General features: G+C 38.5%; 1 protein-coding gene across 1 annotated transcript; it reads right to left on the bottom strand.

The window, feature by feature from the left end:
• Positions 1-24,163: 24,163 nt before the first annotated feature.
• TANK (TRAF family member associated NFKB activator) lies at positions 24,164-54,089 on the bottom strand. Its single transcript, XM_082483475.1, has 10 exons — positions 54,021-54,089; positions 53,255-53,390; positions 49,274-49,420; positions 45,993-46,101; positions 45,027-45,139; positions 36,207-36,386; positions 34,846-34,922; positions 32,534-32,652; positions 30,334-30,917; positions 24,164-26,017 (listed from the first exon to the last, which is right to left on the bottom strand). The coding sequence occupies exons 3-10, from the start codon at positions 49,370-49,372 to the stop codon at positions 25,850-25,852; spliced, it is 1,449 nt and encodes a 482-aa protein (XP_082339601.1). The 5' UTR covers positions 49,373-49,420; positions 53,255-53,390; positions 54,021-54,089; the 3' UTR covers positions 24,164-25,849.
• Between the last annotated feature and the right edge of the window lie 18,000 nt (positions 54,090-72,089).

Genomic DNA, 72,089 nt, shown 5'->3' with positions numbered 1-72,089 from the left:
CTGTTCTGCAAATAGTTTATGTTAATTTTAAATTAAATTAAATTTAATTGAATAAATTTCAATTAAATTTAAACTATATTATTTTATTTCAGATTTCATTCCTCCGATAAAAAGAATAAATAGGACTCCCTTGTTTATTCTTGCTGTGAAAGTTTTAGTCATCACAGTGCTGTCCAAATGATTGTATTCTGTTTCACTGGTAAAAATTAGTCTAAATCCAGAGAAGCAGAATATCACACAGACAAGCAGAATGTTTGAGGCAAAAGTAAATACAAAAGTTTGTTGTAATTAAATGAAGACATTGAAACTAGATAACAAAGAGTGGATATTCATTAAGTTTTTAAAATTATTGTATTGATGGTATCTAAGTTGCTGCGTTGTTAAAATATTATATGATACACAGTCTATAATTGTGGTTTGAAGCCTTTTTAAGATAATGGATTTGAATTAATACAGTGGAGAAACATCGTAACTTGTGTTGAGACCACAGGTTTTTTTGTCTACCTGATTAAACCAATGTAACTTGTTTAAGAGCCCAGAGAACTTTGTGCACAGATGTAAATGGCCAGTTATTGAAGTTCAAGAAAATACTGCAGTATCTGCTACCTAGTTTTGTTAATATTCAAACTTTGTTGATACTAGCCCAAACCTTAAAGATCGCTTTGGCTCTTGTTTTATCTCAACAAACTATTTATGTCAGTACATGGCAGTAGTTTTCAATCTCTTTGACTTGTGAAGTCCTTTAGATATGTCATACATGTTGACTATACTGACATATATAAACTTGTTGTTCTTAATTGCCTTTCACAGATTGCTTTAGAAGTAGAGTTTGAGGGCTAAGTCTGCAGATTACAAAATGCTTAAAAATCCTTTGGAGTCTGATTAGTTTTCATATATAGGTCATGAAATGACAATGTTTAAAATATCTGAAATATAGTATGGTGATTCATATGGCATATGTGTAGTAGGGAATTTTGGGTGAAATAAATGCAATTGTTAGTCTCAAGAATCTTTTGCTTACAGTAATTATACTCCCTAAAAACTACCTTATGGCATCAGAGCCATAGTATTTTTGTGTATTTTAGGAGCTTGGGGGTTTGGGCTAGTGTTTGTATACTTAAAACTCCCACTGCCTTGGCCTTTCTGTAGTACCCTTCTCAGCATTTGTCCAACAAGCCAATATAATTATTTGCTCCTTTCAGCTTGGTTTTATGCTCAGAAGAAGTTTCCCGTCTTCACAAAACTTGGATATAGAAATTAATTAAATGACATATTTCCAAGTTACTTGAAAATAAGTTTAAGCAAGAGCGATGATCTCACCTAGCCAACAATTAGCTTTTGTATTCAACATCCTTCACTTGCTTTTTTGAGCCACTGTAGATAGCCTCTAAAAAATCATCAATCCTTTGTTGCATATTTCTTTATGAGCACAGATGCTTACAACTTCTATTGAGTGACTGTAAATAACATCATTTTTAATTAGAAATGCGCCGATTTAAAACTGCCTGCTCATCTTAGCTCCATCTTTCAGGTAACTGGAGCTGCTAATTACTTTCAAAAAACCAGGCCAAACGGTCACTATCTGAATTCATTAACCACTCAGCAAAATCTCTCTCTCTCTCTAAAAAACAGGAAAACTTTACAAATATTTTTAAAGGTCAAATTGTGTGCTCTACTTTACCCATTGACTTTTCTCTTGGTAATAGATCTAGGATTTTGTAGTAGCAGCTATTTGTACGAATAGCTAATATCCTTTAAATGAGTGGTAGGTAAATTATCTCCATTCTTTTGTAATGGAAGACAGCAAAATGTCTTCTTAATTGTATACATAAGCAGTAACCTTAAGGATCTCCATTCCACTGAAAAACTTTTAAAACCAATTAATTGAGATTTTCTTTACAATCTTCTATGGTTTTATTTCTCAAGTAACTAAGAGAAAAATAATCCCCAGTAGTGATCATCACATGTAGACTACCAAATAATCTGTTCAGATAACCCTCAAAATTGGATATAGAGCCCAAGCCTTTTAAACCATGTCTTCTGACCCCTCTGCACAGGACACAATTTTAAAATAAATGTTTTCCAGTTTTAATTTTTGAGAAAACAATTTGAAGCTTTTGTAACATTTTATCTTGCTGACAGTATGCATGTTGTCCAATGTAGATCTGTACTTTTTTGTGTGACTGATATTGTTATACACACAAATACTTAAGTAACAAAGAATTTTGTAAATGCAAACCACCCTTACTGTCTTGAAGCACAATAGGCTGCCCGCTGTGTGAAAAGTAATCATGGTTATAATTATTTGAAAATACCTTTGATATTGCTGTTAGTTTTCAAACAAAATTAGACCTAAAGTTGGTGAGCTATTTACAATATTAACATGGTGTAGGCCTTTTAATTTTATGGTATTTCTTTCAGCTCTTCCTAATTTCCTGAACATTTGATAAATTTTCTTCACTGCTTACCAGTAAAATTCTAGCTAGTTTTGATACTTCCCTTGTAATTTAACATTGGCTTCAGATATACTTGACTGATGTGGATTATATTCATGTCATGAATGAAGTAGAGTAAGGTTTTTCTTACTCTATTTATGTGCTGTTATAATGCAGGTAAGTTTTGTTTCTTGTTGCTTCTAGCATTATGTTTTTCTATACAAATAGAAAAAAACTTAAATAATATAAAGTCTTTTATATGACATGATGAGAAAGCAGCTATCCCTTATATATTTTGAATGAAGTGGTATTTAAGGGGGAAGAATCCACTCTGTCTAAATTTGGGCATACAGATCTATTGCCTCTTGAGGTCTTTGTCATTTTGCCAGTTGAATAAGCTGTGTGCTTTTTTTGTGGAAGCAGCTGAGAGTGCTAAATATGCTGTTTCATAAAGCTTACTAAAGAACGATGGTTTTATTTTATTTTACATTGACTGATGCCATCAGGAAGGGAAGGCATGTATTATTATGTAGTATTGCACACAGATTTGTTTCATGTTTGCATGGACTATATATTTATACTTATTTAGAAAAAATGGTTAAGATATAGATCTTCAAACACAAGGAAATACTGTGAATAATTCTGTCTTTCCCTTTTAAGAGTTACAAATGTGTTCTATATGACTCAAGCCAACCTAGCATAAAGCATACTATAATGCCCAAGGAATAAAACCAGTATTCAGTCTTACTGGTCTATATTTGCTCAATATTGGTCTTTAAAGCTCAGAAATTCCAGAGTGGCATTATCAGCTCAGTTAGCAATCCTCTTATTTTAAACCAGAACTGCCACTACCTTTAAGAATAGCATATAGTAAACATCCTGACTACAAATGGTCATCAGAATTCTATGCTATTTTGTGAATGCTAATTTTTCCTTTAGTAAATTCATCTAATTCATGATATTGCAGTCAATGGGAATGCTATTACTGGTATCAACAGTAGAATGGATACGTCTTCCCTTTCATATGTTAAACTATTGCAGAGAAGGGCTATTGAACAGGTGTGCCTCATTATAGACAATCCATTCCTCTTTAGTGCAGTATGTAAAAAAATGAAGTGAACTTTATCTTTGATTTGGATGAAAAAAAAGTTAGATTGCAAAATCATTAGTATTTATTACTGTCGATATTAAATATCTATGCTAGCTGCATGCATTTGTTCTGCAAATGTTTGTGGAAAATAAGGCCATGCATATTCCTACAACAAAGCTGTTCATTGTATAATTTAGTTTTCAGCTGAGTCTGAACTTACTGCAGGTGAAAATAAGATGATCCAGATCTGTCAGCACTGATATACATGTAGGTGGTTCCATTATTATAATTTGTGAAATGCTCACAAGCTGTCTTTGTGAGGGTGCTTATATAGAGTAATGTATTAAAAAGAAGCAAGATGTTCTACCTTATGATGGCATTGCAGTTGTGCAATTTGTGTAAAGTGATCAAATGTTTCTAAAATACAAATGAAAAGTTTTTGAAGAGGAAAATTGAGCATTATTATTGTATGATTTTGTGTGTGAGGTAATACTGCATACTTTAAGAAAGAATTTCCTGCTTTTTTATATGACAGATATGTTTCAATCAAATGGAATGGATAAGTATTTATAAACCAGATGCTCTTTCCATGAGCTGTGAGTTACTATAAGAATAACACTGCTGTTCTTATATGGAACACTGGTATTAGTTGCAGAACTGTCCCTCTCTTGAATAGAGAGTTGTTGCATTAACACCAATAGAATTTGTGGACTTCTTTCACTGTTTTGAGAAGACCACTCTGCTTTTTTCAATCTTTTCTTAAATTGTACTCCCAGCTGTTGTTTAAATTTACAGTGATGAACATGTATAGTATGTGTAATAGGTGTTAGAACCAATCTGCAACTCTGATTAAAAGAAATGATTGAAAAAAATAAAATACCCTACTTCAAATATCTACTTTTGATAAGCTTATTAAACAAAATTGTATATTATGATAATATAACTGTATACAATCCAGTACTTTATAAGCTGAATTTCAGTTCTCTCCCCTCCTTCCCACCACGTTCAGAACAGTAGCAAAACAATGTGTATATTAAGAGGCTTTATTAAGACTGGCTTATATACTTAGAAAAAAATGGGAAAGATTTTGGACTCGTGGTCTTTTCATAGAGTCATTCTGCTTCATTTACTTCCAGTGAAGCTAAAAGAAAAAGCATATTTCTGAAATTACACTGATTTAAGCTTGCATTCTTGTAACTGCATGGATATGCTGTTTCTGAGCTCTGCTTGGGATGTTTGGTCTACATAGGAATCCATGTTTGAGCTTGAATGAGGAAAATGGCCAGCTCCATGATCCAGTAAATTATTTATGAAAAGGGAATGAGTTGTAGTTGCTTAAATTGTGCTAATCCTGTGAATTCTTAACCATATTCCTTACTTTAGTCCCATGATTACGGACACCTTTGGATTAATAGAGCATTCCTAATCTGTAAAAAATTGCTTGATGGACACCTAAACAAGCATGGGATTCCTCATTATGTGAAATTAAGGGCAACGTATATTTTATGTATCCCTGAAAAGAAAATTCCAGCACTGAAGTGTAGTTGACAATGTAAAAAATAAAGTATTGAAAAATAGCTTCCAATTGTGTAGCCCTTCTTCTCTACCTGAAATGTGAATACTGGAACCATCAAATTTTTGTATAAATAGCAGCTCTGCTTTCCTCCTCTTTAGTTCTGGCCAGTGTGCCATTTTTGAAATATTCAAACAAAGAAACCACAAACCGCTAGTCACACCACAATACCAGCTTGTGTTTACATTTTCAGCTCTCCAGATCATGATCCTATTGAGTGCACATAGAGCGAGTGCGTGTACACGCGCCCATCCACCATCAGGAGAAACGAAACTGTAAACACAAGCTGGTATTTTGGTGGGGGCACACTAATATGGCGGTTGGTGGGGTCGGGAGGTGGAGGGTGAATTATGGATCCAGAATTTCCTTGTATTTTTCTCTTTAAGTCAGGCTGCTTGCACAGTAGCTGCTTTTCAAACTGAAATGTTTAGTTGTTTTAAAAGAGTAGGGCCTAGTTTCATTAATTTTAAACTAGGTATTCAGACTTGAAAGAAGATGGATGAAAGCACTAAGACTTGACGTACTTGAACTAGGCAATGAATTACAGACTATATTATAGAGTTCTGCTTGCATGAGTGGAGGGCGAGCAGGAATGATCTCACGGTTTTTGTCATTTATGGAATTATTTGCTGAACTATCTAGAGAATCATCTTGCTTAAATGGAACACTAAAGACAGTTCAAAATAATATGGTGAGAGAAAAGGGACTACTTTTAAATTCGGAAAATCTAAGATTTGTATTTCACTATAAACTTAAGGCATAGAGCACTTGATGGGTAGACTGAAGAGATGAAATGTATTTAACTAGATATCTCTAAGAACTTCTTTATGTTATCTGTAGCTTAATTATGTCTTCAAGTCTCTATTCTTCTTGTATCAATGACATAGTATTATTTAACTAAAGCTAGAGTGCCTGAACAAAGCTTTTATCTGGAGAAGACTTGGTTTTGCTGCTTACAGATCAGCTATTGCCATTAATCTTTATGGAAATCTCATCTTTTCAGCTATCTGAAGCTGGTAAGTCTTCCTTACTGGCCATTTGTAGCCATTCCCTATCCTGCCTTCTCCAAGAAGCAGCAGCGTGTTGCTGAAAGACGATGAATATTGCTATTTTGAGAGAACAGAACACTAGAATGCATGATCAAGCCATGGCTTTAAGGAACAGAATAGAGGCAAGAACAAAAGTAAGTCTGTTTTCTTCAGAGGAAAATACGGTATCCCACTAGAATCTATCTAGTCTGATAGCTTCTCCTAGGGTGAGAGCAGCATGTCCTAATTTTCAGTCCTGCTATCATATTAGCATGTTGAGTTAACAACAGTATTTCTGAGCTCTCTCCTTTAAACGCAATATGTTGTTCTTAGTTCCATAGTAAACATTTTAAAGCACTGCAAAATAAATCGGACTATAGATACCAAAACAGCTGCTTTATGAATTAATTAAAAATAAATAACCTCAAAAATAATAAAACGTAGGCACATTATTTTTTTCTCAAAAACTGTAAATGCATTTTATTAGTTGCAAGTTTGATTACTTAGCACACAATGCCCATATTTATCTGATCCTTTTTTAAAAATTTTTGTATGTTAGAAGGAACACAGGACTCAAAGACCAAAAACCATGGGCTTTGTGTGAACTTTGAACTATGCAAATTACATAACATCTCAGTTCTTAGTACATCTGGTTAAATAGAGTGAAGAAAGTTGTTTACCTGCACTTAAAGGACTTGTGAAATTTCACATGTATATATTTTAAGCATTTGGAATTACTAACTGGAAGAGACTAAATATAATAGTTGCTTATCCTTATAATTATTGTGATCCTTTTGGAACAATAATATTCAGAAGACTGTAATTCAGCCACAAGATCTGGAAAGATACCACAAAGCTTTAAATAAATCAAGATCAGGCTACTTATAATTAAATAAGTCTGAAATCAAGGTATTTTCATCTGCACCGTTAGATAGTTCATAGGATGTCAGAGAAGAATTAGAGAAAGCACCAAAAAGGGATACGTTTTCCTTCTTACTGCTGTCACATTTGTGCTATTAAATCACTGATATTTTTTACAGGTAAGCTTTAAGTTATTTGTGTGAAAAATCATGTTTTGATTTGATTTAATGGAAGCTGAGCTTCTCAGTGTAATCCATTACACAATATTGGGAAATTTTCAGTAAAATCATGAGAATTAGCAAGCAGCTGAGAGCTTAGTGATCCAAATCTGTAGCAGAATGAGGTGGTAGTTGTTGGGAGATCCCACCTCACCATGGTTGATAATTTTTTGCTCTAGTAAATTTCTTGTCTGTAATTTTTTTTTAAATTTAGATCCCCTTTCTTTCACGCTTATAGGCAACAAGACGTGCCCTGTTTTTGGGATGACTTCCATCCACCTAGGCTTGCTGCTTATTTCTGTGGACCTTTCACCTCACTCTGATCTCTCCATTCATGGCCACAGAACTCATCCAAGAGCAAGAAAGAACTAACCTTTCAGACTTACCTAGTCTTAAGATGAAAAGTTTCTTCCCTGGTGGGCAGACTCATAGACATCCACCAGGCAACCCATCGGTACTGCAAAGAGATGTAGTTGTAAGAGATCTGCTCGGTGTTTCTCCCAGACCTTGAGAGAAAACTAGTTAGCAAAAAGTGATGAATGCAAACCTTGCTAATGATTCTTCCATATGCATGTTTTCTACTAGTAGCTTTTTTACTAGATTTACTCTAAAATGTTGTGTTTCTTTGAAATCTTGTCCATCCAATCTATAATCTTCTGATTTATGGCTTCATAAATTTTTCTTATAGAATTCCTACAGAATTATTGCAGTGTCATACAAATGAACGTTAGACTAACCAGTAAAAATAGTGTAGCTGCAGTAGTAACTATGGCTGTATAGCTATTAGTAATACAAGGATACATCCCTGGTTTTTGATATAAATTCCTTCTGTAATACAGAGCAGAAAAAAATAAAATTGGGAATATTGTGTTTCTGAGTGCCACAGCTGAGGGAATTGGCAGGCATCAGTCACTCTTTAATTCCAGTTTAAAATGCACAAAAGATAAAAAAATCTAATACTAAACTAATAAGAAGAAAATTCTTAGAGCCGTTATGCAATTGAATGATTGGTGTGAACAGGAACCATGTAGCCAAATCCCACCTGTATACACTTTTGCCTTCTGCCAACACACTACTATGACAATTTTGCTTTATTTATTAATACAAATAATTATTAGCATAATTTTTAACTGACAAACTGTGGATTGTCTTTCATATTTACTATGTATACATTGCATATGTATTAATGCAGTACATAGAGGAAAACTGTTTTGAAGTTATATCTCTTTACATAATTCCAGATTTTATATCCAAATTTAGTAGTAGTACTGAAAATATTCATGAAGTATGTAAATAGTATATAGTAAATAGTGTCATAATGTAAAAACTGATTTTAACAGCATAGCACCCGATAGAGGATTAGTTTCAGAATTATTTAATTCGAAAATTTCTACTGCAAGACCTATTCTTTTAAAGGGCTTTTACTGGCATTTCAAGGTAGTGTGATGTATATTTGCATATACTAAACAGTAAAACAAACCCCTTTAAAAATGCATTGCATTACATTTGCAATTAAATGTTTTTAAAATATTATTTGAAGGGTCAGATTAAATCTTGCATAGGTAAAACTCAGTTCAGCATCAAGTATAATCAACTAGTAGACTCATATGTGGTGTGCCAAGTGGCTGAAAATACATTAGACGAAGTTACTATTGCTATTACTATCACTGTAATTGATGTGCTTGTTGGTTTTTTTTTCTTGGAGGAGGAGTATGGAATGACTTGCCTTATGTTTGTTTTGAGGAAGTTCCTTCAGAATTAGATCTTATTTACAGTAAATCCGAGGCTGTGGTTCCACTGAAGCCGAAGCCAATCTAAATGTTGATTGCTGCAAACCCTACTTTTGGCCATATGTTACCACCGCATTCCCTTGAGCTGTCTTTGCTGTGCTCTTCTCCAGCATTTTCACTGGCACCTTCATTCATCTGACTTCAAACTGAATCTCTTGTAGCTCAATGGCCTGCTACTAACCCAGACAAGTATATTTTATAAGATTGGTTTTCTGTCTCTCTGGCTTCCTTATGGGGTCAGATCAATACCTATGCCAGGGAGGCGTGCAACCGGGTTCAGGAACAAAAAAGAAGCAGGATAATCTCTTTTGACAGGGGCTTGTTTTTAGACCAACCTAGTTGGGTTGTCAGGCTGCACCCTGAATAGTATTCTGCCATGAACCAGCTCACCTCTGTGGGGAGGCGGCAGAGGGACAGCGTCATCCAGACTCTACTGCTCAGACAAGGGAGTAGGCAGAAACACTTGACAGAAAGCACACACTAGCAGCTCTCATGTAGAGCATTTCAAAGTGTCATGAAACTGCAGCTTTAACTAACGAAATTGGATAGTTGGCCATGTGTTGCTTAGGAATTGTCAGAATAGGATAGCTTTTAATTTAAGATAGTGTTGTGTTTGTATTTAAACAGCAATAATGTAGTGATGGGTTAAATGTGTTGTTTAGGATGATGCATTGGAACGGTTTGAAATTAGTCTTGTAACATTATTTAGTTATTAAATTATTGTACAATAATTGTTGTATAATTATTATAATTAATGTTTTGTAAATATTTAAGAATGGGAATCTGAACCGGATTTCTTTCACATCCATGGAAGTTCTGTTTCGGTGCAGGATTAGACATACTCTCAAATTCCCTAAAACTCATGAGAGACAGCATCTTACTACAAAATTGGTCACTCAGCTATGTGTTATAGCAGTAGACCCCAGCAGATTTTAAACATTTAGAACTGTCGGCAATCAAGGCTTTCTTCTTATGTAAGAATGTCCTGTTATTGCATTAATTGTTTCAAGACTACCAATACTTCTAAAGTGATAAACAGAATCTTATTAAAATATAATAAATAAAGACTTAATTCCAAAGTAGTTACAAAAAGAAGCTCAGTAGCTTAAATTGTGTCATATTAGATGTGCGGTATTCCATAATTTTAATTATCTTGAAGCGTTGTGTCTAAATAGTATTAATGAGGTTAATATCCATAAGAAGACAGATTTAGAATCTCATTGCTAAAACTGGTCAAATAATTCATAATGAATTATTCACCTTGTTTTTTTCATGAACTCTTGGTGAACAGATTGTGATTTTCTCAGAAGGATTAATTATTCAAAGTTATTCACCAAAAAACTTAATAATTCTTGGGCTCAATTTCTTGGTGAGCAATATATTGTGAACATCTGACCAGCCCCAGTATTGCAGGTCATACAAAAGTGGGTTTTTTCCTATTGTGACCTTTCCTGATCAATTCAGGTCTCCCTGAGATGAAATGTTTATGACTTTTTTTTTTCTTATACTGTCTAGGGAACTGTCCTTCTAAGTCTGACAGTAGCAGTCCTAAAACTAATTCAGTTTGTCTCTGCCCTTCAGTTACAAAATATTGTATGCTGTATTATGCATTTACCTAGTTTTTCATTCTTACTCTTCAAGAGATTCTTCATTGTCAGTTATGTATGGATGACGTGGATTTATATATTGAATTATACATTCAAAATTTTCTTAGAATTATTGCTGAAAATGTTCTGTATAAGTCAATATTTTAAATTGCGTATCTAAACCAAGTGAATTAATTTTATTGTGTTTTAATATTATCTAATTTGTGTACTATTCAGAATAAGGCTTTTTTTCTGTAGTAGTTTATGTCCATAAGCACATTGCTTTCTCCAGTTCTCAAATGTGGAAGTTATCAATCTCCACTGTGATGTCTTCGCTTTCTGCAAGAATATCTCCAGTAGAAGGGCTACAGTTGCTGGAATAGCCATGGATTAACCAGCGTTATTGCTCTCTCACTGAGGAGCAACTCTGTCTTTCAAGGAGGCAGTGTTCTAGAGAATCTTCTTGTGGCTCTTCTTTTCCGGAATTCTTTTAATTTAAAAAATCTTTTAATTTTTAACTGTCATAAGCAATTTGGTCTACAATGTTCAAATCGCGTCCTTCAAATGCAACAATATAGCATCACCTTTTAACGTTGGAAGACTAAAATGTATAAATACCGTAAAGAAAATGAAAGGAAGAAAACAAAGCCTTTTGCCTTATTCTCATGAATCAAATGGAAATAACCAAGATAGGTAGCCTACTGGCACTGTGACTCTTCTACTACCATCACATTTAACTGACTTGTTTTCTTCTTCAACCTTTGCTGTTCACAGCTTCTCTTTAGTGATGTCAGGAGAATGTACTTGTAAAAGTACATCCAATTATCTTCTGCCCTAATGTACTGCTGTAAAAGTTGAAGGATTGCTTTCTACAACACAAAAATTGGTGCTGGATTGGTGGACAAAGTTGTGAAATTCACCATGAGTGATTTGTCTTTCTTATCTGTTGTCTCAGGACCATGGAGAAGAGTCCAATAATGAAATATCAGAATACTCAAAGCGTAAAGCAGTTCAACTAACATTAAAATTGATTTTTTTTAGAGTTCTTTTTCCTATACCACCCTATATCCTCAGTATTCCAAGTAATCCGTAGATTACATCTATATCTTAAAACCTCCAAGGCACCCTCAGTTCTTTAATGGGACATCCCCAGAATATTTCTGGCTCTTCCTATAGCCTCTAGTTTTGAGTTCTGGCCTGCCAGTTAGGTAAGAGATGTCACATGGTGAGACTGGTCCAGGAGCTCATGTAGATTTTTTGGTCAATGAACTGATGCCAAATAGAGCAAATAATGGTTGGGTTCATTGTGCCTTTTCTGTGGTATTAACAGAATTACTCTTATTCATAACAATTTTTTAAAAAATCAATATCTTAATATGTATTTCTCAGTCAAACTTGGTTGAACTTTGCCAGCAGATTTAAAAATTATTAGGAGATAGGCCATAGCCCCCTAAACCTCCCCTTTTCCTTATTTTCTCTGGAGACCAGAATTTAACAAAACACCACCACATTATCTCCCAAGGCGGGATAAATAAACCCATAAAAATGTCTGAGTAACATAGTACTCAGGAAAAAAAAAAAAAAGCTGTTCGCACAATTGTATGTATACCTATATCTGATGCTGATGCAAAGGTTCCTGGATAACAATTATATAGAAACCATACCCAAAGGGTAGAGAGGTATATTATGTTCTACAAGTCTGGATGTCACAGAACTCTCCAAGCAGTGTGTGCAGTTATATAGCACCACATGTTTTCCAGTACACAGTTTTAATTAAGTGAACTGAGGATGAAGGACCAAACCCTGGTCTCCTTAATCGTGAAAATAATCCCATTATTTTTGGTCTGAATTTCCTGGATACAGTTGATTTACACGAAACTGTAAACATCAGAATTATTTTTATTAGGTTGTGCCTGACATTGTTTGAGATTATGTGTTCGTTATTATCTAAACCTGTTCTTTAAACTTAGCTGATTAAGGAGATTTATGTCATCATTAGAACAGAAGAAGCAAAGGAGATGTATGAATACAAGGTATTTTATTTATATATACACACACATATATATTCATGAGAAGGCTTGAAGGCCACTCTTTGTCCAAATTAAAACTTGCAAAGCAAATTTTTAATGGGAGAAATTATCAGATCCTATGATATTTTATATAAACATTGGGATACTGATGTGGGTAAATAATTTGAAACTTTAAAACAAACTACAGCACTTTTAAAGAACAGTTATATTCTATGTGTTTACGAGACACTGGAGAAAATAAAAGAGTGGATCAACAAAGGTATTGAAGAAGTGTTTGCAATCTGGAAAAGGCATCTCAAATAATAATCCAGACAAGCACGGAGATGGGAACTTCATCCGAATGTAAATACTGCTTATTGCATACCCTACAAGCAGATTTTCCTGTGTGTGTCCGGTCAAATTAATATTTTAGTCAAGCCAGTCTTCCTTTTGCTGTAGTCGACTCTAGGTGAGGATTTATATCGTTCTGCCTTTGGGATCCTAGTGTTTCAAGAAAAATTGTCCTCTCAAAGATCTGACTTTTTAAGGATCTGTGAAGATAAATGTGTATATATTCCAGTTCCGGCTGAAAACCAGGACGTACGGGTCTGTTTATCTCCCCACTTTTCTCTAACTTGTGTGCGATATTGATTTGATCATGGAACAGAACGGTGAAGATTTATATTCTAAATCCAAATACATTTTATTTTTCTGACTGAATTAGCGGGTGCTATTTAGAAAGCCGCCGTTGGACTCGGAAAGGGAAAGCCTGTTTTGAAGAAAGAGGGGAGGGGGCAGTCAGATTTCAGGCCGTTGCGTGGCTGAGGAAGCAGTAAGGCACAACAATCCTGGGCTGGGCGGCAGCAGCAGCTGCTGCGGGGCGGCGCGGGGCCGGCTGGCCCGCCGTGCCTGCGCTGGGCTGTACTGGGCCGCGCTGGGCTGCGCTGGGCTGCCGGCGGCTGGGGGTGACATCGCGCTGCGCCTCTGCATCGCCTGCCGAAACAGCCTCTGTTTGCAACCGAAATAGAACTGAAGTCTAGGAACACAAAGGTGTTTCAACTAAACATGCAATTACTGAGTAATAAAATGGAAAAGGATTAGGATGGGAGTGGAAGTGACAGCGGGAAAAGACGGCAGAAGCGGCGGCGGTCGGAGGCAGGCTGCGCCGCACGGCGGGCTGCGGCACAGGCACCTGCTCCCGGAGAGGAGCAAACTCCCTGGCCTGCCTTCGCCGAGAATCCGCTTTTTCTTCCTAATCCTAAACGCGCTGAGATCTTTATTCGTGAAAATAAGACTATTAAGAATTCACAGATTATCGAAAACATTAGCTAATCACCCCACGCCTGTCCTAGAAGAGACAGACAGTGGGGAAAGCGCTGGGGACGGGCTGGTGTGAAATGCAGCAGCCTTGCAAAGCCTTTCCAGCTCCAGCCTGCTATTAGAAGAAAAGGATCATGTGAGGATCCTTTGAAAGGCAATGTTCTGACTAAAGCAAGCAACTGCATTAATTGGGAGTCTTGTATTCATACACGCTGGGCTAAATAAAGCAAGCTGGTTTGCTGCAGCAGGCTGGGGAAAATATATAAAACTAATCCTTTCAATTACTTTGTCGTTGATTAGAGTATCCATAACAAATGCAGAGTCCTAAGAGTTCCATGTAGACCTGAACATCTTTTCAGGGAACAGGGTAAGCATCCTAAACTAAAACAAAATGACCAAACTTTTTTTTTTTTTTTTTTTTTTTTTTCATTGGGGGGGCGCGGAGGCGGAGGGAAGCGCGAATTGCCATGTTTCCCTGCTTCCGAGAGCTGAAGCTGCAAGGTATCCCCCTTTTTCTTACTTTTTTTTTTTTTTTTTTTTTTTTTTTTTTTTGTCGCCTGAAGTTAACTTTCATGATGGAGACAAACTCGGCAGGACAACAAAGCTTTGATCTTTGTGTGAAGGAAGAAAGTAATAGAGTGAAAGTCTCTCCAGAGGGTAATTATTCTTTGGCCGCTCAGGCAAGAAGTTCCCTGTCACTGTTAAGGTTAATATTAAGGTAGCTCCGCTATACTTTCCCATATTAAAAAAAAAAAAAAAATCCTCCCCAGAATGTTATACTATTAATTGCCAATTTGCATATGTGTGCAGCTGCTGTTTTGGCTCCGATCTTCCATCCGATAAGCTTGCTGGAGGTATCACAGAGCACTTGGCAGCTTTCCTATTTGAAAAGAAAGCCTTCCTAACTACAGAACAGCTGATAGTCTATCAGTGATAGACCCTGATGGCGTGAATTACAATTACACTACTTTTCACACTAAATCTGGGTGATAGCTACTTGGAAAGAAGTTTCATCATTTTTTACCACAAACTGGAAAAAGAATTACATGGTCATGCTGTGCTTTTAAAGGCAGTTTGGTTCACTTTTGTCTATTTAACACCTAATTCCGAGGAGTCCATAGGCATCTGGAGATCTGAACGTCGCGTAATGAATTCACTGTTTAGATGGGAGATTTTTTAAATCTACCTCAAATTACATTTATTAACAAGGCGAGCAGGAAGTGTTAGAGTTGTTAGACGCTTCATTTATTAAATAATTTGTGGGTATTTTCAGTTGTCATATCCAGAGTCATGGGGGTTTACTTATTTTTTAATTAGCAATTCCAAAACAATGCTACTGCAATTTTACAATTCATCACGTAATCTGGGGCTGTTCAGTTCAGCCACTAATGCTAGATAATTCAGATTGTTATTTTGATCTGTTTATAACTCATTTTGTTGTGATAAGAGAACTGCTGTCTTGAAATTAAGTGCCACGATTTCCTATGGACCTTGTTGCGACCTAGAAGCTGACTATATCGTATTTGTCTACCTATTTCTTAACATTATACCTGGTATGGGAAAGCACCAGTAATTTTAAAATTTCACTTATTTGTTCTCTCACTTCATGATTGGTCCCTATTTCGCCTTAGTGTATTTTCATATACCACTGCGGAGGAGGAGGTGGGGAGAAATGCAAGTGTCAAAGTAAATTTAATTGTAAGAGTTAAGTCACCCACATTGCTGCCGAGGTCACGATGTCTAAACTTTTTCCTTTATACGCCAGCGAGTTAATTTAGCGAGGTGCTGCCCTGATAGTTAAATGTAGCTGTTTAAATATCTTATAAAGGCATGGTGGAAAGCCTGACTCCTGACGTAGCTAACCTAACAGAAAATAGACTTTGTTTTCCTTTTTTAGTTGCTTGCTTTATTAGATTTCTCACTCTCGCAGATTATCCAAAAACTACCCATTGATTGATCGCCCGTAGAGCTGCATTTGGTGTAAAGAAAAACTTCACAGCTTTATTGGCTCCCAGGAGACAAAACAAACATAACAAGATATTCGTATTAATACAAACAATGCAACAAATGAGAAAATCATCACATTTAAATAAGACGGTAAAGTCAGTCCACTGTACATCCCAGCCTCTGATCTACTAGGCATGGCAGCTCAACTAATCACCAGCACTCTCAGGCACGGGTCCCTATGGGAGGTGCGTTATTGCTCACAGCATCCCCTCATCGCGAACACAATTAACCTAAGAAAATGCCACCGAATAAAACTTTAAGAACACAGTTTAACGGTATTTTACTGCAGCTTTGCGACTCTAACTATAAAGGTTGAGATTAGTCTGCTTCTTCAAAGACATTTTTAATTTTTTTTTTTTTTGTGCATGCTTGGACCTAAAAGCTATTGCTCATTTTTTTTTTTTTTAGGGCACCACACATCTAATCGTAACAAGGCGTTTATTTTGGGAAGAGAAAGCGAGAAGATTCGAACTTTCTGCCATTTATTCTGAAGACAAAGAAGGGGACGTGTCCCTTTAGCCTTGGTTAAAAAAAAAAAAAAGTCCAAGAAACAGTTTTATTTTTAAAGGAAGAAACTTCCCCTCGCAGCACAAACACACCCACACACGCCGCGAACTTTTTGTTTAAAAAAAAGCTAATGCCCTCTTAGCTTGGTCTCGGAAATATCATAAAAGGAAAGGGACCGTTTTTGAGGGCAGCAAGCCAGTAAGTCTACACTCTGAGTTATTTCCTACAAACTCTTTATCAAAAGATGCAACCAGCCTGTTATATAGTAACAATTTCTGCACTGGCATTTTCTTATAATAGCCATTTTCTTCACCCTTTAATGGAAAAGTCACTTAGGCCCAGTGGGAAATATGGACCTTCTGAAATGCTGTGGGAGTCTTATCATCCTTATCATCTTGTTACCCTCACGCAAAGGGTTAGGTAATTGCTCTTCTGCCATTCTGGTAATCTCTTCTCCTTGATAGACTGACTAAAATCAAAGTGGAGCTGGATTTGTTGGCCATACAACTCCCTTGAAGCCCAAAGAGGTTTGGCAGTTCTGAGAATCCCATCACGTTCCAGGTCTTGCATCCATTTTCCAGCGGATGGTGAGGTCGAAAAAAGCTGAAGGGACTGCCTTTTCTTTCTGTGCTTACAGCGTCTTCGGGCCGGACGGGCATTTCTTGGCGTTCCTGGTATTCTACATGAAATAAAAAGCAAGTCTAACTTATAAATGCTTACTGCAGTTTCGCCCATTACGTTTTAACGGGCTTGTGAGCTTGAACGCATGACTACTGGCTCTCCGCTAATAACATCTGTACTGGTCTTTTTTCACACTTAACCGTCGGTCCCCGTATCCGCCTGCCACAACAGAGCTTTGGATGAAACTTCGGACGCACAAAGGTTTACAGTATCGGGTCCTCTCTGCGGGTAGCGCTTATCTCGCCTCTTTCGTGCGCAGGTCGGTAAGACTTGTATGAAGGAGCCACACGCACGCGTTTAAATAGTAAAAAATATCACGTAAAACTAAATTAACTTTAAAAGCATTTGTAAAGCATACAGCATTTTCTTCTCTGAGAAGAAACATTCACAGATTACTACACGTGTCTTCAAATAGTTACAATTGCAATCATGGCATGTAATTCCAAGTTATCGCTACAGAAAGTGAATTTTAAGATGACGACTCTTAAACCTTACTAAGATGTAGAAAGCTATTTCATGACCAACTGGTGTAATATTTCGTATTATTTTCCAGCTACGTGATTTATCTTGCCGAAATGCGTGTGCGTACACACAAAATTATATGAAGTAAAAACTTTGGAGAAATGCAGGGAGTAGTACGCTGAAGGAGATTTCAGAAATGATACAGAAGAATGAAAGGAAGTTTTAATGGTAGCAGGAAACCCGCTGTTCCTGTTCCCTGGGCAGAAGGGCTAAACCTGGCGGCTTTATGCAGGAAGACTGTTATCATTCTTCGAATACTTAGGGACACTAAACTCACTGAATAAAGAAATCAGATGAATCCGTTCTAATTAGGGATATTCCTGTTGCTACCGTCTTGTACCACTTTAGGCAACTGGGAATCTATAAGTAACAAGCTTATTTGATCTGTATCAACTGCAGTTAAATGGACACATGGATGAGAACTCTATTAAAAAATCAGTGTATGCGATTTTGGCTGCTGAAGTCTCCGTGGGCTTTCACATCTCGGATGGCATGGAGCCCGAGGTTTCTCTCCCGTGCTCCTATTGAGCTTGGACGTGACTTTTTTACGCCCCCACCCTTATGTCCAGAGTTATGTACATGTTTCCACATATTAAAAATGTAGTCTACACTGCTCGGATTGGCAACACTATCAGAGCCTCTCCAGACGTATCCATCACCAGGTCTACGCGCGCTTTGAACAGTATCGCTCAAGCCAGCTAGTTCCCTTGGTCTGGTCTGTACTGGAAGAGAACTTGGCGTAAGACTACAATGGTATTTTTCTCCTGCTCACTTCCCACTCTGTGCCTCCTCCTACAACTGCTGTGATCCCTTTAGCCCAACAGAAACCTCCAACGCCCGACTGTTGATAAATTGATGGGTCGGATGGCCTTTCACCTGGTTGTCACCCCTGGAAAAAGTGCTAATGGACATTTGTAGGTAGGATTCTCGCCCGAGCGGAGGCTCAGTTTCTGCTGTGCAGGCACGGTCTTGTCACACAAAGGCTCGACTCCACGCCCCGTCTGTACGTATATTCTTTTGCATGCACACTGACCCCAGGAATAGTTAGTGCGGCTTTTCAGGGCACCTGTTGTAAGCAGATGTTCTGACAGTCTCACAGTCCGCGATCTCCACGACTTGTTTCATTCCGTTATCCCGTGTGCGTGAGTAACCCGTGTACAGGAGCCTTGTGATGGCGAGAAGGGCAGTTAATCAATAAAAACAATAAATAGAACGTTATTTCTCACCCCTTTGCTGGCGGTCAATTATAAAGAAGAAACTTTCAACGGCAGCATATCAGTATTGTCAGGAGGGGTGGCAGTGCAGCTGCACGGGCTGCCTTGGTTCATCCATCATTACCTAGCAAATGAGCCGACTAGCTTGTGGGCAGGTACAGAAGCCCTGGCAGGCGAGCAAGAGAAGAGCTTATTTTTGCATATCTTCTGTGAATCTCCAGGGAATTCAGTGGCGTTCCTGATCTCAAATGCTTGTAATTAAGAGGATGGCATCTTTGGGCTGGAGAATTCCGGAGAAAATCATTTTCACAGCACCTAGAGGGCTTGATGTCGCGCTTGATGACAGATGGGAAACCTTTATGAAGGCTCCGTAACCTTTTGCCCTGAGAGACTATACTTTTTGACACTGCAAGATTGGGAGGATATAGATGTTTTTACTCGGGTGATAGTGTGGCGATTTTTTAAAACAACGAGTCATTTATTAAAGTATTTTAAAGGACTATGCAAACAGCGAAAACCTGACAAAGCTTGTGTCACTGCTGAGAGCGAAAACATAACTATTAACCGTAGAATGCTTATGGAGACTTTTATATTGCACGGGAATAAGATATAGGAAAAGACTAGCGGATAAGCTTTCATGTTTCGTCTTTTCAGATCATGACCTCAGGAATGCCATGCCACTTCCATTAATCCTTTTCTCGACTTAAAGACGTCTGTGAATATGAATAAAGTTGTATTTAAAAAACGATAGAAAGAAAGAGAGAAAGAGAAAACAGGACTCATTCACATTCCGAGTCTGCTTTCTGTCTCACACGTATTACATTTCACAAAACAGATAGAAACAATAGAGCTTATTAAGAAAAACTTGTTTTGAATGGCAAATTAAGCATAATGAAAATACACACGTTTTTACAAGTAGTTATTTTTTCACCAATTGAATATTTTAAACCTTTTAAAAGCACGTACTTGTCTCTGCAAAATGTTTTTCTTTTAGCTCATTTTCACCATATCACCCTGCTATATATATCTATTTAAAATTTTTAATTCGGTCAGCTCAGAGACCTTGATAAGCACAGCACCTTGTCTGCGGCCAGCCATTAACCAATAGGGGTGCCCTAGCCCAGCTATTTATGAGCAGTGTCAGTGTGGGTTTCCAGGCTGATCAGGCTGATGCACGGATCAATCCACACCATGGCTTTTTAGGCAGGAAAAAAAGTGATTATTATACTCGAGAAGATATCTCAGCATTCATCTTCGACGCAAATACCTTTTCGGTGCAGCATATAGCATCAAAATAGCATAATAATTTGATACTAGCCTGGAAAATTATGTGGAATAAGAAACAATCCAAGAATCTTTTAATGAAAAGTAACCTTGACCTAATGAGAAGTCAGTTACTCCTTTCATCCTTATGTACAGTTTAAAAAAATTATTACAGATAATAGCAAAGAAAGACAAGTTTTTATCTCCATACCCCCATGTCTAAATTCAGAAGCACAGAAAAAACAATCTCCTTAAAAAAGGATACAGAAGTCATCTTGAACTGTGCTTTATATTGTAAATCCATTAAATCAGTATTCCCGATTTGCACAAACTTGTGTATCTAGTGTTACAAAATCTCTTAAAACGCAAAGCACTCCAATGCTGAGCATTAAGGTAGACTGTATTTTTCTGCTTCTTAGGTATTGCAGCGATCTGGGAATTTATTTTTACAGCCTGAGATGTCAGTATGCCACAGAAGCATGAAAATCTCACCATCTGTATGCTCATGGACAATCTCATCAAGTACACTTAACGACAGACTTAGAATAACAATATTTAAACGCTATTACTACCGCCTAGCCATACATGCACTCGAATCTATTTTAAATAGTGTTCAACCTGAGTTATCACGCTGCTTACCTCAGGCCTAAAACAGTTTAATCCTTTTCAGTGTTTGCTTACCGGCATGAATCCTGTCATAAAACAGGCACATGCTATTTGAAATAACACTTGTTAAATTAAATGGGAGGTTACACAGAGACGCATATCATTTAATTTTCTCGAGTGCTGATCCAAAACCCAGTGAAGGTTCAGGAGTCGAGCAATGGCTTCACCTGGCAGCTTACCTAATGTGCCGGGCAGTGTCCTTCTGGATATGTGTTACTTGTCAGTGCCAGGAAACAAGGATATGTTTTAGTTGGAACTCTGTTATAGCAGACACTACATAGTTTAGATTAACTCCTTTCAGTAGTACAGCATCAATGTGTTATTCCCTTAACATAAAACATACAGATTATGTAAATCTGTAATAAATACTATTTTGAAGTGTATAGTAATCAGAAATCTTTCAGGGCAGGATGGAATGGAAACTGAGAAATATTGGAGAGTAAACATTCCAACGCTCATTCCTCTGCTTCTCCTGGCAGAGCCGAGCACTCGCTGTAGCTGCGCTGCTATCGCTCTGGGGCCACGCTCTGCCCTCTGAGTCCCGCAGAGCATGGACTTTCTGGGAAAGCTGGGGCCAAAGTGATCCCACGCAAGGCACCTCTCCTCTCTCTGCAGACCCTGTTTGTAAGTGGGAAGGGTTGTTGCTGGTCCGAGGCAAGGTCAGCCCTTTTTGTACCTCCTCACAGGGTGCAAACTGGGTACGTGTGGTCATTGAGGCTTGCAAGGCCAAGCGATCCGACAGGCAAAAGGCAGCGGCGGAAGAGAGGTCGTACAACTTGCTTACAACATGTTCAGCAGTCCGGACTCTAGCCACTGTGCAGAGCTAAGAGGGCAACGGAGCCCCTGAAGCCCATCAGTAATTGGCACAGCTCTGCGTTTCCCTCGCCTTCGTGGGCCCGCTCCGGGGCTTCCCTAGGCAGCACCGCTGCGCTGCCGGCTATCGTCTGTCCTCCTGCGGGGAAGAGGGAGCCGGGATGTCAGTGTAAGGAACCCACAGGACTTGTACAAAGAGCTCCTCGCCTCTGCCCCTCGCGGGGACGCATACTGACGGGCTCCTGGAAGCTTGGGCACCAAGGGCGAGGTCTGAAATCTACCACTGATATCCACCAGCCTGCCACATCCCCCCGGGTGCTGCCCACCCCGCCGCCGGGTCCCACCGGGACCTTCTCTGGGTTACCACCTATGCCGGGCGCGGTGCTGCCTGCTGCGGAGGGGCCTGTGTTGGGCTTGCCATGCGGCCAGCGAGAAGGAGGGATCGCGACAGGCAGGCGGAGGGAGGGATAGATAAGAAGGAAGGAAGGAAGGAAGGAAGGAGGCCGGGCTGATTAGCATGCAGCAGCGCTCGCAAGCCCGGCTCCATTGTTTTAACACCTCCCCTCTCCTCCGCGCCAATCTGTCACCGTTCAGCAGGCGAACGCTGCTGCCTCGAATGCTGCTCTTCTCAAATGAGACGGATAATTAGCTGCCCCGCACGAATGGCGCACTCTTCTCACCCCTGATTGCTATCACCTTCTTGCTCCTGGCAGTTTTGACACCTCGTAATCAGCCTGCTGCTTTTTCTCTTTTCTTTCCCTATTTCTGATTTTTTTCTCCCCCTTCCTTCAGTTTTTTTTTTTTTTTTTTTTTTTTAAATGCAATCCCAGTTGCCATTTGGATTGAGACTCCTCTGTTGAGTTAACCTTGTATGATTGCGGGGGAAAGGGGAATGTACGGTAAGGAGGAAAAGAAATCGCCTCCTCTGAGTCTCATCTGCTGAGTGAACCACGGGTGGGGGTAGGAGCATCTTGGCTTGATCCTCCAGTGCTTTTTGTTCGTAAGGGGGAACAGCCTCCCCTGAGCATCCCCTGAACTAACATTATCTCGGACGGGGAAGGATCGTGTGTGGAGCGACTCCTCCGCTCAGTTAATGGAGAAAAGACTGCGTGTCTGTTGAGTTATCCGTTTAGTTAAATTCAGCAATACGAGGAGGGGATTTTAAAAGTAAGTTCACACGGCCAGGAAGCTCTCTCTTCCTCCTGGGTAGGCAGGGAAGGAAGATAACTTCTCCTGAGCCTCTTAGAGTGATTCACTGTGTTTCATGGGAGTCGGAAGAGAGCTCTGATTGGAGTGCGAGATGGCAGAGGGAACTTCTTCCTTTCTGATTCCAGAGAAATAAGAGATCCCGGTTAATGCTCTGGTGATTTCTGCGAGATCTTAAAAAACAGAGGACTCGTGGAATCTGTCATAGGAGCGTTTTCCTCTCCTCTAACAAGCACTGACAATCTAATTACTGGAGCTACGAGCAGCTGTCGAGTTAGCCGGGGAGACAGAGGAGCTACGTGTGTTGTACCCGGCCGCCGGCACCGAGCCCTCGCACCAGGCTGAGGCAGCCGTACCGCCACCGCGTGCCCCTCAGAACCCCCCCAGATAGGAAAGGGGAGCGGTTTGCTTCCTTGCTTTCAAGTCCGAACTAGAGTTCCCACGAACACCGGCTATAAGGACGCGGGGCGGCGGGACAAGTGAGCCCGGACGGGAGCGTCGACAGCGGGTTCGGCCCCGGGGCTGCCCCGGGAGGGCTCCGCTGGCCCTGGCAGAGGAGGAATTCGGTAGTACACCTTGGCACGAGTCTGCTGCGCTTTCTTCCCTCTCAAGTTCCGCTTCCTTTCCCAGATTTATTATTTTATTTTTATTTTTATTTTTATTTTTATTTTTATTTTTAATGAAATCCCACTTCCCATTTGGATTCAACCTCCTCTGCCGAGTTGAGCTTGTGCGGAAGGGGGAGCGGAGGGGAGGAGTACTGAGCCTCCTCTGGTGAGTGCAACCAAACAGATGTCCCTGCTGGCAGCAGCAGCCTCCGCCAGGAAAGCTGTATGAGTGGGGCCCACTCGGGGACCGCACTCACCTCCCACTTCAAGTCGCTCACAACTGCTTAGCGTGAGATAGATTTATTTATTTATTTATAAACCAGACTGGTGCCCCTCGCAGTGGTCTCTGATCGGTCAGCCTATCTGGACGCCCTCAGGCAACAGTAGTTTTAAGCACACCGAATTCAACGGCTTCCTAAGACGCCGCAGGAGGCAGGAACTCTCATAGCGGGAGATGGATGGGTTCTTGCTGGTCGAGGAGGCTTTGGACAACCATGTGTCGTCCCCCCCCCCCGCCCCGCCCTGGCCGTAGGGGATGCCCAGCTCTGAGGTGGAGCGGGGAGGGAGGCAGGCTGCCTCCACCAACAAAGAACCGCGGCCCAGCGCAGGGCTCGGCTCGGCGCAGGGTTCCCTGCCCTTCCCACCCCTTCCATTCCCTGTCTTGCCCTTCCCACCCCTTCCCTTCCCTGCCTTTCCTTGCCAGCAGGAGAGCTCATGGGGAAAACGCGTCCATGCATGGGGGGGGGATGACACGGGCAGATGACTTTATTTTCTTTAAAGGCGATTCGCAGTTTGATCAGCTCTTAATAACGTGAGCTCCTGAGCTCGAATTTCACGGTTGAGAGGACAAATCGGTTTTGTGTCGGGCTGGCTGGAGATGTGCGAATTCCCTTCTCTCCTCCCAATCCTGGAACTTCTGCCTCTCCCAGGAACCACCCCCAGCCGTGCTCTCCGGGGAGGTCCTTCGCACGGCGAGCCCAGGGATGCACCTACCCGCCTCAGCGCTGGGCACCCGCCGGGCTGTAGAGACGATCATAGCAACAAACTCTTTCTGCAGGTCATGCAGCAGACATGCACTGTACACTGCTGTTTATTACAGTACACTCTGTTGACAGCTAGTCACAAACACGAGATGTTTAAAATAGAGAAAATAATAGTAGAAAAATCCATTTCTAAAAATTATGCAGGTGTTACTTCTTCCAGAAATTGATCACCTGTGAACAAATCTTTAAAAAGAGAAACTGTTGTGCTTTGCTGCTATGAAAATATTAATGCTAATTATCAAATATCAGGACTAAAACCTATATTCAGTTCGAATGCAAAAAGCTCCATGTCACCCTTTATCATTAATGTAAATTACATAGTAACCCCCCCCTTTTAATTTGATACCAATAAATCCAGAAAATGTGCAAACTTTATCAGAATGCAATGTTTCAACTAAACAGAAATTTAAATTGCATTGAGAAAGCCACTAAGCATATTCAGGTTAAAAATGAAGTCACTGAGATCTGTGTGATTAGGTTTTTCCCTTTCCTTTCTAGGCTGTAACAGACTTGAGCAATCCTTCATAGCAGATCAGAAAGAAAGGGAAATAATCTTTGGTATTCTTAGCTTTAGGAAAAGTTTAACCTTTTCTCACTCTGTCCTTCATACTAATATAAACTTTTCCATGAAAGTATTTTTACTAATTATTAATGCTAGAATGGTACATGAACAAGATAGTTGTTTTTGTTTGTTTTTTTTTTTTTTTAATAACATGTAACAAATATCCATAAAATTGTTACTGTTACATTTTGGCAAAAGGGTCATTTATGTGCTGTGTTTGATTACTCTCTCTAGGAAACAATTCATCTGGGAAAGTCAACCATTCATTTATGTTACTAGTGAACAAGCCTATCCTAATTTTGGCACACCTGGCATTCAGTTACTGTGATGATTTTACAAGAATCTGAATTAAGAGGTTCATTATTGTAAGTTAAATTTGGAAATTTGGTAACAGAAATGAAAAATGAGAGCCTACTTCTTTTCCTGTTACTTCAAGGAAAACATAATCACATCACTGGATACTGAGAAAAAAATGCTAGCATTACACCAATTTCCCTAGCCAGATTAAGGCATTAATCCTGCAAGTCTGCACTCATAAATATAACCGTGACTTTGGGCTTATTCAGGCAATGATTAATTAAAAAAAAAAAAAAAGAAAAAAGGTGTTTAGCATCACTCTCAAAGGTAATATTGAAGCATAACAAGCAGTAATGTGAATTACAGTACCGAGTGACTTAGTTTCATTTTAGCTTGTCAAAGGACAATTAAAAATGTGCTTATGTGACAAAAAAAAGTCATGAGTTCTTATTTATAAGAAGTCTTAATTCTTAAATTCTTAGCATATCTATTGAATAAAAAAAAAAAATCAAACATATGCAAAACCAGCAATCCATTGAATTCTCAAACATTAAGACTTTACTTTAAAGTGGGAATTCAGATGCCGAAGAAAATCTTCCTTAGATGTTATAGATGGTGGGAAAACTTCTCGACAGAATTCACATATTCCACACTGATTCAGTTCAGAGTCTGTATAAGCTTGTGCCAACAAATCATTGTCTCGAGGCTGCCAAATGAGCTAAAAGAAAAAGAAAATGATTATTGCTGTGGTTTACAATGTGGTTTACATTATGCTGTGGTTTATATTTATATAAAAAAATATCCGCCTCTTTAAACTAAGTGTCCTCTGCACCTGCCTGGACAGAGATATTAACTAGAAAGTTCTAATTTAAGAAAAGAAAGATTGGACTTTGATTTTTTAACGTTCTGTGAACATACTATTCTTGCAAACATTTAAAATGCCTTGGTATCTATTAATGATAAATATTGGTATAAGCAAAAGTCTGTAATATCAGTCTGATAAATATTAAGGCTTTTCTTTAACTTCGCATTTCAATATTTTCCTGTAGGAGCCATAGTACACATTAGCCATTAAACAGAAATGAGAAAACACATTTTTACCTTAGAATAAAATGTTTCTTTTACAGTTAGTAATGAGTCATATTTTATTTCTGTTTTTCTTGACATGTAACTAGTTTTCAGTTTACTTACAAAATGACCAGAGTAATGTCATATGGCTTAAGTTACTTACAAGCTTTCACTGCCTTTTAGTGTAAATGTGTCTCAAACAGTCTGTTTTGGGATTCCTTCTGCCATGACAGCATCAAACTCAATGGGACTACCTGAATACCTATCCATGTATTCAGGCAGTTCTGTAAACCATGCTAAATTTGGTTCTGCAGCTGTACTGCTCTTGGTCCCTGAGCTAGTTAGTTTAAAGCCAGCAAGTCTGCTTACCTGATGTGAGAGTTCAAGGGATTTCAGCCCGAAACATACTTTAAGTCAGAGTGTACACTAATTGTTTAGTATCATATCGACCAGGAATCAAAAAGTCTTCTATCAGTTTTCAAAGTAAAGTTAAAAATTAAGTTTCATTACTTTAAATATTAGCAACACAAGATAAAATACATAGTTAAGTTATACGGCCAGGATGATTAAGTTTTGAGTAAATTGAAAACTAAATGCACGCTGCTGTGACTGCAAAGTAGCCAGAATGGCAGCAAGCTGGTATGAGCTCTATGTGGGGATGGAACCTAGAAGAGGAGAGCACCCTACAGTTTTTTTGGCTCAGTTTTCTTCTCTCTTGCTTCACTCACACATGGAAAGGCAAACGAGAATACTTTAGAAAGTAGTTTCTTCAGAAGTTTTAAATTTCTTGCTATTGATACTTACCCAAGAGTTTTAATTTTCAGCTGTAATTCAAATTTCATCATGCCAAATAGTTAGAATCTATTGTTTATTCTTCCTGTGGTAACTCACTGTACAACTAACCTGGCTCTCATAGCAGTTAAACCTCATCTTTAAACAAGCTAAACTTCTTGCAGTCAATTTCCCGTCTATTCCCTATTTAAACAGTGTTTAGCTTATCAGATAGCAATAGCAGATTTACTGTCTTTCATTATGGTCAGCAATCCATATAATTAAATTGACTAATTAGTAATTAAGTGCAATCACACCACTTTTTTCAGCTCAAAGAGTCTACTTATTGTATGTTGCTGGTGTAAATTGCATATTAAATCTACTAGACACCAACACACTTAAACATCCCTACAGAAATGTGCTTAGAATTACTTGTTTCTAGTATCTTATGATTTAAAGCACCATTTAAAAAAAGATTAAATAGTATTGTAAAAACCCCATAAAGGGTATAGTAAAATTTCTAATCTTGGAAGCACGACACGGGGAGCAACCCACTGAGTAGGCACTTAACTTCCATTTCTTTCTTTTGAGTGTTAAACATGTGTTTAATATGCTTTTCAGAGCAGGGATCTATTTAAACAGATGTTCTGTTTCAAAAACATTAATATTCAGGGTAAGATCAATAGACTATCGATTTGCTTTTAAAATCATGAACATTCTTAGAAATATTTTTGGTGGAAACAGCCCCCTCAAACTGTGAATACCAATAAACACATGCATCTATATGCAAGTCTCAGTTAAATGTAGTTTGTAAAATCCTAGGTCCACTAATATCCATGTTTATTTTAATCTGCTGCTCTTTTCAGTCACATGTTTTTTTAAAAAGTTACATCCTAAGAAAACAGTACTGAGTTTTCACATTTAGTATCCACATAGAAGGAAAGAGCTAAATTTATTACAGCAACTGAGAGCAGTTCCAAGAACTTACTGTTGCCAAATCTATTGCATTTATGGGGTTTTCCATTTTATAAGTTAACATATGTAGTAAATACTTGAAAGTTTTATCTACACTAGAGAAAAAAAAATCAGGTATATAATTCATCCCTATTGGGGCTTCACCAGTGGCAGGGATGATGGAAGCTGTAAGCAGTGTAACTACCCCTTAGAAAGGGCATGTATGCAAGTAACTTTTTAAAAACATCAGTATTTTAATCTACATATATATTATCTGTGAATCAAATCTCTAGCACACTTAACAGTCAGAAAAAAACTAAAGCTGCGTCCAATTCACTGGGAAAAATACTTAAAAAACTCTTTTGAAGGCAGCTGAATAAAGGTGATGGATGTTTAAAAATACTGATATACACAGACTATATTTAATGGATCCTAAAATAATACTGGCTTGTTTCAAACAAGCTTCTGGATAAGATATAACATTTTAATCAATATATGTTCTACAGTGCTACTGTAGATATGACTTACAAATACTGAAACAGTTCACCATTGCCTTTCTTTTCTGCAAGTGTTAGCGTTATTATATTTTCCCCACAAAGTAGATAATTTACATTTTAAATAATGGTTCCAAATTAATCTCCTTATTTTGCAGAAATACCAATGATCAAACCAAAGGCTTATTGCTATTCAACCACAGTTCTTTTCTACTTTTTAAGCTGCATGCTCTCCTATCAATTTATAATCACATACCAGCTGTTTCACTTGCTGTAATATACAATGCAGGGTGCCACCTATTGAAAAATGAATACACAGACTAACTAGTAAAAGAACAAGCTGGAGAGGGAATACAGAAAAAGAGGACAGTAACAAGCAATAGAGTGAGTGTTTCACAGCTCCACAGGAATTCTACCAGTGATAAAATAAATGGTTTCATTTGTTTAACTCAGTCACAACTTTAACTGAGGATCCAACAAAGTAAAGCACAATAAAACCTGTGATTAGTAACTTGTTATAGAATTGAGATCTCCTACATTACAAATAGATAATTAAAATACATTTTGAAAAATCAGGCTTATAGTTCAAAATATGATGATGAAGAACAGCAAACTTACCACGCTTTAAACCTTTTGTCCAAAACTGGTTCGCAATAGAAAATTAAACCAGACCGGGTATGTTTTAGGAGAAGAAAACATCAAAGCTATCGTGCCCTACAAATGCTTTCCAAATGCTAGTTTTGCATGTCATGCAGTGGCCAAATTGAGAGGTAAAGCTCTTCTGCTGCATGCACCTTGTCTTTAGCAAAGAACACAAAATGACATCAATGTAAATAGTAAAAATATGCCAAATCCACCCTCACAGAATTCCTAAATATCACTCTTTGCTTATTCTTGAAAAGCTGTCCCCTCACAAGGTGTGAGAAAAGCCACAGTGATGTAAAAAAACAGTCCATAAAGGTCCATAATAATTTTGCCAGCAATTTCAGTTGAGACAGGATGTTACACCAAAAAAGCAAAGTATTAGAGACGTGATTGTTAGAACCTGCTGAAATGTTTTTATGTATTACAGCAACTGGGCCTTGTTTTCAGAAGCTCCCATGGAGTAGCTATTAACTGAAATTCAAGCCCAAAGTGCCTACATAAACCTAAAATAAAGTATTTTAGTGAACTTCCCTTCAGTTGAAAGAATAAATATGCTTTCCTCCTTGACTGCTTAAACTATAAAGAAAAAATTTCAAGGCTTTTTTTGGGGGGGAGAAATAGGGTGCTGTTTATACCTCAGATTGAGATAAAAAGTAGAACATTTTTCCGCAGTGAAGTATTTATCTGTTCGGCTTTTTAATTAGTCCATTTGTCATATTCTCTGCTGTACGTTAAAAACAATTAAAAAATTATGTGCCCTATTCAACTGAGATCAAGGGTAGAAAGCAAGCAATCTTAAGGGGCAACTGATGATTAATGACAGCTTTGAAATAGATGTAAAAGCAATTACTATCTAAACGAACTGAAATTTGTGCAAGCATATCCAGTGCTTACTTCTGCTTAAATTCCTGCCCTTTCACTGGAAAAGTGTCGTGTATGCATACTTCAGTATCAGGAAGAAGAACTGACAAGAGATACTGTCTTAAAAAAAGATTGATGAGATACCTCATAGAGTATATTAATCCTGTCTCAAAGATCTTTGCAAAGGGGTCGTCTGAATCATTACTATTTTTTGAAATGTACAGTATTTATAAAAAGATACCTGTTGAGGACCTCTGACGGTTGTCCCAGCAGCTTCTAAAGAAGAGAAAATTACTTCAGGTACACCCTGGTTTGTGTGCTTAGGTACAAATGTGAAACCAGTGTCTGTTGTTTTTAAACATGTTTTGTCACGGGTACTTTCTATGGGCATGTTTGCATGATTTGAGGGGTTTGTTTTGTCAACAGTAGTTAAGCTTTGTAAAGCTGAGGTCATAAGATCAACTCCATGAGCTTCAAATGAGTTAGGTTCCAATTTACTGAGGTTAACAGCACGGTCTCTGTGCTCCAGGTTAAAATGATGATCTTGAAGCATGTTTTCAGCTATACCAGTACAAGGAACTGTTGGTTTTTCCCGAGTGCTCTGCAAGAAAGCAGAGTCATTGTCTGTAGGTGGAAACTTGACATTAAATTTAGAAAGTGATTCTACAGAGTTGTTGTCCTCATCTTGGCCCACTCCTCTTGGTGTGATAGATGTGATGCATGATGCACCTCTATTTATATCCTTTATAACCCGAGGCTTAAAAAGCTCTTCTGCTTGTTCATCAGTTTTATCAGTACACTGTATCGGCATGGAAAACTGTATTTCTGTGAAGAAAGAATGAAGAAAACATTAAATAGTCCACTGAAGTACAGTTATTAAAGGTGTGGCATTGGGGTATTTTTCCTGATAGGTTTTTGATCTTTCTTCTTGGCTTTTTAACCTTTATTTTTTGTCTTTGAAATTAGTTTGCAGCATAGTTCTCTCTCACAAACACTAGCTCTGACAGAAAAACTATCAGAACTGAAATAAAAGGAATGAATCCTGTTCTAATAATTCTATTTCTCTTTGATTTATTGCTACAAACATTTTCATTTTATTGAAAATTATGTTGTCCCATACTCTTAACACATACTTGCATATATTTACGGAAGTGTTCTGGCAGAAATAGAAGCTGGAACCAAAACCATTTCACACGGTGCCAAGAACATGCTAGGCACCATGAGCGCAGTTTTAGAACATATTCAGGTACCAAACTCCCATTGGTTTCCAAATCAGGTAAATATTGAAATTGAATTCCTAAGTGGGACCATATTTTCCCTTTGTTTTGAGAATTCCCCCTTAATTTTTGGCACTTCATTAACAAAAATTGTAATAACATACATGGTTATTCCTAATCAGGTGAGAGAATAACCTCAGAACACATCTATTGTACAGCAGCCTTCTGACATGACTCAGATATTGTAGTAATGTGGGCCACAAAAGTAACAGAAATCAACAAGCAGATTAAATCTATGTCATGTATAGCTTTTCGCACAGTTGAGTTAGGCACTCATTTAAGGAAAACAAATCCATTATGAAATAAGTTGCCAAGCACTCGTCTCCCAAAAAATAAAGTTGACTAGTGTACAATCAGAATATAATAATACAGTTCAGACATAGCAATTTCAAGCCACAAGCTACACATTCACACTTCATGTAACAAAACTTCAGTAATGGTATAACCTAAATTAGAAGCAAGCGCTGAGTTCAGCGTCTTCTGCTTCAACCGTGTAAGTTTGGCAGGTGTTTTCTGAAATCACTTAAGAGTCTGATCCTACTATTAAGAAAAGCTAGTAGGGAATACCCGTAGTAGCTTATGTTATATTAAATGTAAGCATTAGCAGAACATTCAGGAGCTGTTCCAGCTGCAATAAAAATCAAGTCTTTCTTTTGTTTTCAGGAACTGTAGGATTAAGCTTTGTCCCATATAACAAAACACTATTCAAAAGTCTGCACAAGGAAGTCTAGAAAATTAAGTCCTCTGACTCTCCTCAGTCCAGCAGTTTTCCTCTAACAGATATGGGGCTAGAGACATTCGTAACAGACATCTTTTGAACTGACAGCTAAATTAAAAGCAAGCAAGTGCTGTCATTCACACAGTATGATGGGATATCACATGTAGTAAGTGCCTGCCTCTCACTCCAAGGGACAAAACAATTACAAGAGCCATTGATGTGATGACTGTCTTTTATAGCATGTGATTTGGAGCATTCGTCATAGAATGCCAAAACTGGCGGTGCGTTTTCTTGGTGAAATACTGAGCACCATGTGAACAGACTTGAAAAAGGCAGATGGTAAACAGTGGAAGTACTTCTATGTATGTGTAATTTACAGTATTTTCAAATATAAAGCAAAGCTTTCAAACAGTTGAATCACAATAAGAGCTTAAGTATGATATTACCAGTTTCAGGTTCTGGCTTTATCTTCAATTTACTCAGTTGGTCTGTTTGTTCTCTGGCTAGCATACATATTCGATGACACTCTTCTTTCATGTCCTGGAAAATAGTTTCCAGATTCTCCCTGGAAGATCAAAATTGTAAATTAGAGAGTCAACCAATTCAGCTTGTTGTGACCTTTAATCTAGTCACACCCACAAACTGGAGAAAAACAATAGTGTAAGCTACTCTTCTTGGATACCTTGTTCCTCAGCATATGTGTGCATATTTTTGTTCTCCTCAGTAAAAGCAAGCAGAAAAGTGAAAAGAAAATGTTGTTAAAGAGCTATTTAGTCATATCATACACACCTACCTTCAAGCTTAGGGCCTGAACCCCCCCAAAAGTCCAGCCTTTACATTTCTTTCAGTTCCCTCAGTGATTTTGTGGAAAAGCTCATCTTTCACAAGGGTACTGTTTCGATCTCATTCTAGGGAAAATAAGATGCTGCTGCTGTGAACGTTGTTTTCTATTGTTTTCTGTGTGCTTCAGACTTTGCAGAAGGAACACACAAGCATTTGTTATTTCTCCTTTCTTTTCTGTCTACCTGACATTTTGGAGACAGACTCATGAACTCATTCCTTCTCTGTTTTACACACTATCACATGACTTTTCCTTTTACTTAGAACATTTTTTATATTATATCTTTTCCAGAGTATCATATGGACATCCAATATTTAGCTATCTGCACTGAGAATGGTAAAAATAGTTCTTCTTGTTGGTCTGAGTTTTATTTGCCCAAAGGCACTATGTTACCCAGTTACTGATGCATCCATAAAATTCCATTGTGAAATTTTAATAAGCTTGCTGAGGAATTTATATTTCTAAGCACATTATCATGGATTTTATAAAACGAACTTTCAAGGATGAAAAAGTGAAGTTGGTGACAAACTGGATTTGTGTTCTCTTTTGCATCTTTGTATCAAAAGTGCTCAAAGGGGATTTTTCTTTAATCCAGTGAACTGTTTTCCTTTTTATTGCGTATTCATATAGCAACCAGGAGTGTCATGAGCTGCGTTCCTACTTCTGCTGTGCTTTTCTTTTTGAAGACACAAATGTCTATTTGTATCTCATTTGGAAAAAAAAAATCTACAGAAGGAGTTAAATTTGCTACTGTTCACACGTACATTCTGACCATTTTTCAGGTGTTTAGATAAACATGGAATGAAAAAGGACTCAACACAAGTTTCTAATTGGTGCTTTAAAATATACATATGATTAGATGAATCAATCTTAATTTGCTAGACATTTGTGATACTATAATCTTACTAGTGTAAGATTACCAGTAATCTTACCCGTTACATACCTCTTTCCAAGAAAACAGTAAAGTAAGGGAGCTATTTGAGAGGAGGAAGACAGAAGACAGGTAAAGTTTTTTCATTTTTAGATATAAATCAGTAAAGACAAAAAAGTCTTTACCACATCACAGTCATATTGCCTCTCTTTCCTATCATAAAGCAGTAGTGAGTCAGACTAAAGATTCACGTAGTTCACACAGCATATGTCTGAGAGTGGCCAAAAGCAGATGCCTAGGCAAGAGTATAAGAAGACAGCAAGAGTTTATGATACTTCTTCCTAATGCTCTCCTAGACTCACCTTAGAGAATCTTCTACTTGACCTCAGCAAAATTGTTACAAGTGGTATTACTGCCTATCCTGTGAAAAACTCAAACCTAAGACTTTAGTCAATATTTTTGCCAAACCACTGGCAGAACAGGGAATACTTGCTTAAGAAATATACTGCTTTTGGTCCCTTGGTCATAGCAAGGGCTGGCTGGCTTCAGCTTACAGATAAACCTGGTTTCAAACTCTCTCATTTAGGATGGATCAGGCCAAGAATTATTTCTTTATGCTGACTATCAGACCTCCTCCTGACAGCGCAGCAGGCTCCTCTGCTGTGCTGTCATCCGTTAATCCATTATGGTTGTACATTCCTGGTCTGAAGAGAGTCAATGCAAGGAAGTTAATGCTTATCCAAAGCCCAGCATTAACATCCAGTGCTATTTCCCACAGAGTTTAACCTCCTGCTGAACCAAATAGCTATTTTTCTTCCTCCCAACTTATGCTTACATACTTGGAAAGCCCGAGCTATAATTCCACATAGTTACTGGCTTTGCTATATTCCCCCACTGGTTCTTTGACCTCTGCTGATCCCCTCCCCACCACCTGCCCCCATCCATTTTTTAAGGTACTGTGTAGAAAAGAGGGAAATAACTGGTCTTATTTAGTAGCAGAAAAGACAATTAAAAGCAAATTTAAAAAATGCTGCAAAAGCATTTACCTTTCAGGCATAGGTGAAATACCAGAGATCCCTAGAGATAATTCAGGCTTATCTGGAACAATTTTCTTACTTTTCACCTTGAAGTAAAATATGAAAATGTTGATCACAGGTTAGCATATTAATTTTGCTCTTCACCCTGATATGAATAAAAATGTCATGGGATCTTTCACTTAGTCCTTCTGGAAGCTCTCAAAACATTCACAAAATGACAAAAGCAGTTTTTTACTGTTTGTGTGAAATTCCTATTTTTAGTTTAACTTAGCAACTCAGTGTGGCATTCCTCTGCTTATACTCCCTTGAAAGGAAACTGGTTCTAAGAATATTGCTTGACTGTCATTCTGTTTCAATCATGTATAAGGTAAGAATATGTATTATGTATAAGCTTGTTAGTGAGGTATCCAGCTATTTTAGCTCTTAAAAATCAATTTATTCACAGAAATTTTCAATGAACACATCACAAGCCAGTATGTCAAGAGTTCTAGCAGGTTTTTAAATAAGTTCTTAACTTTGACTACCACCTTGTGGTTAACTCTAGTATTACATAGTTTTAAATCTGCCAGGCATTTAGGCAAGTTTTTGTAATAACCAGTCATTAAAGCTGCAGTTCCACTAGATCTACATTACCAGATGGTCTGGGTAGTTCGTATGTGCTCCAAATCAGACACAGAACTTGATCATATGTCTGCCAAATCAGCTGATTTCAATGATACACTGTTTATAATCACAGACCCACAGCCTACAGGTTTGTCTTCCCTTGCACTGACGTGCAACTGCAGCTCCTGTAGACACATTTGAGCTGCCTTATAGCTAGCAACATGGTTTACAAATGCTTGCCACAGCAAGTTAAGCAATGCTTGGGAAGTCTAATAGCAACAAGTTATGTGTTGCTGTGCTCCTCCCCTTACCTACGTTCACTTTAAATTAGCTAGCTAAAACACGTTTACGGGGTTAGATTCACATCCATGACTGCACTCTAGCTATACCACAAGGACAGAGCAGCACTCTGGATGCTATTCTGTAACAAAAATAGGGTGGCATAAAAGTGAAAAAATCAACTCAATCTTGGTGAAAACTTCCAGCTGAAAATTGTAAAACAGAAATGCTTATCTGAAGTTTTCACAAATACTAAAATTTGAATGACGTAACATTAGATGATTAACACACAAACCAACCAATATATATTTACTAGTTCGGTGTTCCCCTATGTGCTTTATATACTTTAAAGATTTCCTAGTAACTATATAATGCTGAAATTTAAAATCAGTTTCTTAGAATAATTAGTATAAACATGTTTGAAAGAAGTAATAAATTACAAATGTTTGGGTTTCTTTATTTTATCCCTACTTGGTTTTTTATCTTACCTCACTTTTGTACGTTGACATCTGTATACCCTTTTGTGTTTCACTTAATTCTTTCAATTTGCTTTTCAGAGTTCTTATTTTATCTTCTTGGTTGGAAATAATAGATATAAGTTTCCTTTCCTTTTGATTGTTTTTGTTCTCTAGTTGCTTCAACTTCATGCTCTCACTTTCTAACTGTTCCTAAAAAATAATTTTAGAAACATCAGTACAATTAATAGAATTGAGGCTTGTGGAATTCAGCAGTCTGGAATAAATTAAGTTTTTGCAACATAAGTAAGGGCTAGTCTTATTTATTACATTATTAATTTTAAACTGGTAGTAAAGACCTTCTACCACTACACAGAGACATAACTTATCATAGAAGATTACTCAAAACAACTGTATGTTCTAAATTTATGAAAGTCACATTAGTGTTTATAAAAAATAGACACCCTCTTGGTTCACTTACTATATCATTAACATTTTATGTACAATATATTGTATGTACAATATATAAAATAATATTTCATTAATTTCAATCAATCTTAAACAAGTTTGAAGGTGATATTCTATAGCTACATTAATTTTTGAGCAGACCCAAGAACAGAATCACAGAATCATAGAATATCTGAAGTTAGAAGGGACCCATAAGGACCATCGAGTCCAACTCCCTGCTCCTCGCAGGACTGCCTAAAACTAGATCCTATGACTAAGCATTGTCCAGACATTCCTTGAACTCTGACAGGCTTAGTGCAGCGACCACTTCCCTGGGGAGCCTGTTCCAGTGACTGACCATCTTCTCAGTGAAGAACCTTTTCCTAATGTCCAATCCGAACTTTCCCCGACACAGCTTCATTACATTTCCTTGTGCCCTATTGCTAGACACCAGAGAGAGAGATCAGTACCTTCCCCTCTGCTGCCCCTCCTTGAGGAAGTTGTAGACTGCCATGAGGTCACCCCGCAGCCTTCTCTTCTCCAAGCTGAACAAATCAAGTGACATCAGCTGCTCCTTGTAAGTCTTGCCCTCAAAGCCTTTCGCCATATTGGTCACCCTCCTGCTCTGGACACACTCTAATGGTTTGATGTCCTTCTTATATTGAGGTGCCCAAAGCTGCATACAGTATTCGAGGCGGGGCGGCACCAGTGCAGTGTAGAGTGGGACAATCACCTCCCTTGACCAACTAGCTATGCTGTGCTTGATGCACCCCAAGACACGGCTGGCCCTTTTGGCTGCCAGGGCACACTGTTCGCTCTTATCAACTTGCCATCAAACCAAACCCCAAGATCTCCTTCTGTGGGGTTGTTCTCCAGTCTCTTGTCCCCCAGTTTGTATGTATCACCAGGACTTTGAAATTTGTGAAATAAAAAGTACTGGCTGGCCCCACTTTAATGATCCATTTGGTAATTCATGGATTTTTTATGTATGTGGGCTTTCTGGTAGAATGAACAATGTAACAATTTTTTTTAATATGCACTAAGATAGTCCTTGGATAGTTTTCAAGAAACAACCTATGGTTAAAAACTGTGGCTATGAAAACCTTATAGCTGTCAGTTTATGAAATCTATAGAAACATTTGAACTGTATAAAGTGTCACAAAAAGCGGCTTGAAGCCCCATGACTGTCTCTGCAAAGGAAGTAAGCCCAAAGGGTTAACTCTGTAAGAAGTAATGTAAGTGAAATGCAGTGAGATAGTCTGTAGACAGGTAGGGCAAGGTGAAGAGGAACGAAGCAAATAAGTGCTTTTTCAAGAACATTTATTTACAGATGGGACCTAAATAGGGTGAGGTTGTGCATTTGGAGATTAGGTAGGCAAGGCTAATCTACTAGACAGTGACAGCCCTGTAGGGATGGGTCCAGAGTCGGTTTACTGGGACACTGGGTGGTTAAGCATCGATGTGTGTATATGCAGTTGACACAACAGTTTAATCTCAAAAAGTTATACTAGCTGGATTAAAAAAACACAGAAACAATGCTTTGAAGGCATTTTTTTTTCTTTGCTTTCAATTGTGACTTAGAAGAGTAAATCTATGAGTAAGAGCTTCAATGCAACTCTGGACTTGGGTGGTACCTCAGGGATCCAGATTAAGCCTCTTCTGCTTAGTGGGTTCGAAACATTGCCTAAAAATTGGATGTTTCTATCCCTGCAAAACTCCTCTCTCACCATCATCTGCAGATCTTACATATCCCATTCTTTCAACCTTTGAATTGATATGGTATTTCTGCTTCAGGTGCTGCTACCTTCCTTAATCCTAACCCTTCTTCCATGCTTTGCACTTCTGGCAGGTGCTGGGGCGAATATATGCAGAGTCCTAGGCCAGATCATGAAACACTTTCCATACTCTTCTGGTGTGGAATCTGTATACATCATGGTAGACAAGAATCCAGGAAAGCAGATGAAAAAAAAAAAAAAAAAACAAAACAGCAAAAGAGAAAAAAAGAAAAAAGGAGAAAGATTTTTTGGTACAGTTCTGGAAAAAAACCCAACCAAAAAAGAAGAACGAAGATTTTAGGCTAAAGAACCCATACATCATCTAGTGTTAACTGATGCTACAGCAGCTAGATTTCATTTTCTCCAATGGCACAACAAGAACACTAAGCAGAATTACAGTACTATGAGCCACAGAAAGTTCAAAGCAAGTTAAGGAAGTATCTGATGAATGAGAGAAGACAATCATACCTAGTGTGGGGAAAAAAATAACAATTTATGTTAAGAGGAGATGGAGACATGCATAAAAGTATTCTTAACAGATCTGAAAATACTTTGAAGAAAGTTATAACAGGGTCAGATGCTGAAAATAATTTTATAACTATATACCTTTTCCATTTTCTTTAAAGACTACAAAGTCACAGTAGCTATGGCACGGGGAACTGCTTTTTGCCACTCCAGGAATGGGAAGACAGTGATATTCTATGGTGTGTGTTCACAGACCCCAAGCTACCACAGAGCCATTATTTGGTCACATGGCTCCCAAACATTAGAATCATAGAAAGTTTGGGTTGGAAGGGACCTTTAAAGGTCATCTAGTCAACCCCCCTCCTCCCCTGGCAATCAGCAGGAACATCTTCAAATAGATCAGGTTGCTCAGAGCCCCATCCAGCCTGACCTTGACTGTTTCCAGGGATGGGGCACCTACCACCTCTCTGGGCAACCTGTTCCAGTGTTTCACCACCCTTATTGTAGAACATTTCTTCCTTATATTTAGTCTGACCATTGCATGGTCAAATTCCATTTCCCATTTAAAAAACCAATGGGACACAGCTTCTCCTGTATTTTCCTTTGAAAATGATCTGCTGGAAATCCAAACACCTAGGAAAAAGCTTATGTTAAACACAATGCTTGCCCTTCAAGAACTACTCCATCTTAAGGACAGTAACATAACTCATTCACTGAGCCTGTGATAAAGCATTGGCCTGCACACACATAATCTATCTGTTTGGGACTATTACAGCTCCAAATAACACGTGGGCTTTCAGATAACTGTGAGCACTGCAGTACTAGCCAGTAGTTCTCTTCCATTTCTTGTACATTCTCCTGCAGGAAGTGGGGACAAGATCTAAGCAAGCAATGAGAAAAGCCACATGGGAACTAATGTGAGAAGAGCCATGCAACATGTTGCAGTGAAGATACATCACTACATACTGATGTAAATCATCATTCTTGTGCGCCGTCAGGATATCACACCAGAAAAAAACATCAGAAAAATGATGACACATTTTGGGATCTTTCAATAATACAGCCCTTCATAGCTTGATGATCTTACAGTTTTTAATACTGACTGAGTTTGGGTGTTTGCAACAATGTGGTAATGTTTATAAACTGGCTGAAGTTTATAAAGCTAATATCATGACAAATAAGTATGTCGCACAGGTCATACCTGCTCAGTTAAGTACTTGGCCACACAATGGATCTTTTAAGCATGCTGGTATCAGCAGCCAGCAAAGAGGTTATATCTGTATTATGAACAGATCAGTATCTTTTCTTTTGAGAGGCTTTATAGGAACAAAGGATAACTCAAGTTGGAAGGAACCTCAAGGGTTCTCTAGCTCCTAATCAAAGCAGGGTCAGTTACAATGTCTGATCAGGTTACTCAGTTTGGTCTTGAATTTCCTGAAGATGAAGAATGTACAACCTCTCCAGGCAACCTTTTCCAATGCTCAGCTGTCCTCATGATGAAAAGTTTTCCCTTATGTCCAGTCTGAACCTTTCATGTTTCAACTGCTCATTGTCTCTCATCCTCTTGCCATCCACCACTGTTAAGAGCGTGGCTCTATCTGCCTGATCACCTCAATGTAGGTATTGGAAAGCTATTAGCTTCCCCTGAAGCCATCTCTTCTCCAGGCTCCACAAGTACAGTTTCTACAGCTTCTTCTCATGCGGTATGTACTCAAGCCCCCAACTATCTCAGTGGGGGCTCTGCTGAACTCACTCTAGTTTATCAATGACTTTCCTGTACTGGAGGTCCCCAAACTGGACGTAGTATTCTAGATGCAGTACAATGAATGATGAATAGAGGGAGATCCTCACTTCCCTGGGTGTCCTAGCTGTGCTCCTGTTAATACAGCCCAGGAAGCTGTTGCCCTTCTTTCCTGGCAGGACACACTGCTGGCTCTTGTTCAGCTTGCTGTCTAACAAGACCCCAGCTCCTTTCCAGCAGAGCTGCTCCACAGCCAGACAGTCCCCAGACTGTACTGCTGCAAAGGCAGGTCCTTTTATTTTTCCCTGAAGTGTGCTATAATGGCCTGTTTCAGTGGCTTCCTAGAATAAACAAACTCTCAGATGGTTTCAAGGAAAAATACTATTCAACTGATGAGGTGGTCTCAGGGAATATTAACTGTAACTTTTAAGAGTTTAACCACAAGCTCTTCTTTCTTATTGAGTAGAGACAGCTTAAACAGATGAAACAATAAGAAAAAAAGCTATTGATACCAGAATTTCTTATATGAGGTAGGAGGGCCTAACTAATCCTACTGCATACATCACACCAGCAGCAAAGAACAGCTAAATGCATAAAATTGTCAGCTAGCATAAAATCATGAGTACAGCTTTCTTTGCATCAAAGATAGGAAACAAAGTGACTAGAAGATGGTATTGACCGGAACACACAACTCTACAAGACCACTGCAGTAGCTGTTCTTAGTTACTTAAGTCATTTTAGCACCATAATTTTGAGCATAAAGATGACTACCATACATCTGCCATTCTTCTGCTTATGTCCAGCACAAAAAAATATCTAAACATTTATTGCTGGATGAACAGTTTTGTACACCATGTGCATCATTCGTTCCTGACACAGTTGCTTCCCCTTTTCCAAGACACAAAAAGTTCTGATCAACAAACTCTACACAGTGTTTAATACTGAGGTTCTTGACCCAGGAAAATATGAGCATGAGCATGCTTTCTTGTCACAGGTATTGATTTTAGCTTCATGTTTTATGGAGCTTACAAGGATTCTGATGTCTGACTCTACTAAAAACAGCATGCAGAAGCACCTTTACTTGACATTGTGTAATCTCACTTACTAAGGTTTTCTGTTTGGCGGGCAGCTTTGGCTCTGAAACAATAACTGGATCCACATTCTTCCTAGTTAATAAAGTTAAGGCAGGCTGTACTGAAAAACAGGCAGCAATTTAGGTGCTTTTGGTCTCCTCTAGCAGGAGACTGAAAAAAATCTGGTAATCTTGTATATAGTTTGGTGCTGACCACCAAGCCAATCTGGTGAAGATGAATGTGAACAACAACAACAACAACAAAAAATTATGACACAATGGCAACAGAATTTGACAACAGCAGGTAAAATACACAAGTATGGCCACCTACTAGAAAACACAGAAAAGCTAACCCTTCCTTCATTTTAAACCTCTGAAATTAAGCTCTAACCATGCACCTATTACAATTGATTCAGGATTTCTCTTAACTTTACTGGAGGACAGAATATAGTACCTTGAGAAATCCCATTGGACTTAGCAAAAGACAGTTTCAATAGGTATCGATAAACCCAATCACATTCAGCCCCAGATGAGACTCTGAGTTTCAAGGAATGATAGGAAGAAACAGCAACATTTTACCTTAAAGACCATAACTGTCATTTATTCTCTCGAATGGTACAATTTGCAAGCCTGAAATTTTTGGTGGAGAAGTAGAATAAAGCAGTTAATGCAGTAGCGGACAATGGCTGTAGACATAATTTATTTTGTTTAGAGCAGAATGTGGATAGAACGTGATTAGAAAAAGACAGGCTTTCAAATAGAATATTCAAACTTCCAAATTTCAATAGCTGAAAAAGCCAATACTTTATTGAATTAGATACAAGACAACTATACTGGGTCAGTGACAGGATGATGGATTTTTGGTCTAAAAGATGTCAAAATATGTTGTCTAGGGAATAGTACAAAAAAACAGCAGACATTCATGATACATCCTTTAATAAATTCCCAGACCTTCTTAGTAATAGTTTCTTCAACAGATTTTTCTTCCATGAAGTTGTCCAGTTTTCCTCTGGTTGACTACCTGTCCTGTGAAGAATCACCTCCTTTTGCTTTTTTTTAAATTTATTTTTAATTTTTTTTTTCTTAACTTTTACTTCATTTATTCAGAAAGACAGATAAGTGGGAACTCTTAGATTAACCTGATGTGGGCCTGGTGATTTGGTTCTGTTAATTTTCCCCAACTTGTTCCATACATTCATTCCATGCAGTTTACTTTTTTATTCATCAAAAGTTCTACATTTAAAAAGTGCAAAAATTGGCAGCTGACATAAAAGCATATCACAATACAATTAATTTTCCATCATCTTCAACAGGATGTTGGGGTTATATGTATCGTTCTCCTCCCCTGAGTTTATTCAATAAAATGAAATTTGGGTACAGAGACTGCTGCATATCTCCACCCATAGCCAGCCCATGAATGGCATGGCCAAGACAAAGCCAGAGCTAATGGAAGTGTGTGTACCTCTGCTGTGCTGTCTGCACGTCTTTGTATCACTCTTGCCAGGTTAGCATAACCTTACTAGGCACAACACCAAACATTAGGGTCCTCCTTATATTGGAAGGATGGTGCAAAGGTATCCACGCGCCTCTGCAGAATCCAGCTTTGGTCCAGTCAAACATGTTTCCCTCAAGGTCCATGCTTTCAACACTAAAGAGAGTTACTACCTTCTAAATAACAGCAACATAGAATAGGCTGGGTTAACCTGACTTTGCATGAGTTTAGATCTCTACTGATCCCCTCTGAAAAGACCTTATTTGTATAGCACTGTGCCTGGGTTTAAATGCATACAGACTGTAGAGTTGATAGTTGACTCTGCATGGAGCTATATCCAAAATACATCTGGATCTGTTCATGGCACAGACTAAGCAAAATCCAGATGAACTACCTGTTGCTGAGAGGTAACTGCAATAACTGACTACACAAAAAAAATGCAGATAAAGACAGATAACTTATATTCCATTAAGAAAACAGTCCTTACAATAATGGTTCCAGCTTCTCATGCATTGTCTGTAACCTTCTGTATAGATCACATAATTTCTCAGTGTTTCTCCATGAGAACAGCAGAAAACACAGCTTCCTTTCTCCTACTCATTATATGACTGAGTTACGTAAATCTACTGCCCTTGAGCAAGCATTCAGAAACAAGAGTATGAAACACTAGACCTGGTCAGGTCTCCATGTGCAACCGTAAGACATCATTTTTCTCCAACTCAAGACAGAGAAATGCAAAAATATGCAAAGATGTTCCATCAAAGAATTAACCCTTCAGTTGTGTTGTATTCCAAATAAATGCAAAGATTAGGAAAGGAATTACTCTAGTGCAGAAAAGTTATATAAAAGACTTAAAAAGGATTTAAATAAAAAAGCAGTGTACACAAATCTTTGGTAACAGTGCGTTTAAAATGTTTGCAAAGGCTTAGTCTCAAATGAGATTCCTTCAAGATAATTAAGCAAGCATCAGTAATCAAATGATATTATTTTAAATTAACATTTCTGATTAAGAAATGCATTTCTGTGAATTTAGCATAATTAATTTGTTTATAGCTCAGGTTTACGAAACAAATCCTGAAATTAATTCTTTTTAAATCTAATGCCTGATTTCATATAAGGGTTTTTACGACCCTTACAGGGTTGCTGCTATGGAGATTCATATTCAAAATTAAGAGATTTTATGTTACAAGACAGTTCTCAAACAACACAGTAGGATGACTTAGGATAAGAACAATGCAACCTTGTGCAACTCTGTCACTGTCTTTGCTCAATATGCAAAAATCCATTCAAGGTCTTTCCCACCTATTCTGCACTTCTGCTTTACTCTTATTCCTGTTACTCTCAACAGGCTGTTGTGAAAATCGGTTATTTCAGTGAAGAGTGGCAGAAGAAACATCGTATTAAAACTGGCTATTTAAAAAAACAACCCAAATCATCAGCATCTCCAGAGCAATGGATAGTTCACTTTCCACTCCATCAATTTTTGGGTGCAGAGTCTCCATTTCTTGCAAAAATACACAGACTGGCTGCAATGTGAAAAGCTCTTGTGAGAGAAAGAAAACCACTGGTTTTGGCAGGTTTAGAAATAAATAAGCAAGTAAGTTCCTACTTTATGATCAAAACTATTCTAGGGAGCTTGATGGCCAAACAGCAATTGCACTGGAAAGGATCAGAGACAGATGCTTAGTTCACCTAAGCAGACTGCAGTGGCAAAACACTCATGCACTTCAGGTGAGGATCTTGATTGGAAGAAAAGCAGTTCAAAGGCACCAGTAAAAATCTCACTTATCTCTCCAGGTTCTCATAGTATAATCACAGCACAAATGTGCTCTTTCATTAAAGATACTGCAGGCTACCATACCTGTAAGAGTTTTTCTCTTTGCTTTGCTACGTTCAGTTTTTCAGAGAGCTGGCTGAAAGATAAGTTGGAGGTTTCAATGTCTTCATGCATCAGAATGTAGGGATGCGCATTACCTTAAAAGAAAAACAACCAAGACCGGCAGCTGATTGTCACCGTATTTTTCCCCAGCCAGCTTTTAAATACAAGCAAAATTAAAAGAAGCTAGGCTTATATTAACTTATTTATTTTCTTTGGGCAAGCCTTCATATTAAACAAGCAAGAGAAGCCCAATTCTGTGCTTAGAGACAATGCAAGACTAAACCAGCAATAAGGAATGTACATGTACTCTTAAAAATGAAAGCCAACCACTTTGCTAGTATTTGTGAAAACCAGGAGTGTTAGGCTAGTGTGAATAAATATTTAATGAGCATGGCAGATTAACACATGGTTACTTTGACTCTTTTCTCTTATTTGTGTAATACAGACAAACAGTGGAAAATTATCCATCAATGACTATTTGATTTGAAAGAGAATTACCTGCGTATATAGCTTTGGTTATCCAATAAGATAAGCATCACAAGGCTCATCTAACGTAAAAGACATATAACCATGGCACTCACATCTAGGACAACCTGAGTTAAACTTATTAACAGATAGTTGTAAAATTAATATGTAACATTTTTGGTTTTAATTCTAGTGAATGATTTGAACCCATATTTTCATAACTTTTTTTGGCTTCAGTGTAAGCAGGTTCTACATCTAAAGAAACTCTCACCATTTCTTGAAGAGGATAAAGAAAGACCTCAGAAGTGTTGCATTTTATAAATAGATTTTGAAACTGCACATTTGTGTTAACTCTCACGTTCACAGAAAAGTATGATACTGCTTTGAGAGACATATATTGTAAAAACTGAAGCAACAAAGTCAGAACTATTCATCAATGCAACACAGCATAAAAAGAAATAAGGTGCAAACTGGAGTACATACCTCTATTAGCATTCAGAGCAGCTAACTGCGATTTCAGTTTTGCAATAATGCTGTTTTGAAGCTCTATCTTTTCCTGCTGTTCACGTATTTGCTGCATGTAGTTTTCTGTCTGCAAATATAATTAGGATTAGTCTTATTCTGTTTCGACTAGAGGTCTCCTATTTGGCATACGAAAAGCAGCTTTGATATTTAAAGATAATTGTGGTTGTGGACCTCTGCATGAAAACTCAACTACAGTCACCTTTGGCAAGTCCATATTTTTGAGACTGCCCTGATTAGAAAAGGTGTTATAGGAAATAAATCCTGATTTTCAGTAACTGTTTCAACTGTGGCAGTTTTAAAGGATAGAATAACTTTTAAGTATAGGATTCTTCATTCATAGGCATAGAACACATCAGGTTTAAAATTAGAATTTTAGTATTGTTCAGAATGCTGGTCAGTTAGTTTGTCTATAGAAAGAAGTAACTTTCTTCCCCCATATGTTCTAACAAATAAATGATATAAATACAGGCTTTCGAAAAGATAGATTTTAAATGGAAAACAACAACATTGCTAATTCCATACAACAGATATTTTGTAAATAACTTTAATTGCCCATGAACGGTGTTGCCTGTTCTTTTGAATGTAACAGACTGTAGGGGGGGGAAGCAACGAAGCAGCCCCATTCTTCATCTAGCCATACTCCATCTCATGCTATAAACAGGCCATACAGAGCCTAATAAGACTGCTCACATTTCACAAAAGTGTATAAATATTGTTAGACAGCCAGTTAATTGAACAAATGGTCAGGTGGCAGGAAGATGCTAATATTCAAAACCTATTATTTCATTAGCACATGCCTAATGTTGCAGTTATGGTAGTGCTAAAAACAAGCAAGAAAACTTGGGAAGTCTCAGCAAAGAAACTTACAGAAATGCACTGAATTTTTCTGAAATTAAGAATATGTTTATTACTGAACAGGTCATGACCTGGAACAAGCCTAGGCATTGTCCTCATGTCTATTCATAGTTTGTTCATACTGCTATCTAATTCTCAAATCTCAGTCCGATTTAAATTCCACACCCCTCTACTGCCCAATGTGTTTGTCTGTAAAGCAGGCAGGAAAATAATTTACAACAAAATTTATTTTAAAAGGCCAGGTAGTAGTTGTACTATGAGAGTTTATTAAAAAAAAAAAAAGTGATCAAAGAGCAGTACACTCCAGCAGCTATAAGAGACCTCATGAAGCAGAAAAATCACTGAGAACCAAATTGAAAATGTACAACAGCAATGTCTTGTCAACACTTCTGTACAGAGCACAGACATGACAGCTAAAACAGACAGAAGAGAAGATGCTTTTGACAGCCAGTGTGCACAAATTATTCCTTGAGTCAGATGGCAGCAACAAGTTACCAACTAGAAGATCTGCATGACAACCAACCATCCATCTGTATCAAACACCATCTGGCCGAGATGACTCTGGCTTCTGTGTGCTTGACATGGCTCCCAGCTCTAGAGACTGGCAAAACAAGTGGCCTATCGGTAACTTAAGTAGTAAACTGTTAACAACAGAATGGTGGACAATCCAACAACATGTGAAGGCCGCACAATGAACAGAGGAAGTTACTAGAGTAAAGCGTTGTAAAAGGTCATTCAAAAACCAGGAGTTTGGTTAAAAAACCTGAAAAGCAACACAAACAAAAAAAAACCCAACTAATTACAGTATCTTCTTGAAAAAATACTTTTGTTCTCTTTTGAAGTCATGAAATCCAACTACTGAAAGTTTGATTAGGACAAAGATTTGGCCTGGTAGTAAACCCTAATGAAAGGCTTTCATTTTTAATTTCTGAACCAGAGAAAATGCAGAGAGAAATCTTGCAAGTATTTAGTTCACTTAACACTAACGATCCCACACACTTCTCTGGTTTTCTTCCATAGACTTTAGAAGGGCTGTCTGACCTTGTACCTAATGCTTTGTTTCTTGGGCAGAAGTTTCTTTCATGTACTATTAGATGACCTGGGAGTATTAACTTGATTGGTTTTCCTTCAAATAACAAATTTTTTGTCACAAGAGACAGAATTTACAAGATTCCCAAACATTTTAAAACGTGTTGCCCTTTGTAAGTTAGTTGCAATTTCAGCACAAAATGTACTGACACGCTACTTGTACTTGTTAAGTACAGAAAACACTACGGATTTGCACGAGCACTGCTGCAACAGACTACGAATACAGACAAGACTGCACAGCGGGTGATTGCACACGCCTGACTTGATACCTGTTCTGCAATGCCTTGGCTAGTTTAGTTTGCCATGCAAGGGGATGGCAAGACTGTGCCCAGATATCAGAATATTCTCTAGTAGACCCTTCCCTGCTCCCAATTCTACTACTGCTTCCATAACTTGATACCGAGTGTGGTTCATCTGCCCCTGAACAAAGTCCCAGCCTACCAGTTCTATGGAAATATCAGAAAGTCCTGTAGCATCAAAAACATCCAAGCCTTTCTGTAACAGAGGTTGCACTGCTGGGCAGAATATGCACGATAAAATTAGTATTACAATAAGGCCCAAAATGATAGCATTGTAATATGCTGACATACATGATGAGAAGTCCTAGAAGAGTTTTGGCTGAAGTAATGCTTTCTACAACAGACTAAGTCAAAATTCAAAGGTGCTCCTTACTGGTCGGACTGCCTCCAGAATCTTTCTGTTAATTCATAATTAAAGACTAATTGTACAGATGATTATTTTTTAAAAATCAATACTTACTCTTCAGAATAAATTTGCTGTAAATGTTTCAACACACAAATTCGCCCTAATAACTTGCACAATACTTAACATATTAGAGTCTTTAAACTTTACATCAAGTAAACTAGTAATTCATATGGCATATCTTCCTAGTTACACAAAAAAATTATTTAAGCTATTTATATTAATAATTTAAAAACTAATTTTTTAATGAAACACATTAAATTTCAGAAAGTACTTCATTAAAGCTAGGCAAATTTTATATATATCTTTGCTGTTTACATTAGAAGTCTTCATTAATCCTCCAAAACAGACATCACTTTTCTCACTTTTAAACCCACAAAAAAGTTAAAGGTCGAAAACCTGAAAACCACCTACTACATTCACAGCCTGATGAGTTACTCGGTAGCATACTGGCCTGGTTTCATAACTGCAATTTCCAGCTTTAACAGATGCACTGAAGTGTGCACAGCTAAAGCGAAACTGAAATCTACATGTACCACAAGTCTCTATGAGAAGGATGGCTTTAAAGACACAATTCAGAACTCAACACATACTTTTTGCTGTAGTTCTTTCACAGCATGGTCCCTATCCATGCATGCTTGTCGATAGGCTTCATAAGCTTTGTTAAGCTGCTCTCCAATGTTTTTGTCCATAATTCCCAATGTTCTTTCATCACTGAAAAGATGGTCAAGTTAACAGACCTGAAAAGTAACCAGAAAGCAAAAGAGAGAACGCTAAGAGAACTAAAAATATATATAACATGACTTATATTAATATCCAATTAAAGTAGTATGTGTGTTATGTTTGAGCATTAACTCACATAATAGTTTGAACTATAGCTCTGCTCACCTCAACATTTAATTCTATGTCCAGTGCAGGTTTAAATGAAAGCCAAATAAAAGCAGGTTAACTCTGAATCAAATTCTGAATGGACAGAATGTGTAAATGTATGTGTAGTTACAGTGTTTGAGGGCTGGGTGCACAGTTGGTGCAGATTACCAGTTATCTGATTTTATGACATTTCCAACAGTTTAATGTATACTGAATTGTGAAATAACAGATAGCATTAAAAAAAAATAATTCAGCTTTTGGCATTAAACAATAAAAAGAGAAAAGCTCAATAACATCAGGTCACATGGACCTCTCCTATGCCATATTTGAAAATGGCAACACAAGCAACACTACAAGGTGAATTAAAACATCTTTTATCTAAAAATCAGTAACACCAACCAGTAAGAATTAGGAAGACTCAGATCTTATCACACAATACTATCATGTTTTTACACTTTGTGAGCAATTCCAATAACAATTCCTGAAATTAAAGCTCATGAACTTTGACACATAAGACTACAACACTATTAATTGTTACAGACTTAAATTTCAAGACAGAGTGAACTTTGCAAACAAGGGTCCTTTACTTCTATAATAATATATGACACGAATTTTAAGATAAAAATTTATCATAATGTGAGTACATTAGAGGATAGGTTAGTGAAGTCTCAAAAGAAAAGCCCAAAAATACCCACATTAAGAAAAAAAAAATAAAGCAGTAATTCACATCTCCTCTCCTGGTATTTAAAGCATGGTTACCTCACAGTACACAGCATGGACAGCCACTATCGTCTCTCACTATCTTCTGGGATTATGCATAAACCACAGATACTATTAAGGAAAGTGGTGCAGTCAGAAGAGGATAAGCCAAGCAAGAAGAGTATGAGAATAACTTGTCTTGGACCCTCATCAAAATTCTAAGGATTGCAGTTTGAGCTTTTGTTCGTTTTCTTGCTCTTGAATATCTTCCATATCAGAGAGCCTGAATACAGAAATGTGGTTTGACTTTCCTAGAAGGTGCAACAGACTGCTGTATGAATGTCACACCTTCCTGTCCTGCAAACTTTATTTTAAGGATGAGTGCGTACTGCAAGAGCAATTGTATCTCAACTCTGGCATGGCTGTACTTTAGTAGTGGCAAAGGGAATTCCTTATCAACTTGGAATCATTTAGGGATCCTTTGATATAATAAGCATTACTGAAATCCAAGTTTATAAGTTTTGTGTAAAACGCCTACATATGAAACGCCTACATTTTTCATATGAAAGGTTTTTGTATTTTTTTTTTTCCTCTAAACACCAGTTCAGTAGTTTATAATCTCAGGTCCATGCATACTGTCTCAAAGCACTGTTAGTAACACAGGCTACTTTGTCCAAAGAGTATCCCTTCACTAACTGGAACGTTCATTCTAATACCTGAGGCACATCTTTAAATAAATGGGTAGGCTTTTTCACAGTTTCAAATGAAGGACTGATTTATGTTGTTCAATTAATAAAATCAGGTATTACAGCTGACTGCCAGGGCGGGTACTAAACTGCAGAAGGGTATTGTTATGGCCAAAACCGACTGAAAGTGTGCTCTCACATTCTGTAAAAATTTGCACAGTTTGCACGGATGTTGATTTTCGTACTTTTCTGGAATTCTTCATAGACACTTTTAAGAAATTACCTGGTAAAAGTGTCCTGCACATATAAAAGGTAACTTAAAAAAATGAGTGCAATGGGATTCAAAAGACTATGTTCAGCTTCTAATACAGGGAATGGGGTTTAGCTCCATATGACTCAGTTCATAGAAAATGAAGCCATTAATTTCATGCACGCAAATTCAAATCTCAATTTGAAAAACAGTATTTAAAATGTATACCTAACTTCCAGCCTTTTACTTACTGATTGATTGAGCCTGGGAGTATTAACAGAGTTCTGCTCTTATCTGGACTGTTGGTACCAAAAGTAATTGATCCAACAGGAACAGTGCAGAATTGCAGCATTGCACCTGATTTTCTACTTGGTAGGGAAAAATAAGGGGAATGGTAGCTAATTTACTGGTAGCTCCCTAAAATCCAGACAGTAAGGAAGGGGCAATAATAGTCATTACTAGTGACACTTCAAGACGGAACCAGAAGAATTGGTCCTATATTCCCCTATACCCTGCACGCTCATTTCCGATTCCACCTCACCTTTCCCTTTCTTCCAGCACAAGCAGCCTTACTGTAAATGGTATCAGCAAACCAATCCATCTTAAAACTAAATGCTATTTTAAAAACAACATTTAAAAATGGTATTTTTTGCTGCGTTAGCTCTAATGCAGATCAGCTCCCCAGACCACTTCAAATGGCACAATAACATAAGGAAGCCAGCACAGGAGCAGAAGACATCAGCAAAAGACAGAACTCCTGTGTTCAGTGGCAGCATTGGCTTTGAAATTGTAGCATGAAGTCACGGTTATGCAACAATGATGTAAGTCTGCGCTGCCACAGTAAAGGCTACTCTTGCCTTCCCCCATCTCTGGCCACGAATTTTTGCCACTTACTTGTACCAGGACTAGCACTTCTATGCTACACAGTTGAGTGTGCTGAAGTAGCTCCCTACTTTCTCAAAAAAGCAACAACAAGCCCCCTAAAAAAAACAAACCCCAAATTTAAACTGCAGCTAGCTCACTGCGAGGCTGCTGGAGCACTACTACCAACACAAGGAAGCAGTGGGAACATGAGAGTAGCCGTGGGCAGGACTGCAGCAGCCTAGATTTAGATTGGATTAAACTACTCTGTAGTCACACCCCGAACTGCCTGCTGCTGGAATAAATAACTGCTTCTTATGTTATCTATCTCATATCCAGAACTCCTAGCATTTAGAAAAACTGGCTCATTTTCCTCCTTCTTCTCCATAGGCATCAATATTTATCAGGGAATTTGCCAACTGTTCCTTGTCATTTAACTCTGCTCCCTACATCCAGTTAGGAAGAAGAAAACCCTGCAACAACCTTAAAATAAAAAAATAAAACAACCCCCAAAGAAATATCCCCACTATTTTAATCAGACTTAGTTATGCTGTATCCATACAGCAATGGGAACATATTCAGCCCAAAGTTGTCAACCCTTTAGCAACAGACATTCTATGTTCATTAAACCCTGAAGACTTTCACAATTATTAACAGCAATACGTAGTCAGAACAGATGCAGCAATACAAAATGCTGCATTTATTCTAACAGGGACAGAATCAGACAGAGAGATTAGCTCCGGAGTTTGTCTGATGAGGGGATCCTCCAAATGTGAGTAGCTGTGAGCGTTGTGTTGCTAGAGCTATGGCAATGAGAACTAGAATTTCATCTTTGAGTAAAGACCCGAACACTGGAAAACAACTGGGTATAACAAATGTTGTAAGACAACCTTTTAAGTAAACAAACCAATGAAGCCTGCAGATGCTCTTAAAATATTTTCTTCAAATGAGGAACGCTTTGCCAATATAGGTGGGGAAAGAAACAGCAGCAGTCATAAGACTTTTCCATAAGTCAAATGCCAAAAAAGCCCCAATACAAAGATTAGCAACATACTGCTGTGTACATCCTGAAATCCCAGCTCCACAGATCACTGAAGAGGCACAGTTTGAGTTTTCACAGTGCCTCAGAAAACACCTTAAATTCTGAAAAAATAAGGTTTTAGCTAATCATGTGTACATACCCATTCATTCACAATAAGCGTGCCTACCTCTCATAGGTTCACATGAGAACATAGATGCCATCCAGAAGCAAGTACTTCTCTACACATATTTCTGCTTTCAAAACAGCTTCCTCAGTGGAAATATTTTCTAAGTTACACTGCCATCATCTTGGGAACTGGAAACCTGTTGAGGTAATCATTTGTGAGAGGCTGAGAGCTCACTGCACTTTCGTTTTGCTTGGAATTTTTTTTTTTTTTTGGTCTAATGCACAAAATTCCCGCTTCGCCCGACTGCGGGCAGAGCCGGGGCCCCGGGAGGAGCCCCTACGGCCACAGCAGCGCTACAGCTCGCAGCGCAGACAGCCCCCCGTGCGCTCCGGGGAAGCGACGGGCACTATGGGGGAGCTGGGCCTTTGCACGCCCCGCGCCGTTACTGCCTCTGCAAACAGCACACCTCCTTCTGCCCCTCCGCTCGTCGCCGCCGCCGCGGGCGATCGCCACCAGCGGGCGAGCCCGCTGCCCCTGCTCCCGCGGCCCTCCCGGAGCGGCGGAGCCGGCGGCGCCCGCCCCGGCCCTTCCGCAGGCACCGACTGCGCGCCCCCCGCCCCGCTCCCGAAACCGGGCAAGGCGGCGGCGGCGGCGGCGGGGGAACCGGCGTCCCCAAGACCGGATGGCGGAAGTGCGGCGAGGCCGCGGGCAAGGGGCGGCCGGCCCCGCCGCGGCCCGTACCACTGCCCCCCCTCCTCCCCGGGCCGAGCGCCCGCCGCTCCGCACGGAAGGGAGCCGAGGGGTTTGAAAAGCGACTCAGACTTACGAGCGCCTGACGGAGCCCACGGCCGCTCCCGGCGCAGGGCGCTCGCTCCTGCCCGGGCGCCTTAACCCAGGAACCAGAACTGACTTCCTGTGGGGCCGCTCCCCGCCCCGTGACGGGCCGCTGCCGCGCTGCCCGCCCCGCCGCTCCCCCCGGGTCCGGCCCGGTCGGGGCAGCGGCGGGCTGGCGGCCCGGGCACGGCGCCTTCCCCGCCGCCAAGGCAGCGCAACGCTGGCCTCTCCGGCCAGCGCCGCTCGGCCCCCCGCCGTCCGTTTCGCAGCGCCGGTTCACCCCCCTCAAGCAGGGTCTGTGCTGCTCCCGCCTTCCCTTCCCATTGCAGCCTTTGCATGATTCAGCGTTATTTGTAAATAACAGTACTTATATTTGTAACATAATTATACTTTTCATGCCCAGAGTACTTTCTATCTAAAGGGTCTTTTGTAGGTTACTGAGGTGGTATTTCCCCCCCTGCATTTGATTCTGGCAGGCAATGAATTTTATAGATAAGAATGCAATGGAAACCACACCGTTTTAATGTTGCTGCTGCTACGAGCCCCTCTCTCTTTAGGTCACATGGACGAGTACAACCTTTTTCCTGAAGGTGTGTAGGAGGGAGGGAGTTGATGGCACAGAATGAGGCATTTCTTACACACTTGCGCATGGTACTGCCATGGAGAAGCATTTTGGGTTTTGAATTGGCCTCGGCCATCCCAGGTGCAGGTACCCAGGCTGCCGTGTTTCTTCTGCTAGAGCAGAATCGGACCCTCTGCCCACTCGCAGGTGGGAACCTGCATTTCAGCCGTGGCAACCTTACCCACCCCGGGTGAGCCCGAGGTCTGGGCACAAACACAGCCGCAGGGAGTAGCCAGGTGTTGCTCTCTGTATGCTTTTGAAGGCTATTTCTGTTATAGTTTACCTTCTCTGCTAAGTCGTTTAACAACTCTTTTGGTCTGTTTTGGCCTGTGCTAAGACTAAAGAGGCTTACAGGCGGATAGGTACTTCCTGGTTAGCCAGTTTTGAGAACTTCAGGTGAGGCTCTAGTGAACTATTAAGGTTCAGAGACTGTTTGCTCCATAGCATGTTTCCAAGAAAGGGGGATTCAATTTTCTCTTTCAGAGACAGAGTGTTTGAGACATCCAAGTTAAGGTTCCATTCAACCAGGTCTTTTTTTTTTTTAAAAAAAAAAAGGGGGGGGGGGCAAAAAGAGGTTATTGTTTCTTTTTTAATTTCTACATTTTTTTATGTTTATTCAGTCTTGCCAAGTAGTTCTTCCCACTTAAAATGGTAACAGATAGCTCAGTTAGCAACTGAAATAAAACCTGCAGTTCTTAAATTCAGATCACTGTATGTAAATATAATTTAACTGATGCTATATTTAAAAAGGGGTAATATGCAGAAAGGTACAAGTAGGTGTTGTTATCTGATGATAAACATATATCAACTAAGATGATGGCTACCTGAATTTGAATAGAGTCATAACATATATACCATCTCTGAAACACTATAATGGCACTATTTGTTACAGGAAACAAAAGTTTATTAAATTCTAAAAATGTACTTAATATAAATTTGCTGTGAAGGTCTCAAACTTTTCAAATCACATGCATCATTCTCTTAGTACATTATCAGTAATATTCTTTCACAATAAAGCACAAGAGAAGCTGCTCTTTCCTCTATCTTCATTAGTTGTTTTTTTCTTTACTACATTTCCTCCCCAAATACAATAAGATGTATGTTACAAGCTTTACAGTAACACATCTTGACTTTCTTAGAGACATTCAACCCTTTGAAAAAATTGTTAAATAAAAGAAAAAATACCTGCGATAATAATATAAAACCTATTCTGTGTAGCTAACTTGATCCCTAACTGATCTTTTAGAGTGGTTTCTGCTTTACAGGCAATTATTTTTTGTCCTTTTCTTCCTCATCTTGCTTTCTTTCTCTCTTTCTGTTTTTCTGCTTCCTCCTCTTCAGTTTCCATATTTCCTTCCCTACAGCTATTCCAGTAATGACTTTCTGTATTTTTATCCCACATCAATATTTCACATTTTTATGTAATTGTTAAGGCAGGATTGCTTTCCTACATGTAGCCTTCAGAAGATAACTGTGAAGAACAAGCATATATCAGTATAGTTAAAAATTATTTAAGGTTTGAGGAGTCTACAAATGTTAAAAACCGTTACAAATCACTTATCTAGAGTTTGGGAGTGGTGGTGAAGAGGTTCATCTCTGTGTTATTTCACTTTGTCTTCAGACTCAGAGAGTCCTATTTTGACTAATTATGCTTAGAAACATTTTTTTTGGGGGGGGGGGAGTTAGCAAGTTGATACTTATTCAGAGTGGAAATCTGAAATTTTGCTCTGAGTGGGTCAAGCAGTCTGTTTAAATACCTCACATCATCTGTATACAGTTTACTGTTTGACATTGCTTCTGAAATGGTATTTTAACAGGAATTTTACTTACTTTTTACTGATGTGTTAATAGTGTGCTCACTGGTTAAACTAGGTTGAAGTCTCAAGAGGAACCGATGGCTCTTAAGGTAGGCTTGTGGTGCAGCAGTTACCAGATGGCTGTATTTCAGCAAACGTTTACAACTTATTTCTTTATATAATTTTAAGCTCATAAATACAAATGGGCTTCTACCAGCTGTCAGAAAGAGGTTAAAATGTTTCTTGAAACTTCTTAATGCAGCCATTACGTTCAGACACTAGGTGGCTCACGTCAGATGTTTAAACCTTTTCCAGAACTTTTAAATTGCGTTCCCAAAGGAATGTGTGGCTTGGTGCTGGGCGCTGAGAGTCTGTGCTACCCTATGGTGTTTCTCCGTTCTTTCAATAGCTTGTTATTGTGTTTTTAACAAAATAAAAAGCGTATTTTGCTCTTGAAACGCCTTTCCTGATCAGAAAAGGAGAATTGTGGATTAATTTAGACCGAATGTTGTCGTTCCGTAGTGAGAAGGAAGGTGAGGCTGAATCTTTTCAATTTTTTTTCCCCAACAGCAAGAGTAGTCAGTTGATGAGCCTGTGGAAACCTGAGAATATGCAATGCCAGTAAAGTATGTATTTTGCCTATAGGTTGTAACAGACAAAACTTGGGTTCCAGAAGCTAACCAAAGAATATTTAAAGTGCAGACATACAGACTTGGTGCCTATAAGCAACATAAAAGTAGTGTTAATACAATTATAAAGTTGGTAGCTCGTCTTGTACTTTTTCTATATATCTGAATGCTGAAGTTCATAACTAACTCACTGTCTTTACAAAGCGTAGAAACCAAGGTGTGGACTTTCTTTTCTCATCTCTTTAGTAACAGCATAGGCAATTTTTATTTGCCTGGGAGGAGTGTCAACAGGATTATGAAATGCAGTTCGGTACTTCAGTACTCCTTATGACTAATATTAGCTGGGAACTTCCACTGAGAAATACCCAACTGAAGAACTTCCTTAAATGCAGCTTCAAGCAGACAGTCATTCTCTGAAGCAGAAACTTTGGCAGAAACAGCCTGCAAACTGGCTTTGGACCCACCGCAACATTCCTTATTTCTGTGAGGCGATGATTTCTGGAGGCTCGCTACCCTGGGCAAAGATTGCCCTGCATAAAAAGGGAGCAGTGCATGAACGGGCAGCCCTGCATGCTTGGGAACAGTTAACATACGTAGCAACTGTTGTACTGAATATAATACATTCTTTTTAACATGTTGTGAAGAAGAAGCCAGTGATGATAATGACAGCAATAGGAAGTAGCAACAGCTTTCTAAAACTAATGCTGTTTATCTATATAGAATGAAGCCTGTGTTACATATAGAGAGAGTGCAACAAGATGGAGGGTCAAATACTTCTTAGAGAAGAATAGCCAATCCACTGATTCTTAGTGAAGCTTCAAGGGAACTTAATTATGCAGACCCTTGAGCTTTGTTTAAGTTTTATCCCTGTTGTGTCTTCCCCCCTTCCGCCCCAAACCACTGTGTAGTCAAGCTGAGTTTCTGTAGAGAAACGTAGGGAAAACACTTATCTTAAAAAATTCATTTTCTCTAGCATCAGTGCCTTTTTGCCATAGAGACAAGTATTCAGGAGATTTTGCACACAAGCATTAATTCCTTAGACCTGTCAATGTGAAGAAGTGAGATATTTTGATATCAACTACATTACATAGGCCTTCTCCCTCCATCCCTTGTTAAAATTCAGTAAATCTTGGTAGCTGAGTTAGATAGAACTACATTATATTCAGTATCTAATTTAAGAAAACATGACTGATATAAGCAGCCTTTGCACTATACGTTGAATGTTGTTTGATCCCAAGCCTTTATTCAGGCTGTCAGTGTGGAATAAGTGTGGAAGAAGTCAAGGAAGAGATGTATTTGAAATAACACATTTTGTTTCTGGGATCTTACGACCTCTTTTCCTCTTCTGCAGAAGGGGAGCTATACAGCGCAGCAAGATCACAGATTCCATGGAATTATTTTTGTTTCTGTAGTCTCATAAAATCCCAAAGTTTGGGGAAAAGGAAGAGACAGGTGGTGATGCAAAGTCATTAAGTTAATGGACCTCTGTTAGTATACCTATGGAACTTCTTGTCAAAACTGTTCAGGATGTGAAAATTTTGGATGTGTTCAAGGGGAGATTGGACAAGTAAATACTTGAGAGATTCACTGAGGGAAACTAAAGAGACAGGCAGCATCAATCTCAGGAAGTTCTCTGACCTGAAAATAGCTGGCAGCTGGGACAAGACTCTGAGGAAGTATTACATATGCTTGCCCTGTTCTTATTCTTCCCAGGGCATTGATTTCTAGCCACTGCTGAAGAGAAGATGGGTCTGAACCAATGTGGCATATGTTCTTATGTTAATGACTTCATGCTGATACAAATGTGTAGGAATTTCTCTACATTAAACGGTCTCCTGTAAAAGGCAGGATACTGTAGAAGGATAGGGAATATTACTATTGCAGAAGCTCCAAAGGATCTTGAAACGTCCATTCAGAAGTATTTCTTATTGTTTAAAAATATCTGTTTGAAGGATAAAACCTTTGAGCAGATTTAGTAAAGATACTCCGTGAATTTTATCTGGTTTCTGAAAAGACACTGTTTATAGTTTGACTATGTTTACAGTTAAATTGTGACGCCAAACAGATCAGCTGCATAATATCGTGGCTTTCATTGTTAGTAATCATTCTAAATGCGCACAAAGCTTCACAGAAGGTATGTCTATGTAAATACACAGCAAGGCAACCTTCTTGATTGGAGGATTGGAAGCAGATCTTGAGAAAAAGGCCTCACAAAGAGTAGTGGCTAGAGATTTTTTCCATCCTTCAGCTGGTGACAGCATCTAACTATTTCATGCAGTTTATTTAGTGCAGGAGTTTTGAACTGGGTCTCCATATGCACCAGTTAATGTTGTCCTAGTTAAAAACTGTACAATGGAATAAACTTTTCAGGCTTGCTCCTAAAGTAATGTTTATAGGGAAAGCTAGTCAAATGCTTTGTTTCTGTTTCATTTTCTAAGGAAAATACAAATCCCCTTTAATTATTTTTACAAGATGACAGAGCAACTGAAAATATATCTCTATCTTCCCTGACACATGGAGTTGGTATTCTTCCTTTCAACATTATTTGATTGTATGTTATAGTGGAATTTGAAAATAAATAGTTCTGTTTCTCTGCACAGTGAAAAAATATTTTGGAATGATTCATCTCTGCAGTCTTTTTCTTGTTGACATAGTTGTTCCAGCTCCTCATGTTAATTTTTAAATTGTTTTATAAATGAAAAGATGGCTTTGTGACTTCAACAGAGTGCTTTTCTTGACTCTTGCTTGTAATCATCCTATGAGAGTTTGGTGGGTCTAAGTTTGAGTAATTAGAGTGTGTAAGATAGAAGAAGATGCTCAGACAAGTGTTTCTGTAGATCTTACAATGTACCATTGCAATGAAGTTCTATAACCAAGCAAACCAAAAAGATTTGAGCAGTCAGGCTGCTCAAGTTTTACCTAAAATTTCTTGATACCTACATGCACCAAAGATAAATCAGCAGCTGTACCTGCTGAATTTTATGGTAAGATTTCCCCAACTTTAAGCAACGCAAGCTTGAAGCTATATGTGCTGTGTCGTGGCTTGCCGCTTGTTGACACTGTGCTTGGTTGAATACAGCCTCATTGTCTGTGAAGCTAAGAGGACTAAATGATAAACAAAAATGCCGACCAGCTTCTTGCAAATGATGTTTGTTCTTACCATGCTGCAAACAGGAATATGTGTACAAAAAGATGAAGAACAAAAAAGGATAATTCATTGTGTGTTCTCAGTTCTAATACAGCAAATACATCCCTGGTAATAACTCTGACTTTCTGAAAGAGTTGTCACACTTTGAGATTTATTCCTGGTGAAGTAGGGAGGGAAATACATGATCAATGGGTTTGGGCCTTTTTGCATAATTAGTGGCAAAACGCGTGCGTGCGCACACACACACACACACACACGCTTACTTACTTCGTCTGGCACAGCTTCAGTCTTCTTATTCACCAGCTGCTAAGTCATTTTCATATCCGTAGCTGCTTCCTCTGAGTGAAAACACACCTGCTCTTCTAGCATTGTATCCATTTATTGCTGGCTTCCTGGAAGCAAAAGATGTAAGAGAATTTTGGCTTGTATCAGAGATCTGAATAAGCACGGGGTAACTCAAAACTGCCACACTCTTACAAAGCTATTATACATTAATTTCTCTGTATTAATTCCCTTCTGTAGATATGCATCAAGGGCCTAGAATTAAAGGTTCTAAGTGGCATTTTCCTCGCATTATTTTCTGTCTGTACCATTTGGAAATACGCTTATTTCACTAGGTTTTGACCATTCCTACACTGTTACCACATACCTGCCAGTGCTCTTAAATTGCACTGTAATCAGTTTATTATGTATTAAATCAAATGGGAGAATTCTACTGAAAAATAATTCCCTGCCACGGTGAGTAGCAACTGCATCTTAGATCGCAAAAGGGAGATCAGGCAAAAAGAACATTAAAGAAAGGCAACACTTAATATGGGGAATAAAACCAGGAAAGATGAAGTGATAGATGTTGAGTTAGTAGGGAATAAGAACATGGAGTACCAGAGGCCCACCTTCCCTGGTGCTTGGCTTTACCTTTCCATCCATACTGTAAAGTAAAGCCAAACTGACAGCTGGCTCTAAAGCCCTCTTTTAGCAAATTTGATCTACACTATAGCCTGGACCTTAGAGAAGTGATCTAAAATTTCTTCTCCAAATTCTTCAGAGCCAATGGGCTGATAAAGTATTGTTCTACCAGTCCAACCCCTGATACATTTGTATCTTCCTATTTACTCCTACTTTATTGACAGATAGTAGAGTAGCTAAAGAGAAGAACCACAAAAGGAGCTTAAGGTTGTGGTACCAGTGGCTTCATGGAGACTGCTACAGCCTCCGGTACATAACTTCTTTCCTACACAGCGTATGAGGCTTGCTGAAAAGCAATGCTTTAAGTAGAGCTGCTGTCTCTGGGTAATAGTCTGTAGTCCTGGATCCTTTCTAGTCATGTCTCTTGGAGATGAAAATTCATTTTTGCATGGACTAATTAGGGCATATCACTGAGATTATAATTCTCCAGTCTCATGGCTACAACAATCTTTGGGTTCCAGCCTTCATTCTAACAATGTTTGCATGTTTTATGGCACAATAGGCAGTAGGTCATTCCCAATTCGCTACTTTTGACAGTCAGCTTCACTGACTGATTTTCTATTTTACTGGTGCCTAGAACCAGCCCTCTGAAGATACCATCCTTGCCAAAGGCAGCATCAGCTTTACCTAAACCATTTCTAACATATGTTTGCCTGTTTTGAAGATCTATATTGGTGATAAAGATTTCACAGCCTCCCAAGGGACCTTCTGTTCTTTCTTACAGATTTTTTTTTCTAAATCTCTAATTATTCTTCAGTTGAACCACACTTTCCACAAGGTACAGTGAACAAACTGGACAATATGCTCCAGCTGAGACTTTCCACAATAGTTTTTAACAAATATATGCTGACTGGTTTATATCCTTCAAACAGGACAAAAACTTAAGCTTTTAAACAAACTTGTTAAATTACTTGGTCCAGTGTTTTTCTCAGAATGAAAGCTAAAGAGAACAGTATGTAATTCCCTGGTTTCTTCTGGTCTCCCTTCTTAAAGATAAACATGACGTCTGTCCTTTTTCATTCTTTTAGAAGCTCATCTGTTCTCCACAAATTCTCAAAGATAATTGCTAATGGCTACGAAATGTCTTTATTCTGTTCTCTAAGCATACTGAGAGGAGTTTCCTCAAGCCCAGCTGGTTTGAAAATATTTTATCTAAGTTATCCTTCTAGTCTGTATTCTCTCCCCTTGTCACTGGTTGTAATTATTTTAGCCAGCTGATTGAGGTTGACCCTTCTAGTGAAGAAAAGTAAAAAAAGTATGAGCCTTTTCAATACCATCTCTAATCATCCACTGAGTAGCAGATTAGCAGATCTCTCTTCCCTTTGTCTTTGTCTTGCTACAGATGTATTAGCAGAATGCATCTGCGTTGCTATTCATCCCATTTTGTGCCTTGGCTTTTCTGATTTTGCCTTTTTTTTTCTACATTGTTGCATTATTCTTTTTCACTCCTCAGTAATTTAATTTAGAGCATAGAAAGCAGAAACTTTATTGAGCTTAAGGTAGTTAAAAAAATTTCTCAGTTCTTTAGCATGTTGGGATTTTTTAAAGCACATTTCTCATTTTGTCCCTAGCATTTGGGTGGTTTATGTTATCTCCTTCTTTTCTAAAGAAGATTGAAAATCTCTTAAACTCCTTGATTTTTTTTTTTTTTCAACAATCATAATGAGGTCTGCATACCGGATTTAGGCACTTAAAATGTCTGTATAGATCTAGTGCTGACTGATTTGCCAGAAGTCACACTGTACCTTTATGTTAGAGATGGGTCTGAAGCACAGAAATCTCTTGCTCACATCAGTGGCTTTTGATTCCTGCTTAATTTTTGATTTGATTAAGGCAGGATTATTTGGTTACTATCTGATTTGTGTAGGTTTATTTTATGCTAGCAAATTGCCTTACTTACCAGTGCGTCTTTCCGTGCCCTTCATTGTCCTTGTTTATTTCTACATTGTCTTGGGGGAAAAAAAAAAAAAAGAATGAAAGAAAGAAAAAAGTTTCAGTATGTATTTTTCCCATCTGGTTAGTCCAGCACTCTTCTTAATTAGTAAAATGCCATCCTGTCAGATTCTCTCCTGCCAGGAAGTCATTCAGCTACCAAATCACTTCTTCACCTCCATCATATATTTTAACATTTGAAAACAGCAAAACTGTAAGATATCATATTCTTCCTTACAACAAAAAAAGCAAAATCAACTACAGCAATGCTAATTAAGTGTAGTTTAGGATTAATTTGAATTTAAACCAGGCCTCATGGGATTTCGGAGCATGTACCCAGAGTGTCATAAAATATGTAACAGCACTTCTTCTCAATTAACATTCATTTATTTGGGAACAATAAAAAGCAGCACAAATAGGCACAACCTGTTCCTTACTCTTTACCCAGTAGTTTCTGCTCTGCCCAGACTGCTTTCCCTACTCATTATTCCAAAGGCCAGCTCCTTCTCTATCTGCTCAATATGAGACTGCATCAAGTATCACAGTATTCCCTTTCTTGAGTCTTAAACTATTTTTCCATTATAAAGCCACCTAAAGACAAATATTGACTATAAAATCATAAGCCTTATATTTGAATACGTGAATTGTGTTGCAACAACATAGTTACTGTGTTTCTTTTCCATTGTGCCAAATGGAATGCCAGCCATTTTAAGATTACTGTATGGTTTAATTAATTTATTTTTAAAATTCTTGTCATATCAATGCAAATATTGAAATCAGTCAATACCGTCACACTGATTATAAATAACAAGGTTCATAAATGCTAAAATTAAGTGTGTTTTTTTTTTTTTAAATAAAAAGGACAGTCTTGAGGAAAAACCTAAACTACATCTGTATTTGGAATATATAAACATATTTGAATATTTTGTAAGCAACTAGGAAACATAGGAGAAAAATACAAAGTTACAAATCTCCATGGACAATTTTTGTAGAATTTGCTGAAGAGGAATTGAATAGGAGGGAATTCTGTATATTTGTGTAATTTAATAGATATTATAGCATTTTTCTACCTTTGTTAATTCTTTTGTAACTGCTATAGAATATATAATTGTGCTGGTTTTGGCTGGGATAGAGTTAATTTTCTTCATAGTAGCTAGTATGGGGCTGTGTTTTGGGTTTGTGCAGAAAACTGTGTTGATAATACAGGGATGATTTTGTTATTGCTGAGCATTTTCTGCTCCTCACCCCACCCCACCAGCGAGCAGGCTGGGGGTGCACAAGAAGTTGGGAGGGGACATAGCCGGGACAGGTGACCCCAAATGACCAAAGGGATATCCCATACCATATGACATCATGCTCAGCATATAAAGCTGTGGTAAGAAGAAGGAAGGAGGGGATGTTTGGAGTGATGGTGTTTGTCTCCCCAAGTAACCGTTACGCGTGATGGAGCCCGACTTTCCTGGGGATGGCTGAACTCCTGCCTGCCGATGGGAAGCAGTGAAAGAGTTCCTTGTTTTGCTTTGTTTGTGCGTGCGGCTTTTGCTCTACCTATTAAACTGTCTTTATTTCAACCCACAAGTTTTATCACTTTTTCTCTTCTGATTCTCTCCCCCATCCCAACTGGTGGGGAGTGAGTGAGTGGCTGTGGTGCTTAGTTGCTGGCTGGAGTTAAACCACGACAATAATGAAAATCAGTTTATCTTAAATTCTGTAGGAATTTTTGCTTTTGCATGGAAGTAATTTGAAAATAAATATTATCTATAATTACACCAGCTGGTTATTTCTCCCAAAATGTTTCTGCTGTCCTCTGAGTTCTCTGAAGTGTGCGCTTTTCTGTGGTTTCTGGCCACCTGGCAGGTGTGTTGAAGTGAGCTTTAAATAAAATGGAGCAGAAATACGAAGGGTGAAGTAAACTACTTGGAGAATCATCTGTGCATAGAACTCACTTCCCTAGGCATCCACTTCTAGTTGCTGTTGGAGCCTCTGCATCCGTAAGGGCATTCCTATGCAGGAATTTCTACTTATGTGGAAGTAAGCAAAGAAAGACTAGGTGATTATGGCTTAGCACTGGGTGCCATCAGTTCTGTAGAAGTGACTGTTCCAAGGTGTGAGAAAGCTCATTGTACAGACATATCAGGTTTTAGATTTTACCACTAGTAGCCCAGCAGAGGATGAAGGCAATTATGGTTTTTCTTCCACAGTGTAGCTTGTGAAAAACATTTTGCGTAATTGAATGATATGAATTCTCTTTGAGTAAAGGCCACGTCCATAGTGTGCAGACAGGATAAAATATTCCGCAAATGTAATGCAAGTTCACCATAATTCTTATTTATGCTTCAACTAAAGAAACTGAAGATGCCCAGGCATCACTTTAGTAACTGAGCAAATCTTTCTTCTTGCTTCCAGCAACATAGCCATATAAGTTGCTGGCATTTCAGCCAGTAGGCAGAGACTCTGTGAATATTCCGCAGTTCCCTGAAGCTCTCCCTAGCATACTTACACTGTTCTCTCCGACTGGATTCACTCCAAGAAATAAGTATAGCAAAGCCAGTATTTTAGAACATGGAAACAACCTCCCCCCAACTGGTCTTTATTAATCACTGTCTCTTTGGACAGCATTTTGCTTCCCTAAGTGTTTGTCAGATTTGTGCCCCAGGCATGCATACTTGAGAAATACAGTTTTATTTGGGTATTGAATAACATAATACATCTCATTAGTAATAAGCTGCTTTTTCTGACAGAACATAAGACTTATTAAACATGACTGTTGGGTTCATTCAATGTCTAAACAGGACCTTGCTGCAAATCCCAATCTACTTGAGCAGACATACAGTAAAATGCCATGGGTAATACCTCATTATATCATTAGGAATAATGATAATAAACAGCGATAATGAATCTCTTGGCCTCTTTTATATTAAAAGAAATGTGAGCGTAATGTCTCACACTACAGGAAAAAACAGTAGTTGACAAGAGGTTAACATGGGTATACAGTATAATGAAAAAGGTTAATTATGGAGAGATGTCAGACACCAATTATTTCATCTATAATAGCAGTGTTCCGTTACATTATAAATACAGCTTTCACTCCTATTCCTACCTTTGGCAGCCAACTAATATGCAAAGGATCTTAGGAAGGGTCCTGTATATTGGGAATTTTTTGCCAACAAAACTGAGGAATGCTCGGTAAAGCTTCCTTTCTTCCAGCCGTTGTCTGTCTTTCAGCCTGCATTGGTCTTTCTGTTTGTTCTTTCTCCCCTAGAATAATTTCCATTCCTTCTAGATCCTCCTGTCTTCATCCTCTCCTGCTTCTGCATGGCTTGTAAGAGTTTCTCAGTTTTTGCTCTGCCTTTGCCCAGATTCCACCAACACTCTAACTCAGCTACTCCTTCCTATTTTGCTTGTTATACCTCAGAAGCCTCCCAAACTTTGAGTTCTATGGCCACCATGACTTTTCCCAGTTAGATACTTCTTCACAATGGCATGTATGTTTCTAGTGTGTGTATTCTGGCATAACAAACACCAGCCCCATAGACTGGTAGCATAAAAAAGCTTCACTGGTGCTTGAGATAAAGAAACGAGAAGATTTTCTTCTTTGCTGCCTTAATACTTCAGTAGAAAAGTACATGAAGTGGAAAAGTAGTGGAAAAAGTAGTATGGAAAGCAGGAATTCACCTGCCTTTAGAGAGATGACCAAAGAGGAAGCAAAATGATGAGATGAAGAAAACATTGCTGTAACAAAGGATTCATAGGTACAAACGGAGATATATGTGGCAAGACCATCTGTACCTAGATGTTTCAACTAGCAACCTGGAAGGTGCCATGACTGTTGTCAGCTTTGAGTTATTTCTAAAGAGCAGCTGCAGTTGTAAAAAGACAAATCCTGTTTGCCAAGATGCAGGCTTGCTCATGACTGTAAGAATAACAAAGGACACTGGATTATGGAAAATTAGAAGAGTCTTGAAGCAAATTCTAGCAGTGATAGAAGGTAAAAGAGAGGACTACTTGGGTTCTGGCCTGCATAGTGCTAGTTACCTCTCCAGCCATCCTTACCTTTTCCCTGTCATGCAAATTTTTCACTGTCTGATCTCATCCCCTCCACAACATTCAAGGTAATGTTCAGACTGAATCTTTACATCCACTCAGCGTTCATATTGGGTTTTTAACCAAATTGTTGTTCTTGTTGTTTAAGCTTGTACGTTTTCAAAATAAATTGACTTGAAAGCAAGTGTCTATCTACACTCTTTGGATGTCTGAAGGCCCTACAAATGTCACCCTGGCAGCAAGGATAATGAATATACAATGATTATATTACCAGATTTATTTATTTTATCAGATTTATTTCTCTTCCTTATCTCCACCCCTATTTCATTTTGACATCTGAATGTGTTTGGCATTAGGGTAATGTTAAAAAAAACCCAACAAACAGCTTGGCTAAGATTGATTGAACTGCTTCTGAGAAAACAAGAACTGACTTGAACTTTTTTTTTTTTTTAATTAAAAAATATGGCATTTACCTGAAGCTTATCCAGCTCTTTTGGGATTTTTCCCATCTGTGCTGCAGGTACCATTTCCCTATTATTTTTAACTTTTCTCTTGCTAACGCTTGAAGATGAGCATGCATACATTGCTGGTAAGCATGTCTCAGCTAGCAGGTGCATAAATAATACAAAGAATAAAAATAGGTTACTGGAAAATACAAAAGCACTAAAAGATTTGAAATGTTGTCAAATACAAAAGGTGTTTTGGGAAATTATTAAAAATGCTGTCCTCTTATGACCTTCATTTTCATATTTTTTATGTGTGTGTATAATAAAACAGCATGATTCATTAAATACATCGTTTGACATTTGGGCTTACCGTATGTTTTTGAATATCAAAACGATAGATATTCCACCTCAACAGTTTTTTCTTACAACGTACTTTGAACAGAGCATTACAGATGGTGCTCCTTGACTGCTCACAAAATTTCAGGTTGGTAGTTTTCCGAATAATTCTCTTAAGTTATCATCTAATGGATTTCAAGACTTTGTGTAAGGTCATTGAGGCAATGATGAACTTCCAGATGAAACCCAGAGTTATTTAATGGTAAGGAATAATAGAGCCTTGTAAGTTTTGTCTGTGGAAGGTATTCTCAAATTTATCATATTTTGCATCAATACGATCTTGTAACTTGTATTGTCTCTTGCCCATTCATAATTTCACAGATCATCCCAGCCCAAACCATGATACCTACCCATTCACAATGCCATAACTTCCTTTTGGCAACTCAAGCACAAAAAGAAGGTGTATAGGAGGTGTGAGCATGGACAGGCTATCAAGAAGGAATATTGAAGGATTGCTTGGGCATGCAAGGATGGAATTCAGAAGACCAGAGCTGAGCTAGACTTGAAACTGTAAGGGATGTGAACAGCAAAAAAAAAAAGCCAGACAAACTTGTGTGGGTACACTGGCAGCAGAGGAAGACCTGGAAAAATGTTGCCCCTTGATGAACAGGGCAAGCAATCTAGTAATGAGGATGAAGGCTGACAGCAATGCAGTCTTTGTTTCTGTCTTTATTGGCAAGGTCTGCTCTCAGGCCTCACAGGTCTCTGTTCCTAGCAGCGAAGTTTGGGGGAGAAAGTTACTGTCCACAATAGACAATTGAATCAGAATCAGCTTGAGTAAACTGGGCATGTGCAAGTCCATGGGACAGAGGGGACTTATCTGGTGGTGCTAAAGGAGTTGGTTGTTGTCGGTCTAAGGCCTCTCTCAAAATCTTTTGGAAAGTTGTGATGATTAGGGAAAGTTCCTCATGAAAATAAATATTATGCCCATCTTCTGAAAAGGCAAGGACTACAGACCCATATTCCTACCCAAATATAGGAACAAGGTATTTATAAACATGTCATATCTAGAGATAGGATGATTTGTTGTAAACCATAGGTTTTCCGAAGTCTTTATTATTGCCTTTGACTAAATAGGTTTGAGCTCTTGATTTTCTTTCTATCATACTTCCTCCTGCAAATGTTCCTTTGAAAATGTCTCCACACAACAGCTGACTTCCACCCTGAGTCTTTTCCACAGAATATTGATGGCCAGGGACTACAAACTGAGGACTGCTATGTGGGCATCAGCTGAGATGTAACTTGCCCTTGGAACTATGGATTCAACTCCTGGCCTTGTTCAGTAAATTGTTTTCTGGTCTAGAAGAAAGTTATACAATTTAATTTTGCAACTTGGCTTAATATTTACAAAGCAGAGCTAGAAAGGAGAGAGAGCAGGTTCTATTTTGGTTTTAAAAGTTATATTTTTCCTTCTACTTAAGAGGTGATAGACCTTGGTTTACTTTTGTCTCCTTTTCTGCATTCCTCTTTTTCACCAACCACGGATGGGTAGAGCAGCATCTGCAGCCTCAGTTTAGCTTCCCTTTCTTTTGGCGGCAGTCTGTGCGGTTTTTATTCAGAGCTAAGACAGCCTTGTGCTTGCTAACATACTGTATGGTGAGCTTCGTATTATTGAGCTTGATGACATTTTAAATGAATGTTTTCATTTAAATTCTTTGAACTGGTATTCTAGACTTCCCAAATCTAGGTACTTCTTACCGAAAGGCTTTTGATACTGCTCCCTGGCCCAAGCAGTGAGCCAACATTTGAGACTTTGTATGATTGGTTGTTACATGAATGAGTTAATTAATGGTTGAAAATGTTTTGGGGTTCTTTGTTTTGTTTTCCGGTCAGGTAATACAAAGTCTTTTTTTCAGCGAATGCTTTAGGAATAAAAAACAACAGACAGTTCTTTGCTAATAATTTCGGTGTATGACTTCTCAGTTACTCCTGCTTCCCAAAGTAGCTGCCTTGACTCCCTTCTAAGGTCTAGCACATGACTGCCCCGTGCTTTGCTAGCCCTTTTTTTTGCTCTTTTTTAAAATTTGCAGCCACTCCAAAGGGAAACCTTGGCTTATAGCATCACTCTTCATCAGACCTGTGTACAATCTAGTGTCATTTGTTTCTATGATAGTTTCTAGCTGTCATTAAAAAGCTTTGTCCAATTAGGATAACCAAGAATTACCTGGCTCTAATTAGGTTTCCATTTGCTTGCAGATCAAACACAGGCTTGATGGCTTTATGATTTGCAGTATAAATATATCCTAAACATTTCTAGTGCACAGAGATTCCACTTCCCCACAACTAACACAGTTCTCTATTCCTCTTTGCTTTTTCTGTGGCTTTTTTTTCTACTCTTGTAATTCAGTATGCGACAGTAGATGGGTATAATCCCTGCTTTGTACCATAGTCTGCCTTGATGCTTGCTACATTCTCTGCTTTCTTGGTCTCTCCCCAGTGTACCAATATTGATGATGATAACTTCTCCTCCTGGGCACACTGTGAAAGAAAGGTCCGTGGTTTATTCACAAGGGAATCAAAACATTCTGAACATTCTGTTCACTATTTGTCATCGACTATTTTGGCCCTCTCAAAAATAGATAGATTTTATCAAGTTCCCCCATCATCACTATCATCTGACCTGCACCTTTGATACGAGCAGGGAAACCTTCAGGCAGATGGCTTTCGGATTTGCTCAGGTCTTTTTCCCCTGTGCCAGTGAAGCCTACTCAAAAGACTCCTCATCAAAATAGCGCTGTAAATCAGTGTCCAAGCTAGAATGACTGACTTCACAAGACAGGTGATAATGGTGTTATAAATTCGTTGTATGGGAAGTTTGCCTGCTATGTGCGATCTCTTGCTGACTAATTAAGGTGCTTTTGAAAGCATTTCTTTTACACTCATCAAGCCTCAGATTCATCTGTTAAATATGAATTATACTGTAGAGAGAATTCTACATGTCAGTTTATAATTTCTTCTCAATACAGCAATTCATCATTTCAGTTTATATTTTGACATTTAGAGAACTTTTTTGTTATTTGCAAATACCTTTCTGTGCACATTATAATACAGGCTCTTACTGATTATTCATGACATACCCTTGGATACTGCTGTTATTTCTGCTACCTACTCTTGAAACCAAATCAGTTATTTAGAAGCCACGGGGACTGTGACATTAATTAAAACATTAAACAGTCTAGTTCTAGCAAAGTGCTTAATCCTGTGATCTTTCCCAGGTGAGTCATTTTTATTTATATGGTTAAGCTAAATGTAAAGAAAGGATACTACATTTCAAAGCTGTGAGCAATACACACATGTGTATTTCTTTTAAAAGAGAAAAACACATTGATCACGAAACATATGGTATTCTTTCCTCATCTGTCATTCACTAGATTGTGCTTGTAATGTTAAAACTCTATGTATCGGTTTTTCTTCAGCTTTAATGAACTTGAGATTTTTTGGGCCCTCTGTATTAGAACAGTCATGAAGGATGTTTTACAATTACATTTGTGTGTTATAACTCAGAGAACTCTGACATTTATCAGTATTTCAGAGACTAAACATCTCCTTTCTTATTTGAAGTTATACTGTTTCCATGAATCTCACTTTGCTGAAGCTTCTGTCCAGCTGTAGCAATATCAATTTTTCAGGTGAAAAAGTATTATTAGAAAAATACTGTCAAGATTTGAGTTGTCTTTCTATATTATTTTATAACTGGAAATAGGAAGAACCATTCGCTGTACGCTGCACTATGATGTACTCTGAATGAAACAGTTAATAGGTAACATTGAATTGGTCAGAAATCTGAGAGTTTGTTGGGAAGGATAAGGAGAGTTTTCAGATTTGAATGCAGTAAATATGGCCAATAAAGTTTAGCTGTCGAAAATTCCTAACTGATACAATAAAGAAATACCTAAGCTGTCTTTTAACAGGGATTTTTTTTTCTTTTTTTTTTTCTTTTTTTTTTTTTTTCTTCTCAGAGAAGTCTAAACACCATGGTTTAGGGGCAGTGAATATTTGAAAGAATGTTACTAGCATTGTAAAAATACCTTTTTTCAGCAGAAGTAACACAGAGGGTGGGTGACTACAGTGCGAAGTCAGAT

The sequence above is a fragment of the Vanellus vanellus genome (genome assembly GCF_965231255.1).
Source record: "Vanellus vanellus genome assembly, chromosome: 5".
NCBI lineage: Eukaryota > Metazoa > Chordata > Aves > Charadriiformes > Charadriidae > Vanellus > Vanellus vanellus.
This window is presented reverse-complemented; position numbering and strand designations above follow the sequence as displayed.

Bases quoted from the DNA above. Each gene is read 5' to 3' on its own strand.
- TANK (XM_082483475.1), bottom strand. From the start codon at position 49,372: ATGGACAAAAACATTGGAGAGCAGCTTAACAAAGCTTATGAAGCCTAT. The intron at 36,387-45,026 runs GTATGGTAGCCT...ATTATTTTTTAG, and splicing joins AAAGAGAAAAACTCTTACAG to GAACAGTTAGAAAGTGAGAG. The intron at 26,018-30,333 runs GTATCTTTTTAT...TTTTTCTTTTAG, and splicing joins CCGTCAGAGGTCCTCAACAG to CTCATTTGGCAGCCTCGAGA.